This window comes from Sus scrofa, chromosome 15, assembly GCF_054392235.1.
Source record: "Sus scrofa isolate SSC_HxYL_T2T_F1_AM1 chromosome 15, Sscrofa_HxYL_maternal_Yorkshire_Landrace_v2.0, whole genome shotgun sequence".
NCBI classification, from domain to species: domain Eukaryota; kingdom Metazoa; phylum Chordata; class Mammalia; order Artiodactyla; family Suidae; genus Sus; species Sus scrofa.
This window is the reverse complement of record NC_139397.1, coordinates 39,481,000-39,552,467: the sequence shown is the minus strand read 5'-3', so window position 1 is coordinate 39,552,467 and position 71,468 is coordinate 39,481,000. Positions and strand designations below refer to the sequence as shown.

General features: G+C 46.4%; 1 protein-coding gene and 1 long non-coding RNA gene across 6 annotated transcripts; one reads left to right on the top strand and one right to left on the bottom strand.

The window, feature by feature from the left end:
- Window positions 1-35,458: 35,458 nt before the first annotated feature.
- Window positions 35,459-48,619, bottom strand: LOC146395800 (uncharacterized). The gene is made up of 4 exons (XR_014829328.1): window positions 48,140-48,619; window positions 40,092-40,133; window positions 39,638-39,747; window positions 35,459-36,881 (listed from the first exon to the last, which is right to left on the bottom strand). It is a non-coding gene; the product is annotated as an uncharacterized LOC146395800 (long non-coding RNA).
- Window positions 48,620-48,696: 77 nt separating this feature from the next.
- On the top strand, window positions 48,697-52,126 carry TEX51 (testis expressed 51). Of its 5 annotated transcripts, none has more exons than XR_014829292.1 (7): window positions 48,697-48,944; window positions 49,043-49,117; window positions 49,643-49,732; window positions 50,099-50,202; window positions 51,159-51,227; window positions 51,316-51,373; window positions 51,929-52,126. XR_014829292.1 is itself a non-coding variant. In XM_084999052.1 (7 exons), the coding sequence occupies exons 1-7, from the start codon at window positions 48,746-48,748 to the stop codon at window positions 51,962-51,964; spliced, it is 924 nt and encodes a 307-aa protein (XP_084855178.1). In that variant the 5' UTR covers window positions 48,701-48,745; the 3' UTR covers window positions 51,965-52,126. The 5 variants fall into 5 exon arrangements, 4 of the variants coding, with proteins under 4 accessions (XP_084855178.1, XP_084855179.1, XP_084855181.1 ...); XM_084999052.1 differs by having other exon boundaries at window positions 48,701-48,944; window positions 49,643-50,041; window positions 50,119-50,202; window positions 51,159-51,231; XM_084999053.1 differs by having other exon boundaries at window positions 48,701-48,944; window positions 49,643-50,041; window positions 50,119-50,206; window positions 51,932-52,126.
- Window positions 52,127-71,468: the final 19,342 nt, after the last annotated feature.

Below are 71,468 nucleotides of genomic sequence, written 5' to 3'. Positions count from 1 at the left end.
TTTAGGGAAAGGGAAAGCTCAATCTTTGTGACAGTGCCATCACCCCCTCACAAGCATCCAGGCCCAGGGCTGAGTTCCATGGAAACCAGCAAAACCAGCCTCCTCTAGTAATACTTGAAGGGAGCACTGGTGGACCTGCTGGCTGGCCTTCCACCTCCTCTGCTGTCCCTCTGGTCCACCAAGATGAGGACTAAAACGGCAGCCTTCAGGCACCCTACCAGCAGTGGCTCAAAACTTGGCTCAGTTTCCATCAACCATACACAGTACTCTAAGACTGATTTAAACACGGAACCCCGGGGGTAAAGTGTGCAGCATCTTTGCTGTGACAGCAGAGCCAGCAGCTTTTGCGGCCATTTCTTCCTTCACTAAGTGGTTTCCTAACTGAGCAACTTCTGCGGCGACAATGGCGGGTTCCCGAGCTTTCCTGCAGGAGTAGCCCACAGCCTTCTCCACCTCTGCCGAACGATTCCAGGGACTGTCAATTTTTCCTGCAAAACTGACCTAGATTCTCCTCCTGCAGATCTAACTATGTTGTTAGCACCTAATTCCCTGGATAAAAATCTTTTCTGCTTAAACCAGTGAAGTGGATTCTGTTGTCTACAGCTTAACCCTTATTGAACTTTGGAACCTTTGCAAATGTGATAAGTGAAATAATATTATATTCGTTATAGTTTTAAATAAATCTTCTTTCAACTTGAGTGAAGTTGAAGGTCTTTTTTCTATGTTTAAAGAGCATTTGTATTTCTTTTTCTGCATCTATATTTGCTTCCTGGTCTCTTTTTAAGAGATGTGACCCACTTCATCATACTTATTCTCCTTTTATTTCTTTTTTAAAATAATTCCATGAATTTTATTACATTTATAGTTGTACAACCATCATCAAAATCTAATTTTAGAACATTTCCATCCCAAGCCCCAAGTACACCCCTCCCTTCCCCCAACGTGTCACCTTTGGTAACCATAGGTTTTTCAAAGTCCCTGAGTCCATTTCTGTTCTGCAAATAAGTTCGTTTGTATCCTTTTTTTTTAGATTCCACATATAAGTGATATCATATGATATTCAATATTTCTTCCTTTAGACTTATATTTTTACTTGTCACATTTGGGCCTTTAATGCAGCTGGAGTTCCCATTTGTATATGAGTTAAGGTAAGTAGCCAGTTTCCCCCATAATTTCTATTTGTTGCTATTTAAGCATCTTTCATCAAATGCCATGTGTGCGTGAGTTTGTCCCTGAACCACCTCTACTCTGTCTTGTAGGTCTAGTTGCCTTTTTTACACCACTATCATACTGTTGGGTTTCATTTTGACTATGCCCGAGGCATGTGGAATTTCCTGGGCCAGCAATCAAACCTGCACCACAGCAGTGACAACACCAGATCCTTAACCCATTGAGCCACATGAGAACCCTTCACACTGTTTTCATGATGGCGACATTGTAATCTTCTTCTTAAATAGTAGGATAAACCCCCTTCCTTGCTCATCTCTCCCCAAATTTAATTACTTATGCATATGTATTCTTCTCTATAAATTGAAGAATAATTCTGCTGAAGCCCTCAGAATACCAAGCTAGAATTTTTGCTGCAATTGTATTGAATGGACAGACTAATAGAATATTAGTGCCTTTATGAACTTAATTTATTCAATCATGAGTATTTACTTGGATGTTTTACATCCTTTAATTTTTACGTTATTCTCTATTGCTATTTGTGTAGTTTTTGTCAATTCCTAGATAACTTATAGTGTTAATAACTATTGTGAATATCTTCTTTTATATTTTGGATGGTTACTGATGTTGAAGGTAAATGCAATTGAGTTTCATAAATTGACCTTGTATCTAGCAACCTCGATGACTGTTCATATTAGATTTAATTATTTTCTGTTAATTCTGTGGTGTTTTCTATGTAGAAAATCATTTATAGGTAGTTTTATCCCACCTTTCCAATTCTAATTGTTAAGATGGCAGAGTCGAGAGAAACAGAGGCTGGAGCAGAGAGATTACAAGCAGGTTCATGGACCAACAAAGTGGCCAGGAGCACTGAGCAGAGAGAACTCAGGCTCCCTGCTATTGGGGCAAGGGCTTTTTTATAGTTAGGGTTTCATGTGATAGGTCACATAGTCTCAAGGAGAAATGGGAAGGGGTCTTTGGAAACAGGGAAGGAAGATTTAGTCATTAAGTATGAATTTTAACAATCTTTTTGGCTCTGTTTATTCTGATGTTTAACAGCTCCTTAAATTATCTTGGTTCTGGGGCTTTCATCCGACCTGGAGTCTTGCTTTTCCTGTTTGTTTGGTCAGCTGAAATCATGTCTGGACCTTGGGTGTGATCTTGAGTGTATGGTTGGTTTATGTCCTCCTTTTGGTATTCTCCCTCCAGTTTATGGATAACTACCTAACACTTATAACTTTTACTCCTTTTCTTATCTGATGGTATTTTCCAGAACCTTCAATACCATGTAAAATCGGGCAGCAAGAGAGATCATTCTTTTTTTGTTTTGTTTTGTTTTTTGTTGTTGTTGTTGTTTCAGGCTGCACCCACAGCATATGGAAGTTCCCAGGCTGAGGGTCAAATCAAAGCTACCTACTGTGCCATAGCCACAGCAACAAAGGATCCTAACCATGTCTGCAACCTACACCACAGCTCATGGCAACACCGGATCCTTAACCCACTGAGTGAGGCCAGGGATTGAACCCGCATCCTTATGGATACTAGTTGGATATATTTCCACTGCACCACAATGGGAACTCTTTGATCTCATTTTCTACTGTCTGGAATAACTGGAATAAGATAAGAAACATATTGACATTCATAGAACTCACAAATTGTCTGGCTTGGGTCTTTTGGAGGGAAGGGAATATTTAACTATCCCTTCTATTTATTTAGTGTCTGTTGGAATGTTAGAGTTTTCTATTTCTTCCTCCCTCAATTACAGCATTTTGGAAAATTTTAAAAGTGTCCATTTTGTCAGAATGTTCAACTTTATTAGCAAAGTTTCTCCTTGTAATTTCATATTTTTATTTTTTCCTTTCTTAGGAAAGGAAACTCTTACCCATCCAGAATTTATCTTGTGGTAAAGTGAGATTATGGTTCTAGCTTTATTTTTTCCCACATGGCTACCCAGTTGTTCCCACATTATTTATTCAATCATACTTCTTTTCCTCAGGGAAGCTGACTGATGTCAGAGGCAGAGCTGTGAGTGGCAGCTCCATTGTTGACTGGCAACATCAATGGAGTAGGAGGAGCTGGGATAGACAGTGAAGATGTGAGCCCCCTTGCCATTTCCCCCACAGAGAAGATACAGCAAAGAAAGGAACAAACATATTCCCATCCCGATGAGCATGCTCAGACAGACCCCTGCCAGCATGAATCCGACGGAGGGGACCCACTAGGGAACTAGTCAGGTAGAATCAAACACACAGCAGGAAGCTCAACTGAGGCTTGTACTGTAGTATTTAGGATATGAGGTTGTTAAAACAACAAAGCCAGTATTCCTCTGTGTTCTCTTTTCTGAATATTATTCTGCAATGTCATGACAAATGAGCAGGTGATTTCCCCGTAGTCAGAAAGTGCCTGTGACTTATTTTGCAGGGACTCTGGCTTTCAGCCATATGGGAGAGTATCCCCAAAGGCTCCACACAGAAGTGATCTCATCTTCTACAGAAGCAGGGAATGACCTCGATTCCATTGTGAGGTGTGGAAGAATAGTTTGGAAAGGATTATTCACTCTTCAAGGAACTACTCCCACCCCACCCCACACACATATCTCCATAAGGAAGCATTTAGCTAGAAAATACACTCCTCTCAATGTTCATTGAGGAAAGGAATGGAATACATATTCTTCCCTTCAGTGTGATTGCACCATTTATGTGCTTAACCACTCCTGCTTCACCCATAGCAGTCCTCAAGGAATTCCATACACTGATTGATCAAACCTGCCTTCCTCAGCCAATCACAGGCAAGAGAGCAAGGGGACGGGACCATGGAGATTGGACCACTCTTTCTTTTTGTCTAGTCTTGGGTGCTGGGTGGACAAGGAAGAATTAGATTCCTGAGCCAGACTGGACAGGTACTCACAATGTTCATGATAATTTTTTTTTTACTTTTTTGGTTTTTGTTTTTGTTTTTGTTTTTCCATTTTTGGCCACCCCACAGCATATGGAGCTCCCGGGCTGGGGAGCAGATCCGAGCTGCAGCTGCGAACTAAGCCGCACCTCTGCAAGCAGGATCCTTTTTTTTTTATATATATATGCTGGATCCTTAACCCATGGTGCCATGCTGGGGATGGAACCCACATCCCAGCTCTCCCAAGACGCTGACAATCCTGTTGCGCCACAGAAGGACCTCGTTTTTTTACTTTTAATAGTTCAAATCATGGTAAAATATATATAAAATAAAATTTGCCATTTTAACCATTTTTAAGGGTACAGTTTGATGGCATTGACACTGTTGTGCAACCATCACCACCATAGGTTTCCAAAATTTTTTCATCATCCCAAGGTGAAACTCTGTAACCATCAAGCAATAACCTCATTCTTCCCTACACCCAGCCCCTGGTGAACTCTAATCTACTTACTGTCGCTATGAATTTGTCTATTCAAGATAATTCATATAAGTGGAATTATACAATGCTCATCCTTTTTTGTCTGGCTTATTTCACTTAGCATAAAGTTTTCAAGATTCATCTATGTTATTACATGCACTAGAGATTCATTGTTTACGGCTGAAAAATATTCCATCACATGTATATATCACATTTAACTTATCCATTCATCTGTTGATGGACACTTGAGTTTGTTTCCACATTTTGGCTATTGTGAATAATGCTGCAATGATCATTGTCATACAATTATTCGTAGGAGTTCTTGTTTTCAGTTATTTGGGGTATATATGGAGGAGTAGAATTGTTGAGTCATAGAGAAAGTTTATGTTTAGCTTTCTGAAGACTTGCCAAACTGTTTTCCACAATGGCTGTACCATCCCACCAGCAGTGTAAAGGGTCCAGTTCTCCATATCATCACTAACACTTGTTTTCCTTTAAAAAAAAAAAAATCATAGCTATCCTAGTGGGTATGCAGTGGTAGCTCATTGTGGGTTTGATTTGCCTTTCTCTAATGATTAATGATATTGAGCAGCTTTTCATGTGCTTCTTGACCATTTATATATCTTCTTTTAAGAAATGCCTATGCATGGAGTTCCCATTGTGGTGCAAGTAGAAATGAATCTGACTAGTATCCATGAGGATGTGGGTTCGATCTCTGACCCCACTCAGTGGGTTAAGGATCTGGCATTGCCCTGAGCTGTGGTGTAAGTCACAAATATGGCTCAGATCTGGCATTGCGTGGCTGTGTTATATGGCAGCAGCCATAGCTCTGATTTGACTCCCTAGCCTTGGAACTTCCATATGCCATGAGTGAGGCCCTAAAATGAAAGAAAGAAAGAAAGAAAGAAAGAAAGAAAGAAAGAAAGAAAGAAAGAAAGAAAGAAAGAAAGAAAGAAAGGAAGGAAGGAAGGAAGGAAGGAAGGAAGGAAGGAAGGAAGGAAGGAAGGAAGGAAGAAGGAAAGAAAGAAAAGTCTATGCAAATCATTTACTCATTTTTCCCAATTGTTTTTACAAACAACTAGGGTTATTTGTCCTGTGTGGACAAATTCTATACAGTATACCATTGTCAGATTCTTAAACACTGTCTCCCATTCTGTAATTTGTCATTTCCTGCTCTTGATAATATCCTTTGACGGACAAAATACTATTTTTTCAAATATTCTTTCTGTCTCTTCCTCTTTGCCTTCTCCTTCTGGGACTCCCATAAAGCATAAATTCTCCCTGATTGTGTCCCACACATCCCCTGAGTTCTGTCCATATTTCTTCACTCTTTTTCTTTTTGTTCCCCATATTTGATGATTCCAATTGTCCTATCTTCAAGTTCACTGATCTTTTCTTCTGCCTATGAAATTTGCTGTTGAACCCTTTTAGTTTGTTTTCCTTTCCCATCATTGTAATTTTCAAGACTAGAATTTGTTTTTTAACAGTTTATATCACATTACTCATGTTTTCATTTTTCTTATTTCACTTCTTTATTTCCTTAGTTATTTGTGCATGTTTTTCTTTTACTCTTTGAGCATATTTAAGACTATTATTTTAAAATCATTGTCTAGTAAGTTCAAGGTCTAGCCTTCCTCAGGGATGATTTCTTTGTACTATTTTAATCCTTCAATGGGTCATTGTTCCTGTTTTTTTGAATGCCTTATACATTTTTTGTTGAATACTGAACATTTCAGAATTATACCACAGTAGCTGTGGTAATTAAATTCTCTCTTTGCTTCGGGGTTCTCTGGGTTTTCTTTTTCTTTTTTTTTTTTTTCTTTTTTTTTTAAAGGGAAGCCATCAATTTATTTTGCAACTCTTGCAGACTCCAGACTGATATTGATTTCTTTATTGATTTTCTTTTTTTTTTTTTTTACTGAGCAATTCTTTTTTATTTTTATTTTTATTTTTTTTACTGGACACATACTTTATTTTCAAATATACAAATTGATTGAAAGCAAAAGGATGTAAAAAGATATATTGTACAAATAAAAACCATAGAAAGCTAGAGTGATTATATTAGAGTAAGACAAAATAGAGTAAATATAAGCAAGGAATCAGAAAACTTGAGCCACACTATGCAGAAACCTGTTATATACTTTCAGTAATTATGGTTGTCTGGTACTGGCATAATATCAGTGGAACAGAGCTGATGGTCCACAAATAGACCTTCACATTTACAGTCAATTGATTTTTTTTCACATTTTTTTTTTTTATTTTCCCACTGTACAGCAAGGGGACCAAGTTATCCTTACATGTATACATTACAATTACATTTTTCCCCCAACCTTTGTTCTGTTGCAACATGAGTATCTAGACAAAGTTCTCAATGCTATTCAGCAGGATCTCCTTGTAAATCTATTCTAAGTTGTGTCTGATAAGCCCAAGCTCCCGATCCCTCCCACTCCCTCCCCCTCCCATCAGGCAGCCACAAGTCTCTTCTCCAAGTCCATGATTTTCTTTTCTGAGGAGATGTTCATTTGTGCTGGATATTAGATTCCAGTTATAAGTGATATCATATGGTATTTGTCTTTGTCTTTCTGACTTACTTCACTCAGTATGAGATTCTCTAGTTCCATCCATGTTGCTGCAAATGGCATTATGTCATTCTTTTTTATGGCTGAGTAGTATTCCATTGTGTATATATACCACATCTTCTGAATCCAATCATCTGTTGATGGACATTTGGGTTGTTTCCATGTCCTGGCTATTGTGAATAGTGTTGCAATGAACATGCGGATGCATGTGTCTCTTTTAAGCAGAGTTTTGTCTGGATATATGCCCAAGAGTGGGATTGTGGGGTCATATGGAAGTTCTATGTATAGATTTCTAAGGTATCTCCAAACTGTTCTCCATAGTGGCTGTACCAGTTTACATTCCCACCAACAGTGCAGGAGGGTTCCCTTTGGGTTTTCTTGATTGTTATAGTCTCTTTAGTGACTTTTCCAAACAATCTTTTCATAGATTGTATTATCTGTCCTGTAAGGTCAATGGAGTCTCTATTTCTTAGTTTGTGGCCAGCTAGTGTTTCAATAGGTATTTTCTTGAGTACCAGGAATATTTTTAAGTTGCCTCTTTCTTGATTTAGTATTTACTTAGTTGCTGTAAGCAGTTAATTATTTTTTCCAGAATTCCAATAAAGTTGGTTCTTTAAGTTTTTACATTTTTTTTTCTTTTGTCATTTTAGGGCTGCACCCACAGCATATGAAAGTTCACAGGCTAGGGGTCTAATCAGAGTTGCTGCTGCTAGCCTATGCCAGAGCCACAGCAATGCCATATCTGAGCCACGTCTGAGACCTACACCATAGCTCACAGCAATGCTGGATCCTTAACCTGCTGACTGAGGCCAGGGATCAAACCCACAACTTCAAGGTTCTTAGTCAGATTTGTTTCCTCTGTGCCACGATGGGAACTCCAAGTTTTCACTTGTTTTTCAGTGTTTATGTGGTGGAACAAGAGCTTGGAGCTGCCTATTTTCATCATTCTTCTGATGTCCAATTCAACAGAATTCTTTAACTGAAGTATAGTTGATTTACAACATTGTGTTGGTTTCAGGTGCACACCAGGTGAGGTAGGTAGATAGATAGATAGAAAAATAAGTAAATAGAAAGATATTCTTTTTCAGATTCTTTTCCATTATACATTTTTACATGGTATTGAATATAGTTCAATATGCTATAGCAGTAGGTCCTGATTGTTTATCTATTTTATATATGGTAGTATTTATCTGTTAATCCCAAACTCCTACTTTATCCCTCCCCCCTTTCCCCTTTGGTAACCATAAATTTGTTTTCTATGTCTGTGAGTCTATTTCTGTTCTGTAAGTTCTTTTGCATCATTTTTTTTTAGTTTCCAAATATAAGTGATATATCATTATATTTATCTTTGTCTGACTTATTTCATTTAGTATAATAATCTTTAGATCCATCCATGTTACTGCAAATGGCATTATTTCATTCTTTTTTATGGCTAACATTCCATTTTGTGTGTGTGTGTGTGTACCACACTTCTTTTTTTTTATAATTTTTTTTTATTTTCCCACTGTACAGCAAGGGGGCCAAGTTATCCTTACATGTATACATTACAATTACATTTTTCCCCCAACCTTTGTTCTGTTGCAACATGAGTATCTAGACAAAGTTCTCAATGCTATTCAGCAGGATCTCCTTGTAAATCTATTCTAAGTTGTGTCTGATAAGCCCAAGCTCCCGATCCCTCCCACTCCCTCCCCCTCCCATCAGGCAGCCACAAGTCTTTTCTCCAAGTCCATGATTTTACCACACTTCTTTATTCATTTATCTGTCCTTGGAAATTTAGGTTGCTTCTATGTCTTGGCTATTGTAAATACTGCTGCTATGAATATTAGGGTGTGTGTATTTTTTCACATTAGAGTTTTTGCCTTTTCTGGAGATGTGCCCAGGAATGGGATTGCTGGATCATATAGCAGTTCTGTTTTTAGTTTTTTAAGGAATCTCCATACTGTTCTCCATAGTGGTTGCACCAATTTACATTTACAAGGGAGAAGAGGATTCTCTTTTCTCCACACCCTCTCCAGCATTTGTTATTTGTAGACTTATTAATGATGGCCATTCTGACTAGTGTGATGGGGTACCTCACTGTAGTTTTGATTTGCATTTCTCTAATAATTAGCAATGATGAGCATCTTTTCACATGCCTATTGGTCATCTGTATGTCTACTTTGGAGAAATGTCTATTTAGATCTTCTACACATTTTTATTGGACTGTTTTATATATTGAGCTATACGAACTCAACAGAAATCTTTTGCAAGATCAACTCTAGAGTGACTTTTGAATAAAGTCTTGGCACAGCTAAGAGCAAGTACTAAAGAACCAGTACTTTAATTGAATTAAAATTGAGGAGCAGTAGGAGCAGTGGGAACTGTTTAATTTGCTTTTTGCAAGACACCCTCCTAACTGCATGACTCAGTCTTCCAAAAATGTGGAGGGAAGTGAGGTGCAGAAGCCCTGGGGGGTTCCTGGCACACAGACTTTATCTTATGGTGTTAGTCTTTAGTGTATTTCATCATCACCATTTTTTATCACTATTGTTGTCACCTCACTCCTGAAGCCATCACTGACTGACCCAACCACCCCATTCCTCCACTGCATTAATCAGAGCAGGTAATACAAAGGCAGGATAGTTGAGAGCCAACTTTAGAAGCAGGTAAAACTACAGTCAAATACTGCTTTTTTCATTTATTAACTCTGTAACTTAGGCCACCAAGATCCCCATTCTCAGTTTTCTCATCCAAAAAGTGATGATAATTATGCATAGTAACTCACTGGGCTTGTGAGGACTAAATGAGCAATACATAGTACCTAGCCTGTCATAAGCCCCCAGGAAGGTAGTGTGACAGCACTGCCACTTTGCAGGGCCTGGGACTCAATCTTCAAACTTGGTAACAAGGAAGGTGTGGATCGGGGTTTTCCATCGCCTGCCCCACAAACTGGTAAGGAGCTTCCTGCTGTAGGGGAAGGACTGAGATTCGGCATTTTTGAAGTCCCTAAGAGAGAAAGTCTGCTCCCTCCTCGGAGAAAAATTAAATCAGCTAAGTTTGAGATGATCAAGAGCTAAGCAGACATTCTGCTCCCTTCGAAGCATAGCCCCAAGGTGAGGTCAAGGTCACAGAGAAGAAGTTTGCAAAGGAGGTCTGAAGTATCCTGGAAACCACAAAGAGTGACTCAGCACCAGATCACTTGTCAGGAGTGGTCACAGTTGACTGACCATGAAGACTAGGTAGAGCCAGAGGCATCTCCATAGGGCTGTTATGGGCAGATAACACCGAGACCTTTTAACTCTCAAGCTTATAAACCCCAACCCGCCCCCAAATTAGGTTCAAACCCAAGTTAAGTGGGTTGACCAATGAAAGCTGAAATCACGTATATATTCTCAGCTAAAGGGAGATACAAAATGAAAATTTTAAGTTACAGGAAGAATGTGGCATTTCTTTCTTTCCTGAGGTTGAGCAACCATGCAATCATCTACAAGAAAGTCTCGTGTCTGTGACTTTTTATCACATTAGAAACAGATACATGGCCAGTTGATAAGGAGAGGGAGTGGAGTTATTTGGGGTCAACCGAAGGGAGCATCCCTACTCTCACTCTGACCCTGCCTGCAGGTCTCCTGCTGAGCCCCCACTGGTCAAATCCAAATGGAAGCAGAGGGCAGGAGGGGCTGGATGAGGTCACATACTGTGACTGAATCCTTCCTAAAAATGAAAGCAAGATGGAGATGGGGAGAGATGCATCTGAGAACAAAGGAAGATGTCCAGAATTGCATGTGACAAAGCTCCTCACTCACTGGAATGAACAAGTAGAAAGAGGGCTCTCTTCATTCAGCCTCACCTGAAGGCCAAAGAGGAGCTGAGCCAGGAGGAGGGAGGAGCTGGAAGCCACTTTGGTCAACAAAGTTGACATCCACAGGATCATTTGTAGAGTCTCTTGTCTAAGGAGGAAAGGTAAAGAATAGAGCTGGGAAATGGGCACAATGGGAGTTCCTGTTGTGGTGCAACAGAATAGAATCTGACTAGTATCCATGAGGATGCAGGTTCAATCCCTGGCCTTGCTCAGTGAGTTAAGGATCTGGTGTTGCCATGAGCTGTCATGAAGTTGGCAGACAAGGCTTGGGTCCCACGTTGCTGTGGCTGTGGTGTAGGCCAGCAGCTCTAGCTCCAATTTGACCTCTAGCCTGGGAACTTCCGTATGCTGCAGGTGTAGCCCTAAAAAGCAAGCAAACAAGCAAGTGAGAGAGAGAGAGGGAGGAAGGAAGGAAGGAAGGAAGGAAGAAAGAAAGAAAGAAAGAAAGAAAGAAAGAAAGAAAAAAAGAAAGAAAGAAAGAAAGAGAGAGAGAAAGAAAGATAGAAAGATAGAAAAAGAAAGAAAGAAACTGCACGATGGATCACACCAGAGACATGAGGTTGGTTACAGTGGTAGGTGAGAAAATGAAGCAAGGAGTAAGATATGGGAATAATAAATAGTTAACTCCAAAAGTCTGGGCTTCCCTTTAGGTAACTGTCTCTATGAGGACAACTGTGAATAGGCAGCAAACATTTGCAGTCTTTCCTTCTTCCGCAGCAGCTCCTCCTGGTGAAGGAGCTGGAGAACTGCATTGTGGGTACCTCCAGAGATTTCTCCAGACCCAGCCATGTGCACAGGTTGGATCAGAGTCAGAGATCTGAGTTGAGCTGAGTTGCAATTGACTAGTTGACACGATAGCATGCAATTTAATTAAATGTTTATTTATTTCTAATTTGCAATTTTACTTTTGGAGCCAATAATTTTTTCTCACATCTCGAACATTTTCTCAGGCCTTTGTAAAGCTCAGATAAGGAAAGGAAACGAAGTCCCTGGGAGACAGCTGTGTAGGTGGCCTGCGGCGACCCATCCAGATGGATGTTTGGGGCTGCAGGGCTCTGAGAGAGAGAGGCTGCCAGGAGCGAACAGAGCATCTCATTGCCAGGCCAGATTGAGAGAGGCTGAAGGCAGCTCAAGGTATGGAAGAATTAGTCACAAACACATAGAAGACTAATCAATTTCTAAGTCAATAATTAACTCCTGGAAAAGTTAAACACTGCACAAGAAATGGAATGTAATTATAGAACATGTTTCATTAGCATATTTACATATTTACATAGTAGTAAAGAAGGAAATACTGACTTAACCAAAAAATTATGATTTAACTTTATTGATATGAGGGGGACGGGGGAGACTGACACAGGGCCTGATGTTTGAGAGCTAAATACTTAACCTTCCACAGCAGGAAATAGAAAGAGATGCTAAATAAACAGAGAACTGTGGAGTTACGCATGTTTTTAGAGCTACGGACGCTCACATCATAAGAAACGCAGGAACTACCGAGCACTGGCGAACACCTAACTTGTGAAAAATAAGAGGTAAGGAGAAACACCCGAGTGTGGGTTCCCAAGCCTGGCCATGGGGGCAGCCGCAGATGGCAGTCCCTGGACACCGGCAGGCTTTCTTCCTAAAGCTTCCTCCTTGGCTGGGTTCCCAAACTATTCTCTGCAGTTGCCCCTCTGTATGACAGACTTATCTTTCCATGGGATATTTACAAAATTAAAGGTTAGAGTGGTAGGTGTCTCCCCCCAACCCACCCCCATGAGAGTTAATGAGACCAGGTGTTCAGGCACCCTGACCACATAGCTCTGCCCAGTCAGGCTTCCTGATCACTGCAGTGGGTGCGGAGGTGCCCCCAGGTCCTCTCAAGCCTGAGCGCTGTCTGGCATCTTCTCTGAGGGGTCCCCTAGCCAGACACTCTTGGGGTGATGCCAGGAAGTTCTGCCTCCCCTGAGTGATCCCCCTGGAGGAAGGCCACTTCTCAACCAGAGACTTGGGGGACAAAGGCCCCCTTTCCTCCACTTGGGGTGTTTCTGAAGAACCAGTCCAGCTTCAGAGAGGTCCAGGGGAAGGGGGTGCTGCTGAGGCTTCTGCTGGGACTGAACCCAGCTGAACCTGCCTCTGTGCAGCCCCGCAGTCCTCATAGGATGGCTCCTCCAAACACACCCTATACACAGGTTTCCACCTCGGTCTGCTTCCAGGGAACCCAACCTGAGGAGGCACCTCCAGGTCACCTCTGATCTGCCCGCCAGGAAGGGAAAAGGGCATGGGAAGAGTGGAGTTTGAGTCATGGAGGTGACGTCATCGCCTCCACGGCTAAGATCCCCCTCACTTGGCCGCACCCCACATCTCCAGAGGGGAGGTGGGCTCGAGGAGTCTAGCTGTGTCTCCTGCAAACCTGAGACCATTCAGTTGTCTCTGCCACTTGCCCCTCCTGCCCACACACACAGGGAAAATGTATCTGCACCATCTGAAGAATTAAAATTGAGGCAACTCTGGGTCATATCTAGGTGAAAGAAGAAACACGCTCTGTCAGCCCAAGATCCCTGGATTCTAATAAGAATCTCTTCTATTAAAGACCCTTGTCATTGGTCTGTTCAATTAAATCACTGATGCCTTTAGAAGAAGTTTGCTTTTTAGAAGGAGAAAAGTTCTAAAGACTATAGAAAAGGCAAAAAACACCGTGTGCCCCAGTCATTTCTGCCTAGAGCCAGCAGAGCCCCTCTCTGGATACATAAAGGAAGGAAGGCTTTACCAAGAGCCACTGGATGCCTCGGGGTGCAGGGACAGCCCAGGGAGGAGAATGCAGACCTGGAGACACAAGCTGCAGAACAGGGGACCAGGACAAGTCAATCCTCAAGCAATTGTGGGCCCAGCAAGTTCTATCGCATAATAATAGAACAGTTCATTTTGTTTTTTAACTAAAAGCCATTTTCCAAAATATAATAGAGCTGGAAATCTTTCATGGAGAGGCTCCAAGCCCTGGGAATGGTCCACCTTAGGAAGAAAAATGGGTGGATCTGGGTCCCTGTGCAGGGACAGTCCACAGTCTGTTAGCCAAAAGGACTCAGCTCCACTGAATGGCAAGCATCCACTATCTACCCACTAGCGCTGGGGGCAGCACAGCTGGTGAGCATCTGGGGAGTGGCTACATTCTGGGTTAAGATGCTCTCTGTCCCTTTTAAGGACCAGTGGTTCCAGAAGACCTGAGCCAGGGCCCTTCCGATCACTCCTCTGGGCCCCGCCCATCACCCTGGGGCCTGCAAATTACTCCATCTGACCCTGAAAGTCACCCCTCGGGCCCGCCCACACCAGCCCCTCCCCGGGACCCAAGCTAACATCACTCAGGTAGCTGTGCCAGGGTGGGAGTCTCTTTCTTCTGTCTCACTTTGCCCTTGGACCCACCACCTCATGCACCTGCACTTGTCCCCACAGCCACTGAAGGTACAGGGCTCTTGTGCCGGTCTTCCGCCCCCTCAATCACTCCTATCGTCTCCACCTCTGTCTGCCTGGCTGCCCAGACCCTCCCCAGCTACAGGGGCCCAGCCACAAGGTGATCTTCCTCGGCCACCCTGATGAGATGGAAAAATCTTATCCTCGCAGCAGCCCGACAGTGAGGGGAGCTTTTTCTCCTTCTGCAGTTACCTCTGAGAGCTTTTCTCCGTTTTCTTATATTTCCCACCTCCCTGGCTCTCTGCTATCACCTTCTCTTTTCCTCACAGAGACACATGACTTTGTGGGTGTTTCTATGTTTTCCTCCCTTTCGCCTACACTTCAGGAAGGGAAGTGGGGATAAATCCTCTTCTGGGAGTGATAAGACTCCAAAGAACAGGCAGTCCCTGCCCACCCCCACCTGCAAATGAGAAAAATAAAACCCACACTTGGACCCCACATTTCAGGTGGGCAACTGTACTAAACCTTCACTGTCTGGACCCATTTTAAGCATTTTAAGACTCGAAGGGGAAGCTCACGCTTTGGCCTTGGTCTAGAAAGTTGACTCATCTGTCCTCCTACACCGGGCTCTGGAAGCCCCTGGAAATGAGCTCTGGTGGCAGCCCAGCCTGGACTGAGTGGATGAGCTCTCCCACCCAAGGGAGCCACGTTCTCCTCCCATCACCCATACGATCCTGCACCAGCACTGGCAAGGCCTTACGGAGAAGGCCGAGTAGAGCAGAGAAGGCCGCCTTCTTCAGGGACCATGCTCTGCTCAAGGCTGTGGCTTCCCAGCAGCCCTGGAAGAAGTCCTGGAGAAGCTGTGCTTTTACCCAGAGGTGAAGCCCTCATAACCCTGAAAGGCATGCAAGTCACCCCAGAGTCACCACAGTGGCTGAGGTTTTGCCACAGCCTGGTGCCACCTTGCCCTTTGGCCCTTTTTTCTCATATTCCTTTGCTCTGAATCAATCCCAAAGTGCTCTGATGGGGCAAAGATGCATTTACATCTAAGAGAATAGAGACCACAGAGAAAGGAACAGACATCTGATCCAGTGAGAATGGATTTTTTTTGTCTTTTTTCTTCTCGTTTTTTTTTGTTTGTTTGTTTGTTTGACTGTTTGTTTGCTTTTTAGGACCAAACCCACAGCATACGGAAGTTCCCAGGCTGCAGGTCAAATTGGAGCTACAGCTACACCACAGCCACAGCAACACAGGATCCAAGCCACATCTGCAAACTACACCACAGCTCATACAAATGCCAGATTCCCTACCCTTTGAGCAAGGCCGGGGATCAAACCTTCATCCTCATGGATACTAGTTGGATTCATTTCTGCTGAGCCACAATGGGAACTCCCAGTGAGGTTGCCTTTTTGGAAAAAGTTGACCTCTACCCAACTCTAGGAAACCTATGCCCAAAATATCAGCAGTAAGTAAAAACCATCTCCATTTTACAGAAGAGGAAACTGAGGCTCAGAGAGGTAAAGTGTCTTGCCCAAGGTGACACAGCAGCCGATAAGCACAGACCAGGTTTAGAGCAAGTCCGATACTTTTTCCTTAGCCCTGCCCTTGTCTGGCCCCATACCAACTGCAGTATGACAGCTTCATCTCAAAGACCCACAGCGTAATAAACCTGACTAACATCCATAAGGATGCAGGCTCAATCCATGGCCTTGCTAAGTGGGTTAAGGATCCGGCATTGCCATGAACTGTGGTGTAGATCACAGACATGTCTCGGATCCCACATTGCTGTGGCTGTGCTATAGGCCAGCAGCTACATCTCATATTCAACCCCTAGCCTGGGAACATGGGAACCTCCATATGCCGCAGGTGAGAACCTAAAAAAAAAAAAAAAAGACAAAGACCCACGGCATGCACGTAAATCCCTGGGATTTAGGGGTGGAATGATAACAGAAAATGATGATTTTCTCTCCTAATAACATTCAGTGTAGGGTTTGGGAAGGAAGGTGTTCCTTTTCCTGAATTTGGAGTGGGGTACATAAGAGTAACATAAAAAATGATACTTAAAACTATGGTGCGCCTACTAGGCACTAGTTACTAGAACATCCACTCACCAGCCCTATCTTAGTAATCACAGGAAGAGTGTGGAGGGAATGCATACATTTATTACACAGAAAATAGAGATTCTGAGCATTTAATGCACTTGTTGAGGTCCAATCACTCTGACCCACATCCTGCCCAGGCTCAGCTACACCACCCACCTCAGAACACACACGTGAGGGTGTTTCCACAGTCTGAATGAACACTTCCTGCCCTTACACTCCTGCAACCAAGCTCTCTCCCCAGTCACCAACTTCAGAAAGTTCCACTTTGGAGGACACACAGGCCAGCACCAGCACCGTATACACTCCAGTTACAATGCAGCCCACCACCAGCACAGGACATGCCAACAGGAGGCTTCAGCGGGGAGGGGTGGGAGTTCTGAGCTTGCTGTCTTCTCTACTCTCTCTTACCAGCGCTGCCAATTTGCTGTCCTAGCATGCCCCCTCGCCATATATCCCCAAGACCTAAACCCGCCTGCCTCCCCAGGCTAGCTGAGCCCTGCCCTTTGAAACCAAGTCAGTTGGGCCCCATACCTGCCTCTTCACACTGCACCCTAGGCAGAGAACCCGGAGACCCAGGTCCTAGCTACACGGCTCTGCCATGAGCCCAGGGACACAGCTGGATCCCACTCTGCCAAGCGATGATCACAAGTGAGACAGGTGACATACAGTCCTGCACACAGAGCCAGGAAGCGTTTGAGGACAGATCAGAAAGTGAATCCCAGAGAGCTTGAGTGTGTCTCCAACCAGCTACAGACACTCGCTGAGCTAATGCTGCTGCAGGAGAGAGAGGCTGACCAGGAGAAGCAGAGATGGGCTCAGAGAAGAATGGAACTGCTTCGCTGTGCCCTCAGGTATTTGCTCAGGTGAGCTCAGCTAAACCTCAGCCACCACTGAGCATCATCTGTAGTGAAGGGTGCGGGAAGGGGTGCCCACCTGGCAGGTGTGAAACGGGAGATAGGCACAAGCACAGGCGAGGGGTGAATGGGGGAGGGAGGAAATGCCTGACCCTGCACAGGATACACTCACCTACCCCACCTGCCTGCAGAACCACCTGACAGGCTGGAGGCCAGGGCTACACCACTAGCCTCCTGGAGGACTCCTGAAGACGGGGCTTCTGCTCACTTTGACAGATATCACCGTAAACCACTGAAGGTAGGGGGAGAAGAGGGTGCCTTAGAAATGGGGTGTGAAATACAGTAAAGAAGAGCTCGATGGGGCCAGAATCATGTTGGCAAGACACCTGACTAATAGTTCTTCAATTCTTAACACACCAAATGTTTGCTGTCTCCTGACCCCAACCCCTCTCCTTGCCCTCCCAGCAGCTGTGACTCAGCCTCACACCCCTGTTCTCATGGGAGCCACAGGAACCACTGAGGACAAGCCTATAATGAGGCAGCTGGTGCAGGAGAGGCTGGGATTAGAAGTGAGGCCAGCGTGACCCCTTTCGGCTCTACCTGTCACCCTGTAATCAACAGCAGGTCGAGAGGGAGAAGGGCCAGCAGTTACAGCCATTTCACAAGGAAGAAGCTGAAGTGTGCAGAGCTCACTTGATTGATCAACCAGTGTATTGCAGAGACCCACAGCCGAACAGACCAGGAACAGTAACAATAATGGCAAGAGCTTGAATTATTGAAGTGTTACCATACCCCAAGCATGGCACCAAGCACATTATGTATTATCTCATTTAACCCTCACTGCAACTGTTTATCCAGAAGGAAACGGGTCAGGACTCAAAGCAGATCCCTAATCACTAGATGATGCTGGCTGGTTCACTCACTTATTCATTCACCCCACACCTCTCTGAGGGCCTGTAATACACCAGGCAGGGCACTCAGCCCCAGGAGAACAGCATAAACAAGAGAGAAGACACTGCCCTGAAGCAGCTCATGGACCAGGGCCTCCTGCAGTGGTGTAGCCCTAAAATCTTGGTCACCCCAAAGTCAGGGCCCAGCCTAGGGTGGGTGGGGTCCAAGTCTCTATCTCCTGGCTTTTTCCAGGTTCCCTCAGTTCAGCAAGGCTCCTAAAGAATCTACTTGATCTCATAGCAAGAACTTTTTCCCCTGACTATATCTTTCTCAAGCACTCTCTCCTTTTTTTTTTTCTCCTTTTTCTTTTTCTGCTGCACCCACAGCATATGGAAGTTCCTGGGCCAGAGACCAAATCCGAGCCTGAGATACGACCTGCACCACAGCTGCAGCAACGCTGGATATTTAACCCGCTGTGCCACAGCAGGAACTCCCCATTCTCATTTTTTAACTCACAACCAGGCTATTTTAATCTACACCCCAAGACAGAAGGAATATGGCACACTTTTAATGAGAAAGAGGATGATGAGAAAGGTGCAAAGTAGCTTACTAAATTTCAGGCTGGTGTTTAAACTTATTCATGTGATTCAGGCTCATTTACTTCCCCTGCAGTTGGGTGACAAGAACATATATTTCCCTAGAAATGTAATGCATGAAAGCCGCTGTAAATAAGGGCCTAAAAAATTGTTCCGCTATCTATGTGGTGATTTATGGGGTTCCCCAGTTTCTCGAGCTGACTGAATCTGAGAGCCTGGTCAAGGGACCGCCATGTGACACTCCAAATTCCATCTGTATGATGTGAATTCCAGAATCCACGCCTCTGAGGTCCAGTCCAAGTCTATCTGTCCTCTAGGTTTTCCAGGCTGGCTGGGCCTCTGTCCCCAACTCGACATGATGACAATGGAAGCAGCACTCCTTTTCCCTAAACCTCTTCCTTCTCTGATCTGCACTCAGAGAACAGCACTAACACCCCCTAAAGCCCCACACAGGTCCATCTTGCCCTCGTGCTCCTTGTCCTCATCCTATCATGTGGTTCTTAAGCTATACTTACCCAGAGTTCCTCAAATGCATCCCTTTTCCAACCCCTGACCAGAGTCCCCTCCAGCACCCTCCTCACTGGGCCCCCTGCTTCCCCACTGGCCCCACCACTTGTTTCTGTTGTGTCTACATTGATTTGCTTTAATTTTTTTTAATTAAAGTATAGTTGATTTACAATGTGTCAATTTCTGCTGTACAGTATAGTGACCCAGTCATACATATATATACATTCTCTTTCTCATATTATTTTCCATCGTGGTCTATTACATTGAATTTTTAAAATCACAGTCTGATGATAAAGGTCAAGTTTCTTCATCCTCTCTTCCAGTCTCAAATGTCCCCCACTCGCCACTCACATTTGTGCATGGCCTCCCAAACTCCTTTCTCCCTCTTGCTTCTGTGCTATGCAGGTACCACTCCATCTTTGTAGAACTTACTTTCCCATCTTCTTGACCCAATAATGCCTTGTTATGAACCACATGCCTTTGTCCCCTCACTGTTCATATGTTGAAACACTGATCCCCCAGGGGGTGGGGTATTTGGGGGTGATTAGGTCTAGGTGAGGTCGTGAGGGTGGGGCCCCCATGATGGGATTAGTGCCCTTCCGAGAACAGGAAGAAACTAGAGGTCTTCTCTCCAACAGGTGAGGATAGAGCAAACAAGACAAAGAATCTGCTGGCACCTGGATCTCAGATCCAGCCTCCAGACTGTGAGAAACAAATCTCTGTTGTTTAAGACCCTGGGTCTATCACATCTTGTTGGGGCGCCCAAACCGACTAGACAGAACTTAGTATAGGCATTACCTCTTCCTAGAAGCCTTTCAGGACTCCCACCCAGGGTTGACTGGGCACTTCTACAATGGCTATCCCATAGGGCTCATCATACTAGAACACTTATGTCTGTCTACCCAGCTCACCACCATCTGAACTGTGAATTTCCTTAGGGAAAGTATCCATCCCTTCCTTCTTTTTTTGGTATCTGTCAATGTTAACGCTCTGATTGATCAATGGTGAAACCCCATAAGTGCTTATCAATGGATGGATGGATGGCTAAGGGAGGGCCTACATGTCTACTGTGCCCATCCTCTTCACCCACCCCCTGTGTTCCAGAGATAACCTCTAGAGTACAGTATAGACAGACTTTAGTCCCCCATCATCTTGGTTTGCTCCTGAGTATCCCACGACATGGAAAGCTACATCGTTCTAGAATATGGTGTAGTGTTATTAATCAACCTAAGGAATACTTTTTTTCATTTTTTAAAGTTTTATTGAGGTATAGTTGGTTTACAAGGTTGTGATAATTTCTTCTGTACCACAAAGTGATTCAATTATACATACACACACCCAGTCTTTTTCAGATTCTTTTTCCCATATAGATTGTCACAGAATACTTGGTAGAGCTTCCTGTGCTATGTAGCAGGTCCGCATTGGCCAGTCATTCCATATACCTTGGTGTGTATATGCTGATCACACACCCCCGGTCCACCCCTCCCCCCACCTGTCCCCTTTGGTAACCATAAGTTTGTTTTCAAAGTCTGTGAGTCTGTTTCTGTTTTCCAAATAAGTTCATTTGTATTCTTTTTTTTTTTTAGATTCGACATACAACTGATAACACATGAGGTTTGTTTTTCACTGACATACCTCACTCCATGCATAATATCTAGGCCCATCTATGTTGCTGCAAATGGTATTATTTTATTCTTTTTTATGCTGAGTAATATTCTATTGTATATATGTACCACAGCTTCTTTACCCATTCATCTGTCAATGGGTATTTAGGTTGTTTTCATGGCTATTTTGGCTATTGTGAATAATGCCACTATAAACATTGGAGTGTTTGTATCTTTTTTAATTAGCATTTTCTCCAGATAGACGCCTAGGACTAGGGTTGCCTGAGGTGGTAAATTGGTGTAGCCACTGCGGAAAATAGTATGGAGGTGCCTTAAAAAAACTAAAAATATAATAGAATTACTACATGATTCATTCTTTTCTTCCCCAAACATTTGTTTAGCCCAAGCTTTGTGCAGGTCACTATGCTGGGCATTAGACATTAGCGATGTCCCCCCACCTCCTGTGCTCTTGGGAATGCTTCATCTAGAGGAAATTTCATGTCTAGAGAAACCATAAGCAAGTAAACAAATAGATGGTTCAGCCTCTCAAGTCATTAAGACTAAGAAAATAATAAAATCTAATGGAGACAGAATGAATTATGGGAAGAGAAGAAAGGACACTTTAAGACGGGTGATGACAGGAGCAAAGCAGCCAAGCCCAGGCTCCTGCAGCCAGACATACACATATTTCTGGGGAAGATATTTCAGTTATAGGAACCCCCATTGCAAAATCTCCAAATCAGGAAGGCTGAGCACACTGGGGAAACAGATAGGAAGCAGCAGGCTGATGTGTGGGAACTCTGCAGGGTAGAATCGCACAAGCTGGTGTCAGAGAAGGCAGGACCAGATGTTCAAGGTCTGGTAGGACTTGGTTGTTAGATTTTCAAGATGGAGTCAGTACGACACTGATACCAACAGCTTGATAGTTTTCAAAGTTGCCTCTGACCATTTCACGATGTAGCAGTGAGTCTTCTGAGGATGAGGATAGGTAAGAGGAATGCTGGGAGAAGACCAGTTGCAGAGGATTTGGGATCTGGTTTACAGGAGGATCTCATAGATCTGCGCATAGGTTAGACATGGGAGGTGAGGAGAGAGAAATGGAAGGAAAGGGGTAACCCTCCCTCTGCCAACTGAAAAATTGTGTGGATGTTGAGATGGGAAAATAGCAAAGCCTTGAGTTGGGAGGTGGACAAAATCAAAAGTTATATTTTGAGGAGTTCCCATTGTGGCTCAGTGGCTAATGAACTTGACTAGGATCCATGAGGATGTGGGTTCAATCCCTGGCCTTTCTCAGTGGGTTATCTGGCATTGCTGTGGTATAGGCCAGCAACAGTAGCTCTGATTTGATCCCAGCCCTGGGAACTTCCATATGCCACAAGTGCAGCCCTAAAAAGCAAATAAATAAATAAAATAGAGAATTAATTTCCAAATTTAAAAGAAAAAGTTACATTTTGTGTTAAGTTTGGAGCATCTATCAAACAACAAATGGAGAAAAAGTACAGGTCCACAGCCTTATCTGTAATTCCAAAATCCAAAATGCTCAGAAATTCAAAATGTGTTTCATAATTTATCCATCAGCAAGTCCTGATGTGATATAAGATAGGACAGCTTACAGATTCTGTATGCCATTTAGGGTGGATATACATGTTTCACTGCAGAAATTTCAATATCCTGTTTGATTACAGGATGCTGCTGTCAGTCTTCCTGGAGGCATTACCTTTCTACACTTTAAAGATTCTGGATTCCAACACACACCCAGTGCCGAGTGTAAGATAAGGAAGCATGAACCTGAATGTACCTGGAAATATAAGCCTATAGCTCAAGGGAAAGTTTGGGGACTTAGGGCTGAAGATATAGATTTGAGGACCATCAGCACAAAGGTGACATTTAGGACTTTCAGACCAGACTTTACCTTGGGAGAGACCGTAAATAGAGAAGTGGCCAAGGATGAGCCCTGGGGTGTGCCAGCATTTAGAGGTCATGCAGAAGAAGCACAGATTCTTACCCTGGTTTTATAGAAACAGACACTGACACTCATGAAAGGAAAGTGGTCTGCAGAAAGCTGCAGAACCATGAAGCAACAAATAGGCAGCCACAGGCTTCATGTCCCAGGTCCTCCCCCTGGATTATGAGATGCTGAGGGAGTGGGATACAAACCACGCACTGAACCCACCACAGTCAGTGGTCTCCTCTGAGCTGAACTCACTGTGCCCGAGCCATTGGCTCTACACCCTAAATTCTGAAATGACCCAGCCATGCACGGTCCTAGGCATGGTGGCGTCTGCTGCCCAGGCACAACTCCCTTCCACCCACCTTGTGGACCTCGTGCATCAGAGCTGTAATCTGCCATTCCTGGTTTGTTACTCCCACCAGCCATGAACCACTTGAGGGGTAACATTGTGTCTTAATCATTGTTGCATTTCACGCTAGACACACAGTAGGAGCTCCATAAATATGTGTTAACATGTCCTGAAGTCCAACAAGTGTTAGGGATAATCTCTAGGAATTCCCATCATGGCGCAGCAGAAATGAATCTGACTAAGAACCATGAGGTTGTGGGTTCGATCCCTGGCCTTGCTCGGTAGGTTAAGGATCCACCGTTGCTGTGAGCTGTAGTGTGGGTTGCAGATGAGGCTCAGATCCCACATTATTGTGGCTGTGGTGTAGACCGGCAGCAACAGATCCTGGTAGACCCCTAGCCTGGGAACCTCCATATGCCATGGGTGCAGCCCTAAAAGGACAAAAAAAAGATAATCTCTAAAAATATCGAATCCCTATGTGGTACACCTGAAACTAATGTAACTAATCTAATTGTATATCAACTATATTTCAATTAAAAATAAATACATAAAAAAATAAGTGGGGGGTTCCCTGGACCATACCAGGGGAGTCTGCAGCATAAACAGGAGGAGGAGAGATGATGCTGAGCCCCGCTGGGCCTTTCCACCACAGGTGTGATCTGCACCAGCAAAGATGGCTTCTGCCTCTTGGACTCTGTGTTATCTGCCTCTTTACAGCCCTCTAAGACCCGTTGGCTAAAGGTCCATCAGCGCCAAACCCACACTTTTATACACCCACTTGTTTTAAACATGGTCCAAGTAAGCAGAGTTTTAGCCATTTAGCTCCTGCCTCCTTAGCACACTGTGAAACTGCACTTACCATCAGCTGGCCGTGAATAAGTTCAAGCTTGGAGCTGTAAGGCCTCAAAATCCTGCTGCCCTCTGGACCTCTGGTCGACCCGACTGCTGACCAAGGTCATCCAGACAAGCAACGCCCTGCCCCCCCTCCCTCGCAGGGACCCCCTTGCCCCCCTCCTCTTCTGGGTAGTGATCCTGCACCACAGCCTCTGGGGCGGGGCGGGGGGGGGGTCCTCATTCTGCAGGGACAGCCTCGAATGCCAATCTGTCACAGTGTCTCCCAAATCCAGTTTGCATGTGCTACTGCCACCTCATGGTCATGTCGTTTTCCTTGCTCAGCTCTGAACTTTCTCCAACCCCCCCACCCAGGAAGGCTGCCAGCTCTCCCACCCACCTTCTCTTCACAGAAGCTGTCAGCCAGGAGATCTGCTGGGACCAGAAATCAGCGCCCGGGGGAATTCTCCCCTGTGAAGGAAGGTAGGTATTTCCAGGAGCTCCCCATGTGTTTCCCACGCCCTGCAGATTCTCATGCTGATGCCACAGGGACCATTATAAGGTCTGCCTGAGACACATCTTTTCTTTTTTTTTTTTTAATTTTAGGAAATACAGTTGATTTCCAATGTTGTGTTAGTTTCAGGTGTACAGCAAAGTGAATCAGTTATACACACACACATATAGTGAAACAGTTTTATATATATATATGTATATATATATATATATATGTATATATATATATATACACATATGCATGCATATTCTTTTTTGGTCTTTTTTGTCTTTTTTTTTTTTTTTTTTGTATTTTCTAAGGCCACACCCACGGCATATGGAGATTCCCAGGCTAGGGGTCGAATCAGAGCTGTAGCCACTGGCCTACACCAGAGCCACAGCAACGCGGGATCCGAGCCACGTCCGCAATCTACACCACAGCTCATGGCAACGCTGGATCCTTAACCCACTGAGGGAGGCCAGGGATTGAACCTGCAACCTCATGGTTCCTAGTCAGATTTGCTAATCACTGAGCCACGAAGGGAACTCCCGCATTCTTGTTTAGATTGTTTCCCCACATAGACCATCACAGAGTACTGAGCAGACTTCTCCAGCTGTACACAAGGTACCTTGTTCCTCTGGATTTTGTGTATAACACACAACTTTGAAATCCCTGCCACACTCTGACTTAAGGACTCAGGAAGCTCCAGCCCAAGGCAGGAGGCTGGCATTTAAACAAATGCTGTCCATGTGTGATGCTCGGATCCTGAACTGGCCAGCAAAGAGGATGTCCAGACAGAGTTGAGCATAGACACAAGCATGTGACAGGCAGACACAGAAGGCAGACCTTCACTTCTGTGTGCACCCAGGTTCCGCCTGGCAGGCTTGGGGAGCCCTGAGCACTTGGATGGACTGGAATGTAAAGGACACAGCACGGATCACGTGGAGGGGAGAACACTGTGCACGACAGGACCCAGGTCTCAGAGCAAATCACAGCCAACTGGGGATCCAGAGTTCCTGAAGGCTTTCAGTGAGGGCCAGGATGGCAGATGGCCTGAGACTGGGGAATGCCCAGGTCCCCAGGAGTCTCCTTCTGGACTCTATTCACAGGGTGCTGTGGCTACCATCTCCCCAAGGCCTGGGCCTCCAAGGGACAGGGCCAGGCCAGAACTCTGCGGCTTGGGGACACCATGCAGCGCCCACCCCAGACCTCTGCTCAGAATGTGACCAGCTTATGAGGCTAAAAATAATTCAGGCTTGGACACTCTCACTGTTTCTGGGGGGGTGTTGGGAACAGGACAGAGCAATGAGCTTGGGGAGCCCCCAGGCCCCAGCTATGAAGGATGACCCACTTTTCAAGGCAGGTAATTTCCAGGGAAGATGGCTGCCTGGCATTCAGGGGCTTTGTTGACCTACTTTTCCACCAGCCCCTCCCTCAAAACCAGGCTTTTCAGTAGGGACATTGCCTCCCCTCCTGTGAATTTATCAGAACATTTACTTGCACATCTGCTACTGGTCCCTGACTTTCGAACTGCTCCAGTGCCCTATCCTGGCTGAATACAGAGGCAGGTCACCCAATCAGCCATGAGTCACTCTGGCAGGCTGACCCTTCCGCAGCTGACAGTCCCCTCCCCCAACTCTGCTGGAGGCAACTTGAGGGTGGAAAGAAGGAAGAGGACATCACTGTAATCAAGACAGACCGGGCACAGAGGGACAATGTACCCACCCTCACCCCCACCCCCAGCCAAGATGAGGAGTGAACGGGGATTCCCAACCACGTGATGGTCTAGCCAGGAGCTGGGGGAGGCAGAAGCTTGGGGGGCCCTCTAGAGCCAGCCCTGAAAAGTCGGGGTCCTAGCAAACAGCTCCTGGAGCGCTTGATGACGGCCTGGAGTCAGGGGCTGCAGGTGAACATGGAAGCTAGTGCTGACCTCTGCCCTCTGGATTTATGGAGGGAACCTACCTCCTAAAGCTCGTACTGATGCTAAAGTGACCAGAACAGAATGCCTTGTGTACAACCCGTCCCAGGCTTCTGTGTTCCCTGGGAGGCAGAAAAGGGGACTCGAAACTCCCAGAGGTCATGGAGAGGGTGGCTCAGGGGTAGAGGAGAAAAGGCTGGCTGCCCACCTGGGGCAGGTGGAAGCTCACTTGCTGCCCCCAGGTAGGTTGTGGACCCTGACCAGAAGAAGGAAGTGCTGGCTGTCCTTTCTCAGGGAGCCTCGAGGTGGACAGGGCCAGGGCAGGCAGACACTGTCCCCAGGAAACCCCATCACCGCCATGCCAACTACTGCAGCAGGTGACACCTGACCTGACCAGGGGAGTGCTCTGGCCACCCTTGGCTGCAACATGGGAGGGAGGCGCACGTTTCAGCCTGTCTGAAAAGTGAGGTGCCAGATGGCCTACTTGGTCCAGGCTGTCTTTTCAGGGATGTTTGGATAGAGAACAGCTCTGAAAGGTAAAGGAAAGGTCCTCCAAAGCAAAGGCAGGCACCCCTATTGTCCAATGAAATAGAGCATGTCTCACTCAGGGGCTGGAGGCAGGCTACTCACACTCACTGCCCGTTCTGAGAGGTGGGCAGCAAGTGAGGCTTCCTCTCCTGTGACCCAACTCACTGAATACACAGGTACCCTGTGGTTGTCCTCCTGGTGTCCTAGGAGAACAGGGCTCTGGGAGCAGGCACGAAAGTGCTGGTGCTCTGGTTATGACCATTGCTGTAATAAACTGTCCTTTATCTCTGACCCAGAGTCACGTTCTTTTACCGACATCCATGCAACTAACATGCTGGCTTGTGATTAGGACAAAAACTCATTCCCTTCATAATTGCTGACACTTTTCCCCTCCCCAATGCAAAGGTGCTCCTGAGGGGAGGAGCCAACAGAGTCAGCTGCCCCTTGTGCAGTGATGGAAGGAAAAGAGAAGCAACTGAGCACAACCTCCCCCTCAACCCATCCACCGCCCCCCACCTGCCCCCACCCCCGGCACTCAGACCTGGCCACTGCCAGGACAGCAGAGGAGGGGCCTGAATCAGGCTCAGACTGGAATTTTAAACCACTCTCACTGATTATAAATCACAGAATTGACCAGAAATCTAAAAGGTCAGCATGAGATATCATTAAGGGACAGAAAGGCGGTCTGAGCATTCAGGGCTGAAAGTATGACAGACAGGGAAAAAAATCTGCCAATGAAAGTGCTGGTAAACTGAGAGGTGCCTTCGCAGCCCCAGACAAAGCTCTCACTTCTAAAGAAGTCTCAGGAGCTCCCTGTTGGACCAGCAGGTTAAGGATCACTGCAGTAGCTCCAGTCACTGCTATGGCTAGGGTTTCACCCCTGACCTGGGAACCTCCACACACCACAGTTGTGGTCAAAGAAGGTTTTTTTAATTAAAAATAATAATAAAGCAGATTTCTAAATAATAAGATCAAATGTTAACAATGACATTTTTAAAAAAATAAAAGCATAAAGAAGCCTCAAAGAGCCACCAAGCCTCCCTAGGCCCTCCCAGCACTGCATGTCCTAGAGGGCCTTAGAGCCCCAGCCCTTCCTCTACCCAAGACCCTCTGCTCTGTTTCTCCATGAAGCCCCTGAGCAATGATGAGGCTCCCCTCCTTCCTGCCACAGAGCATGTCCAGGGCTGCAGTTAGTGTCTGTCCCTGCCATGAGGTCATAAGTAGACCTACATCAAGGCCTGGGTAATGTTCCGTCCACACCTCCTCACTCTCCCCACCCTGTCTACGCCCCTGGCACCTGGTAAGTCCCTCATCTAATTTGTTTTTAAGCTTGAATTTCACTTTATTGTTTTCAGCCCATTTTCATAACCTCTGAGATGCCACTGAATTCTTTCCTTTATTCTGGCTGGTGTTTATTCTCCCTCTCAACTTAATATTCTCTCTGAATTTAATTAGCATGCTATTTATTCAAAGCATCAGAGAGGCTGACAGCAAGCTCACGGCAAAGGCCAACTGCTCCCACCCGCCCCAGCCCCGCCAAGCATACCAGACACAGCTGCAGTCACGCATCGCCCATGGCCTCATATGCCTCTCAGCGCAAACGGCTCTGGGCAGCGTGGGCCTATGGGGCAGTGAGAGCACAGCAAGCAGTGTCTGTGCTGCGTTCCTGCCCCACCTCTGCTCACATGGGTCAACTTCGAACCTCTTTTCACCGGTGAAATAAGGACAATGGCAGCTACTTGTCAGCTATATGTGTGTGGCAGGGGGGATGCATGTGTGCACTCGTGTATATGCGGAGGAAGAGGCAGAGACAGAGAACAGGTGGCCTGAGGCCTGGCACAGAGGAGGCACTCAGCAAGCTCACTCTTTCTCTCCATTCCCTGAATCAAGAGCAAAGTCGCCCCTTGGTTTTGGGGCTGGGCATCCACTCCTGATCCAGCAGAGGTGATGGTGAAGGAGATGACCTTCCACAGCTGTATCTCGGGAAGGTCAACCTTGGGCACCAGGTAGGAAGCAGACGCTGGCCAGCACCTGTACAGGAACATGCAGTTCGTGGGGTAATTTCTACATGATGTCCCAAAAAAGGAATCATCTGGTTCTGCTCAATGTCCCCATAAGCTGCACAAAAGCCTGGCACATACTGGTTGTGGCACCAGTGAATCAATATACAGAACTCTCTTCTTTAATAATAGGACCCTGGATTTTAGCTGGTCCCCTGCTCTTCTTGCAGTCAGCATGGCCATGTAACCAAGGTCTAGCCAATGTAACAATGCAACTTTCAGGTTACGTCTTAGAAAGACAACTGTGTCCTCCCCTCTCCCCTTCCCACACTTCCCACTGGCCAGAATGCGACCTGGGGGTAGAGCTGGACCGGTTTCCTTGTCTGTTTGCTGGAAGCTAAAAGTTGAAGATGTTAGAGCAGGAAGAGAAGGTATTAGAGAGACATTGTAAGGCAGCCTACCAGCCCTGGAACAAGGCCATGAGATGTAGAGAATACAAAAAGTAAAACAGCAGACACAAATCCAGCCAGCCTGATAATAGCTCACATGTGCATTAACTAAATCAAAAGGAAGCATGTTAGTCTGCTAGAGCTGCCATAACAAGATGCCACAGCTGTCTGATTTAAACAACATTTATTCATGGTTTGGAGGTTAGAAGTCCATGATCAAGGTGCTGGCAAAAGCAGTTTCTGGGGAGGGTTTTCTCCTCCTGGCTTTCAGATGGCTGTCTTCTCACTGTGTTCTCACATGGCCTTTCCTCTGTGTACACACACACATACACACACATGCACACACACACACCACACCACATGCACAGAGTGAGAGAAATCTTTGCACCTCTGTTCTTATAATGACAATGATGCTTTTGGATCAGGGCCCCATCCTTATTACCTCATTTAACCTTAATTACTTCTCTAAATTCTCTGTCTCCAAATATAGTCAAATGGGAGTTGGGGCTTCAGCACATGAATGGGGGGGGGGTTAGTTCACAATATTCATATGAAACTGTAAAGGATCCAGAATAGCCAAAACAATCTTGATAAAGAACAAAGTTGAAAGAGTCACATTTTCTGGTTTCAGAACTTACTACAGAGATGCAATAATCAAGACAGTGTGGCATAAGGATAATAGGGTTGAGAGCCCATAAATAATGGTGAAATGATTTTCAGCAAGGGTGCCAAGACTGTTCAATTGGGAAAGTACAGTCTTTTCAACAAACAAGTGGGAGTTCCCATTATGGCTCAGTGGAAACGAACCTAACTAGTATCCAAGAAGACACGGGTTTGATCCCTATCCTTGCTCAGTGGGTTAAGGATATGACATTGCTATGAGCTGTGGTGTAGGCTGGCAGCTGCAGCTCCTATTTGACCCCTAGCTTGGGAACCTTCATATGCTGCACCTGTGCCCCTAAAAAGCAAAAAAGCAGGAGTTCCCATCGTGGCACAGCAGAAACAAATCCAACTAGGAACAATGAGGTTTCGGGTTCGATCCCTGGCCTTGGTCACTTGGTTAAGAATCTGGCATTGCTGTGAGCTGTGGTGTAGGTTGAAGATGAGGCTCAGATCTGGCATTGCTGGGGTTCTGGCATAGGCCAGCAGCTGTAGCTCCAATCAGACCCCTAGCCTGGGAATCTCCATATGCCATGGGTGCAGCCCTAAAAAGGAAAAAAAAAAAAAAAGAAAGAGGGCTATAACTGGATTTCCACATGCAAAAGAATAAACTTAAACCCTTCCTTTCATCAAACACCAAAATTAAATCAAAATCTATCATAAACCAAAATGTAAAAGTTGCGTTAGAAGACCTTTTTTAAAAATGGTATGAGTCTTCAAAATATTGGATTAGGCAATGGTTTTTTTTAAGATATGGCTCAGGAAAATACAACCAATGAAAGCATAAATGGATAAATTGGACAACATCAGAATTAATTTTTGTGCTGAAAATGATGCTAACAAGAAAGAAAAAACACACAGGATGGGAGAAAATATTTGCAAATTATGTTTAACTGATAAGGGGGAGTTCCCAACATGGCTCAGCAGAAATGAATCTAACTAGCACCCATGAGGACGCAGGTTCAATCCCTGGCCTCACTCAGTGGGTTAAGGGTCTGGCATTGCTGTGAGTTCTAGTGTAGGCTGGAAACTACAGCTCAAATTCAACCCCTAGCCTGGGAACCTTCATATGCCCCAAGTGCAGTCCTAAAAAGACAATAAATAAACAAATAAATAAATAAACCTGATATGGGGAGTTTTCGTCTCGGTGCAGCAGAAATGAATCTGACTAGGAACCATGAGGTTTCAGGTTCTATCCCTGGCCTCGCTCAGTGGGTTAAGTATCCAGTGTTACCATGAGCTGTGGTGTAGGTGGCAGACTCGGCTCGGATCTGGCATTGCTGTGGTTCTGGGTGTAGACCGGCAGCAACAGCCCTGATTAGACCCCTAGCCTGGGAACCTCCATATGTGGCAGGTACGGCCCTAAAAAGACAAAAGACAAAAAAAAATGAATAAATAAATAAACCTGATATGGAACTAGTATCCAGAATAAAGAGTTCTAACAATTGAAGAATAAAAAGACAACCCAATTTAAAAACAGACAAAAGATTTGAAGATCTTTCTTCAAAGAAGATATAAGAAATAGCCAAAAGTCACGTAAATATGAGATTTACGTGATAAATGTTCAACATCATTCGGCATTAGGGAAATGCAAATCAAAACCACAGTGAGCTATCACTTCATACCCACTGGGATGGTTGTTTTCAAAAAGGCAGACAATAGCAAGTGTCAGTAAGGATCTGGAGAATATGAAATCCAATTACATTGCTTGTGGGAATATAAAATGGTAGAGTTTCTTTGGAAAACAGTTTGGCAGCTCCTCAGTTAAACAGAGAGTTTTCATTCTTAAGAGAAATAAAAACATACACTACCCAGAAGATTTTAGGTACATGTTCATAATAGCCAAAAAGTAGAAACAACTCAAGTAATCTGGGAGATGGGATTAAGATGGCAGAATAGAAGGACTGGAGCACAACTTCTCTCCTAAAAACAACAAAATTCACAACTAAAGACTGAGCACTCTTCACCCAAATGGACTGGAAACCTTAAAAAAGATATCCTACTCCAGAAGAAAAAGAGGACACATCAAGAGGTAAGAGGGGCAAGGGCGATTTCGTGATATAAACAACCCCATACCTCCTGGGTGGGAAGCCCCACAGACTGGAAACTAACTGGTTCATAGAGACTCACCTACAGGAGTGAGAGTTCTGAGCCACACATCAAACTCTCTCGTGTGGGGATCTGGCACAGGGAGAAAGAGCCCCAGAGCATCTGGCATTGAAGGCCAGTGGGGCTTGTGCAAAGGAGCTCCACAGGACTGGGGGAAATAGAGACCCCATTCCTAAAAGGCACACACAGACTTTCACGTGCACTGGGTCCCAGGGCTGAGTGAGGTCTCCATAGGAATCTGGGTTAAACCTGACTGCAGTTCTTGGAGGACATCCTGGGAAAACACGGGTGAACGTGGCTTGTTGTGAGGGAGGACGTTGAAAGCAAAGCTCTCGGGAATATTCAGCAGCAGCCAAGCCTCTCTCTGGAGGTGGCCATTTTGGCTAAGTCTGGCCCCACCCATCAGTCAGCTGCTGAGAAGCCCCAGGGCAAACAACAACCCAGATCACAGCCCTGCCCCTCAGTAAATAGGCTACCTAAAGACCCCTCAGGCACACAGCTGCCTCTAATCCCATCCAGAGACTAAGCCCCACCCACCAGAGGGATTAGAATCAGCTCCACCTACGAGGGGGCAGGCATCAGCCCCTCCCATCAGGAAGCCTACACCAAGCCCCCATACTGACTTCAGCCACAGGGGGGCAGACACCAGAAGTAAGAGAGGCTACAACTCTATTATCTGTAAAAAGGTCACCACACCAAAAACCTATACAAATGAAAAGACAGAGGACTATAACTCAGATGAGGGATAAAGGAAAAAAAAAAACAGAAAAACAGCTAAGTGATCAGGAGATTCTCAGCCTCCAGGAAAAAGACTTTAGACTGTTGATGCTGAAGATGATGCAAGACATTGGAAATAAACTGGAGGCAAAGATGGATAACTTACAGGAAACACTGAACAAAGAGATACAAGATATAAAACTTAAACAAAAAGAGATGCAAAATACAATAACAGAAATAAAAACTTCGCTAGAAGCAGCCATAGCAGAATACAGGAGGCAGAAGAACAAATAAGCGAGGTGGAGGACAGATTAGTGGAAATTACGGATGCAGAACAGAAAAGAGAAAAAAGATTGAAAACAAATGAAGAGAGTCTCAGAGAACTCTGGGACAATGTAAAACACACCAACATCCATATTATAGGGGTGCCAGAGAAGAAGCGAGAGAGAAAGAGACAGAAAAAATATTCAAAGAGATAATAGCCAAAAACTTCCCTAACATGGGAAAGCAACCACTCACTCAAATCCAGGGAGTGCAATGAGTACCATATAAAACAAATCCGAGGAACACCCCGAGACACATATTAATCAAACTAACCAAAATTAAAGACACAGAGAAAATATTGAAAGCAGCTAGGGAAAAGAAACAAAGATCATACAAGGGAACCCCAATAAGGTTATCAGCAGATTTTTCAGCAGAAACACTGCAGGCCAGAAGGGAGTGGCATAATGTACTTAACATGATGAAAGGAAAAAACCTCCAACCAAGATTACTTTACCCAGCAAGGCTCTCATTCAGATTTGAAGGAAAAATCAAAAGCTTTACAAAGAAACAAAAGCTAAGAGAATTCAGCAACACTAAACCAGCTATACAACAAATACTAAAGGAACTTCTCTAGGCAGAAAAGAACAAGAAGGAAAGAAAAAAAGAGCAGCAAAAACAAATCCAAAGCAATTAATAAAATGGCAATAAGAACATACATATCAATAATTACCCTGGAGTTCCGTCGTGGCGCAGTGGTTAACGAATCCGACCAGGAACCATGAGGTTGCGGGTTCGGTCCCTGCCCTTGCTCAGTGGGTTAACGATCCAGCGTTGCCGTGAGCTGTGGTGTAGGTTGCAGACGCGGCTCAGATCCCGCGTTGCTGTGGCTCTGGCGTAGACCGGTGGCTACAGCTCCGATTCAACCCCTAGCCTGGGAACCTCCATATGCCATGGGAGCGGCCCAAGAAATAGCAACAACAACAACAACAAAAGACAAAAGACAAAAAAAAAAATAGTAATTACCCTAAATGTGAATGGACTAAACGCCCCAACCAAAAGACATAGACTGGCTGAATGGATACAAAAACAAGATCCATATATATGCTGTCTTCAAGAGACCCACTTCACTTCTAGGGACACACACAAGTTGAAAGTGAGAGGATGGAAGAAAATATTTCATGCAAACAGGGATCAAAAGAACGCTGGTGTAGCAATACTCATAACAGACAAAATAGACTTTAAAATGAAGACTATTTTAAGGGACAAACAAGGACATTACATAATGATCAAAGGATCAATCCAAGAAGATGATATAACAATTATAAATACCTACGTACCCAACACAGGTTCACCACAATATATAAGGCAACTGCTAACAACCTTAAAAGGAGAAATCAACAATAACACAATCACAGTGGGGGAGTTTAACACCCCACTTAGAGCAATGGGCAGATCAACCAAACAGAAAATCAATAAGGAAACACAGGCCCTGAATGATACATTAAACCAGATGGACTTAATAGATATTTATAGGACATTTCATCCAAAAGCAGCAGAATACACATTCTTCTCAAGTGCACATGGAACATTCTCTAAGATTGATCATATCCTGGGCTACAAATCCAATCTCGGTAACTTTAAGAAAATTGAAATCATATCAAGCGTCTCTTCTGACAACGCTATACAACTGGAAATCAACAACAAGAAAAAAACTGCAAAAAACACAAACACATGGAGACTAAACAGCATGCTACTAAACAACCAATGGATCACTGAAGACATCAAAGAGGAAATTAAAAAATACCTAGCATCAAAGGACAACAAAGATACGACACTCCAAAACCTATGGGATGCAGCAAAAGCCGTTCTAAGAGGAAAGTTTGTAGCAATACAAGACCACCTCAGGAATCAAGTGTCTGTCAGCTGCTGAATAGATAAATGGGGTAAATCCATACAATGGAATATTATTTGGCAATAAAAAGGAGTAGTGCTACCACATGTATGAACCTTGAAAACATGATGAAAAAGCCAGTCACCAAAAAACACACACTGTGTGGAGTTCCCTTTGTGGTGCAGCAGAAACTAATCCAACTAGTATCCATGAGGATCTTGAGTTCAATCCCTGGCCTCACTCAGTGGGTCAAGGATCTGGCATTGCCATGATCTGAGGTCGTAGATGTGGCTCAGATCCCTAGTTTCTGTGGCTGTGGTGTAGGCCAGAAGCTGTAGCTCTGATTCACCCCCTAGCCTGGGAACTTCCATATGCCTCGAGTGCAGCCTTAAAAAGCAGAAGCTGACTTTCATTCTTCCTCTGACTTGGTGTTTGTCACTGATGTGGCTTTTGTTGGTTTGAATGTCATCCTTTCTGCTTGGTAAGAGAGGAGAACTTATAGAAGATGAAACTGAGGTTCCAAGAGGTCATGGATCCTGTCCAGGGTCTTCCGGCTCATCAAACACAGAGTCCCATCAGATAAATGTTCTGTCTTCCTCCAGTACTGTGTCTGGTACAGCACCCGGCCAGGCACCCACCCATTGGGGCTGGATGAGTGGTGTTGCCAGGGAACTCAGGGCAGTGATATATTAACAATATTAGAAGTTGGCATCAATATTGTCATTGTTATATACAGTGCTATGTGCCAGGCACGTAAGTGGTTTAAAATAATTTTAAATAATTTCCGCTGCAATTCCAGGAACTATGCATTATTACTATCCCCAGAGGGTAAGAGGCTCCCACATGGCTAGTAAGAGACAAGTTTCTTCCTGACTCTGACCCAGGAGCCTACCCAGAGCTGGGACTAATGTGAAACCCGTCAGAGAGCCACATTCTTTCACAGCCTTGGGTCCTTCTCCTCCCAGCAGCAGCCCACACCCCACCCAGTTCACTTTGGAAGCACACACCCCACCATGAGCTGAGCCCCACTTTCTCCCAAAAACAGACTCACAGCTTTTCCTCCCCTTCTGGAGAAGTCCCAGGTTCCTTGCTGGGCTTCACTCCTCACCTGCACAGCACAAGGGCCCTCCAGGACTGTGAAGGGTGCTGCCCTGCACCTCTGAGGCCCATTTCCTCCAGGCTTTCCCTCTTAGCAGGGCAGGCAGCACTGACCCTGAGGTCAGAGACCTGAGTCAATGCATTTCTCTGCCCATTGCTAATAGGCAACCTTGGACCAGCCATTCTAATCTCTCTAAACCTCAGTTTCTTCATCTTTAAAATGGACACAAAACAGAAGTTCCATTGTGGCTCAGTGGTAACAAACCTAACATCCATGAGGATATAGGTTTGATCCCTGGCCTCACTCAGTGGGTTAAGGTCCTAAAAAGGCAAATAAATAAATTCGAAAAGTTTTAAAATGGATGTAAATGTGCATGTCATGTGTGCCTACCAGGAAGCTGGAGGGCCACTGCCAACCTCCCCCTCCCCCGCCCAGTTGCGTGAGGGGCTGAGACAGGGGTGGGGGTGGGCAGTGCCTGGGGAAGCGGCCACGCTCCAGGGGATCTGGCTCTTTTCCCTACAAAGTTCACCTGAGGCTGGAGATGATGAAAGGTCAGGGGACAAGGAAACAGGAAGGAAGGAAAGTTTAAGCTGCTGATGTTTCATCCTTGGAGACTGATTGGATGATGGAGCTTCCCAGATGCAAAAGGTGGTTCCCAGGATAGCGCTCTGTCCTGCGTGGTGTCTGGAGGTCGGAGGCTCCAGGGGTGCTGCACAGCCTACAGGGAGGGACCAGTCTCCTGTGACCACTCGCACCCCTCCCTGGTGACCCAAGCAGCCTTACTCTTGGTCCCGGCCACCCTTCCCCAGGGCCCCAGGACACACAAGCTGCAGGGCAGCTGAACTTGCACTTCACATGGACCAGAATCTTCCAGACACAGCCGGGTGTCTTCACGGGGCACTGAGTGCCTCTTAGGACTGTAAATATCCTCAGACTTCCCAGCCAAAGTCTCCTGCTCAGTCTGCATGCTGGGCAAAGCCTCCCTCAAAGGATTGTGTGGGGCTCAGGATGGGGCCAGATGGTCTCACCTCACAGATGCTCACTGTTTGGCTCTGACCAGTGTCTTACCCTCTCTGAGTCCTGCCTTCTGCACATAGGAAACTAGCAGAGTGACAGCCCCAGCAAAAGCTCACCTGTGCCACAGGCTCCATTCACGGAGCACCCCCTTCCTCCTGTCACAGCTGCCCCCCTCCTGAGCCAGAGACTGTCAGGACAGACGACAGGAGATGGGACAGTGATCAAAGCCAGTGGCCACTCCTAATGAAACCCTAAAGGGCTCTGTGAGGCTCCTGGGCACAAGTCTTTCTGTGTCCCCCATTTCTAGTTTTTAGGGAATTAACTTCAGCCTCCAGGACCTTATCTGAGTTCCAAAGGGCAGGTTCAGACAGTTGCTAATCAGGGAAGGGAGGGGATGCAGAGACATGGAAGGAGCAGTCAAGAGACAACAGTGCAGCCTTGGGGAGGGTCCTTGTTCCTCCTCAAGGGATAATGGTTTAGTTCTGCAGAATAATTCAGTTCTTCTGCAGAATTAATCACCCCTGCCCCCAACAAATGGAAGGTGTTAATGAAGCATTCTTCATTCCGGAAAGAAGGACCACCAGACAGACCACTGAACACCAGCTTTGAAAAAAAATGCAAGTTTGCCTCTACCCTGATCCTTATCTGTGGCCCTATTTTTCACTCCTGAAACTATAAAACCACCTCCACATCTCTCCAAGGCGGAGGAGGCAAAGTCTTTAAGGAGTTAGCCTGCCGTGAGCCTCCTTTGCCTGGAAAAGCAATAAAGCTATTTTTTTTTTCTCCTTGGCCCCAAATTCTGTCTCTGATTTTCTATTTGGCACCAGTGAGCAGAGGCCAAGTTCTGAGAACACTGAGGACAGGACAATTTTCTAGTCTGGAGCTTTGTGTGGGTTTAAAATCCTCTTTGAATCCCATAAATGACTTTGGATCATCAAGATTAACAAGATGGAGGAGTTGCTGCTGTGGTGCAGTGGATTAAGAATCGGACTGCAGGAGTTCTCATTGTGGCTCAGCAGTAACAAATCTGATTAGCATCCATGAGGACATGGGTTCAATCCCTGGCCTCTCTCAGTGGGTTAAGGATCCAGCATTGCCATGAGCTGTGGTGTAGGTTGCAGATGTGTCTCAGATCTGGTGTTACTGTAGCTGTGGTGAAGGCCGGCAGCTGTAGCTCCCATTCGCCCCCTAGCCTGGGAACTTCCATATGCAGCAGGTAGGGCCCCAAAAAAGGCAAAAAAAAAAAAAAAAATCTGACTGCAGTGGCTCGGGTCTCTGCCGAGGGCTGGGTTTGATCCTTTGCCCAGGGCAGTAGCTCAAAGGATCTGATGTCACAACTGCAGCTCAGATTCATCCCTGGCCCAAGAAATTCCATATGCCCTGGGTGCAACCATAAAAATAAAAAGTGAAAAGATTAACAAGATGGAAAAATACAACTATTAGCCCAGAGCAGGGACCTTGGAGTCAGAGTGCTCTGGGTTTTTACCTGCTGTTTCATTGCTCCGCTGCAGGGGTGACTCAGTGAGGAGGAGCCAGTGCAGCATGTTGGGACATCCAAGCTCACCTCCTGTGGTGTGGTGACCATCCCCACTGGTCCCATCAGGCCCCTCTCCTGAAATGTCCTCTGCAGGAGCACTTTCCAGCTACCTTATAAGTGACGTCTCTTTAAGGTGGGAGGGGCTGTATGACTAGACACCTGTGAATGGAGGAGATGTTTTCTGCTTCCCTGCTGAGCCTTCAATGCCCATGCAAGACCCTCCCGCACTCTCCTTTCCCTTTGGCACCAAGACCACAACGTCCAAGAGGCAGCTCCATCTGCCTGGACCTCTGAGCGGCTCTGACCAGTCAGACACATAAATACAAAACATAAAGGACATATAAGTCTTGGGGTTTTTTAAGGCCACTAAGAGGTGGGGGTAAATGACCAGGGCTGGACCTCGCCTACCTGGACTCATATAACTTCTGTAAAGATGAAATGGGATCACCTGCCTAAAGCATCCAGCTCACAGCAGATTCTGAAACGATAGCTATGTTCCTTGAAGCTTACAGTTCAAAGGCCGAGGCCCTTCCTTCCACACAGGGAAGTGGGAATTGCCCAGCAGAAAGAACACTGGCTTCAGGGCAGAGCGGGGAGGGTGGAAAGAGGCAGAGAGCACACAGCCTGTCACAGCGCCCACCACGGGGCCCCCATCCTGGAGCTCTGCAGGATCCCCTGACGGTCGTGACTGCAGAGAGGAAGGTGAAGAGGGAGGGGGAGCTGAGCAGCAAGGATGGAGAGGACAAGACCTGGTCAGTGTCCAGCAGCATCGCCCCACATCCAGCAAGAGGGGTGAGCCATCCAGCCCTGGGTGTGCCCCTTGCCAGGCTACTAGGATTAAAACTGCCTGTCTTAATGGGCATCCTCTTAAGGTTGGACCCTGTGCTCCATGCCCCACATCTTCTACTGCCCACGCTTACCCTCCAAGCAATGCAAGAAGTCCCTGGGGAAAGATCGGCCCCTCCCAGGCCTAGAGCAAGGTTCTTGATCCGCTCATCTCTGTGGAGCACCTAGCATGGCCCTTGGCAAGCTGCAGGCACACAACAAATGACATTTTGCAGACATGTGGGAAAAGTCCTGGGCTGCACACACGGTGGGAGAAGGTTGGAAAGCTCACCTGACAGCCAGGTGCCCCAGCCTCTCCTCCATTGCAAGCCCTCTCCAGATGTGCCGCCCAACACAAGGAAACCCAGAACACCCGTCTAATCCCTCATATTTTCAGATGATGCTAAGAGGCTCCTTTGAGCAGCCAACTCCTGATTCCCTGGCACACGGGACTCAAACAGGAGGATTCCCATGGCTCGTGCGTACCTAAAAGGTTCTCTGCTTTGAGCACCATGCCCAGCACACAGTACACACTTCACAATGCTTAGCTATCATTATTTGGCAACTCGGTCCAGCCGCATCCAAGTGCTTCTGAAGAGAAGGGAAAGGCCTTGAGAGAAATCCTGATGTTAAGTACTTGACATCTATATTCACCAAATCCCCAGGAGATGGCGCTCTAATCACCCCTAATTTTAAAGATGAGGAAACTGAGGCCCAAAAACAGGAGGAAAATGGCCTGAGATCACTCAGTAAGGAAATGCCAGAGCAATGACAAGCCCAGACCCAGCTCAGTGGAGGTAGCATGCACATTTCTGCCCCACCTCCTCCTTTTCACAAGGACGGTGTGCACAGTAAGTCCAGGCTGCCTCCCTGCAACCCCATCTCACTGCTTCTTGGAGGTGGCAGATGACAGCAGCTAGTGTTACTTACCTGGGGCTTCAACCTGTGGCCCTTAGTGTAATCAGAGTCCACCTGGAGACCCCAAACTTCATGCACGAGTCCCTAGGACTGGGGATCCTCAGGTAGAAAGGCCATCACCACTCTGAGTGAAGCCTTTAATTCAACTTTGCAGAACCCTCAATTGTGTGCACCACTGGGCAAAACATGGAGTCCTTCCCCTGCTGACAAACAAATCTGTGCTCTGTGCTCTTTGCACAGAGCCTGTGTTCCCAGGATCACTTGGTGGTGGGGGGGCTGCTGTGGCAAGGCAGGGGCTTTCCTCTGTTCCAGAACCTTCATCTGGGAAGACTTGGGAGGCCAGGGTCCAGAGTCACCAATGACGTCTTCACTCACATATTGGTATTGGGCTGAGATGACTCAAATAGTGGCCTTAGCCGGGCCTTTCCACGAGAGCACCCACAAGGGGCTTCTCCACATGGTATAGGCTTCTTCATCAGGGCCCCTCTCCATAAGGTGTGGGCTTCTCCATATGATGTGGGCTTCTCCCCAGGGGGCTTCTCCATGTGGCATGGGCTTCTCCACAGTGGCTTCTCCATATGCCTTGGGTTTCTCCACAGCATCTTCTACATATGGCATGGGCTGAGGGTCCTCTCTCTCTTTTCCTATTTCTCCAGGGACGACAAATACCTCTTTCAGAAGTTAGAGCTTTGTTTCATCAAAACCCCCTTTGACCAGCATAAATTCCCCCCACCTGTCACATCTACCTCAGAGCTCAGACCATTCTCCCTGTGTCTGTGCCGGAACATCCCAAAAAGGAACATAGGACAAGGAGCCAACAGGGCGATGGGCAGCACCGTCTGCACTAGACTGGAGGCTGAGAGCAGCCAATTCCCTTCTTCTGCAGAGCAATGGCTGGGGTCCAGGGCCTCATCAGAGCATCCAGAACAGGAAGAAGCACCTGAGTGGCGGTGTGCTGAGAGTGGCAGTGGGGTGTCACCTCCATCACAAGGAGCAGACACCCCCAGTCATCTATATGAACCATGCTCACAGCTGCATAGGGACCTGCCCTGGGGACCACCCAGACCTCTGCCAGCAGAACTGCCAAGAGAGCCAAGACCTTATGAAGAGGAGATGATCTGAAAAATGCCTCTATGATTGTGCCCTGTATTTCAAAACAGGCTGGTAAACTAGGGGGAACAGATTATACCAGAGTTTAATGACATTTAAAATCAACCACAGAGGAGTTCCATTGTGGCTCAGCAGTATCAAACCCAACTAGTATCCATGAGGATGTGGGTTCAATCCCTGGCCTCGCTCAGTGGGTTAAGGATCCGGCATTGCCATGAGCTGTGGTATAGGTCACAGATGCGGCTTGGATCAGACATTGCTATAGCTGTGGTGTAGGCTGGCAGCTACAGCTCCAATATGACCCCTAGCCTGGGAACCTCCGTATGCCGCAGGTACAGCCCTAAAAAAACAAACAAAAAAAAGAAAAAGAAAAAGTAAAAGAAAAAAAAAAAACAACCACATAAAACATGTCACAATATCGCATGCAATGATTACCTAAGGAAAACAAACATGGCCATCACAGGGATTAGATGCCATGGCAGTCACTGTGGGATGGAGAAACCCAAAGAGGCTTCAGAGATGCAAGAACCAAGCTCAGTGACCACAAAATGGAAAAACTCAGAGATGGGGTGTGAGGTGTGGGGTGGTGGGCACTGGCCTGGAAGCACGGGTCTCAACCCACTGTGACTCTCATCTCTCTCCTCCTGGAAGGAACAGATGGGTTGCACAGAGTCCTGTTTAATATCTCCAGGCCCAGCAGGGAGATACCCTGGAGCTCTTTGTCTCTCACACCTCTGGCCATGGCCCCTGTCTATGGAGAGAAGGTCTCTGCCAGCAGCAGGGACAGGTGAAGTAGTGTCCTAGAGAGACTTGACCTTGCCTCCTTGAATACCAAAGGCACATGTCTTCAACCTTTCCCAGAAGAATCACTGCACTTTAAATTCCTCCCAATTCCAGTCAAAATTCTTTTGATGATCATTAAAATTACACGAGTGGCTTCATGCAATTTTAATGTTCTCTACCAACAAATTCTGCAAGAGAAATCCCCCCAGGCAGCCCCATTGATCATTCTAAGTAGATACAACAAAGCATTTCAAGACATGAGTTTTAACCAGAAAGAAAATGAAATGAATATTTCATTTATGATGGGTTGTCTGGTGAGGAATTTTTTTCTAATTTTTTCATTAAAAAATCAAACAACAAAATCCAACCACTTGTAAAGGCATTGACCAAGCAGTTACCAACCTTTTGGATATATCAAACACTCTTTCAACCAAGGTTCCTTGTAACAACTCAACAAGATTTACAGGTCAGTGATCTCTATGACAATTTGTCCAACCAAGTGAGTTGACTCAGTCATGTACTTTGTGAAGACAGGTGCCTTCATAATGGTCTACTCACCTCCAGATGTCTCACTGCTACTATCCTAATATCCCCACAACTCAGCACCTGAGAATCCAAAGTTTGCATCTGGGATTTGAGAAGCTCTCAGAAGATTCCAAGAGACTCCAGAAGCTCTGCACAAAGCCGGGATCCAGGTACATTCAAGCCAAAACCTTAATGAGTTATAGTGTCTTTCTGTGCTCTTGTTAGATAGTGAAGAGTCTAGCTGGCCCTCTGACCCTGGTTTCTGGGAGGTAAACTCTAGATCCTTGGAATTCTGAGTGATGGGGGTGTCTTTGCTGAGACTCCAGGGAAGGAGGAGATGGGGTGGAGCTCAATCACATAACCAAAGACTCCATCAATCGTGCCTATGTAATGAAACCCTAATAAAAACCCTAACCTTGAGGCGCAAGTGAGCTTCCTGATCACTGCTACAGGTCCATGTACCAGTGAATGACCTACCTGAGGACAGGAAATCTTCAAGTTTGGAATCTCCCAGACTTTTCCCTGCATGTCTCCTGATTTATAACCTCAATAACTAAACTATAATCATAAATACAGTCCTTTTCTGAGGTATGTGAGCCTTTCCAGTCAGTGATCAAAGCTGAGGAGGAAGCCAAAACCCCCATCTCTGTAGCTAGTTGGTCAGGAGTGAAGGTGGCCTATCAGTCCCCCAGCCTCATGAAGGATGGTTAGGCTGGGTGCACTGACTCCAGGAGCTAGTGTCAGGGTGGCATTGCCACTATGCCTCCAACTAACTCATATTCACACTGAGGGGCTCTGGGAAGACACAATTCCTAATCCAAATTGGTGATTCATTGTGTGGAAAGGGGGGTTGGTGACACCATTGCAGGTCCAAAGTATAGGTAGTTAGGGTTTAGGAGGTGTGGTAGGAAGAATTCTGAGATGGTGTCCAAGATTCCTGTCCCCTGGTGTCCACACCCATTGTCATCCTCCCCCCTAGTAGGATGTAGCACTGAATAGGGAATGATTAGGTTATGCTCTGTAACATCAGGACTTTAGCCTTATGAGACTCTGAGTAGAGAAGCACAGACTTCCTACAGTGACATGACAGATGAGTGTTATTTCAGGCCACTAAGTTTGAGGCCACTTATATGTGATACAAAATGAAAGTGCAGGAGAAATAGGAGAACAAAAACACAAAGGCAAGGTCAGGGGCAATCCAGTTGCACAGTGTGTCCTGCCAAAGGCAGGAAAGGGTGGTTGGGAAGGAGAGCAATCGAACAGGGGAAACATGAGACAAGGTCCCAAGATAGGCTGAAGGAGCACCTGGGCTACAGAGACGTTCTGTCTCAAAGAAGCTTAGGGGCTCCCGTAAGGCTCGGCAGGTTAAGGATCCAGTGTTGTCACTGCTGTGGTGTGGGTTCCATCCTTGGCCCAGGAGCCTCCACATAACACAGGCTCAGCCAAAAAAAAAAAAAAAAAAAAAAATGAAGAAAAAGGAAACAGCAGCTTAATTTCTATCTTCGAACACTGAATGAGCTGCCCTGTGTAGAGGTATTGGATGTGCCCAGATGACCAAAAGGACCAACATAAGGAAGGAAGTTCTGACCCCGGAATGCCTAGAAACGGCAAGGATGTTTAGACTCCTAATTCGTTCCAAATCCCTAAGTCTTTCCAAGGACACAACATACCAGTGAATTAAATGAGACACTAGGCGAGAAAGCAAGGCAAACAAGCAGAAACTAGAAAATTAACCAGAGTTCTGGGCTGGATTAAAATCTCCCCCACCCACATCTATGATTTGGAGTTTAAATGCCCCTAAAAGGGCCAACACCACTTTCAAAGACCAAAGCTCAGGACGTGGGGGTGAGTGTAGAGGGTACTGGGCCAGGGACAAAATGACACCTGAATCCTGCCCTTCTCAAACATTTCCTTTGGGAAAAGCATAACCAAAGGATAAGGAAGACCCGTCACACTCCAGGGCTTTAGCCCAAACCTCAGTGCAGACTTCTACCAAGCAAACCTGTGTCTTGTTGAAAACCCCTCTGACTTCTGTGAGGGCTTCCCTATGGCTGATGTGGGAGCACCCTAAACACCTACCCTGATCATCTCACCCAAAACAAAAGCCTGAGTCTTGGATTTTCCCACTTCTAATTGGAGAAAAGGCAATCCTGCCAGGGAAAAAGCAGGAGAGTAAGGGAAACCAGAGAAATCCAGGAGAGGAAACCAATGCCCAGAGAGAGCTGAGTTAGGCCACGCATTCCAGACCTTTCTCCACCCAGGGAGAGCCAAACAGTTTGGACCGTTGGTCACACTGTGGTGTCCCTTGACTGTCATTGTCGACATTCTCTTCAGACTTCTGCAGGGTTAGGCTCCACTTGCTGACTTCCCGTCATTTTTCTTGCTTGATGTGTTTATTCAGTTGGCGCACATCCTACAACACTTTTCTCAAAAACTGAATAGAAGTCAATTTTAACCCTTGCTTGCCTGAAATACCATTAATCTTTCTTCCTCCCCAACTGGTGATTTATTGAGCATAGAATTCTAAGATGGAAATATTGTTCTCAGAATGAATAAGCTTTGCTCCATTCCCTACTACTTGCCTACTTTGCTCTTGAAAAGCCTCAAGACATTCTGATTACTGGTCCATTGCACATGGTCTGTTTTTTTCTCTGTGCTTTGGTGTGGTTATTTTGGTGGGGGAGGGGGCATGCCTGCAGTATGTGGAATTCTCAGGTCAAGGATCAAATTTGAGCCACATAATCAACAACCCTGGATCCTTAACCCTCTCCCTGCACCACCAGGGAAATCTTTTACTGTGGTTTTTCTTTTTGTCTTTTTTTTTTTTTTTTTTTTTTTTTTTGGTCTTTGTAAGGCCACACCCACCGCATTTGGAAGTGCCCAGGCTAGAGATCGAATCAGAGCTGAAGCTGCCAGCCTACACCACAGCCACAGCAGCACAGGATCCAAGCCACATCTGCAACCAACACACAGCTCACAGCAATGCCAGATCCACAACCCACTGGTTAAGGCCAGGGGTTGAACACTCATCCTCATGGATACTAGTCAGGTTCATTACCACTGAGCCACGACAGGAACTCCCTTCTTTCTTTTTTTATTGAATTATAGTTGATTTACAATACTGTGTTGGTTTCAGGTATTCATAAAAGTGATCCCATTTTTTAGATTCTTTTCCATTAAAGATTATTATAAGATATTGAATATAATTCCCTGTGCTATACAGTAGGTCCTTGTTGTTTATCTATTTTATATATAGTAGTTTGGATATGTTAAACCCAAATTTCTAATTTATCCCCCCCACCTTTCCCCGTTAGTAATCATAAGTTTGTATTCTATGTCTGTGAGTCTATTTCTGTTTTGTAAGTAAGTTCATTTGTATCATTTTTTAGATTCCACATATAAGTGATAGCCTATGGTATTTGTCTTTCTCTGACTTCACTTGGTATGAGAATCTCTAGGTCCATCCATGTTGCTGCAAATGGCATTATTTCCTTCTTTTTTATGGCTGAGTAGTATTGCACTATATATATGCACCACATCTTCTTTAACCATTCCTCTGTCAATGGACACTTTGGTTATTTCCAAGTCTTGGCTATTGTAAATAGTGCTGTTAGGAATATAGGGGTGCATGTATCTTTTCAAATCATGGCTTTGCCCAGATTTATTCCTAGGAGTGGTACTGCTGGGTCATATGGTAGTTCTATTTTTAGTTTTTTAAGGAACCTCCATAGTGTTCTCCACAGTGGCTACATCAGCTTACATTCCCACCAACAGTGTAGGAGTGTTCCCTTTTCTCTTGGTGCAGTTTTTCTTACTCCTATGCACTGGGTGCATTCTTAGTGGGCCCTCTCAACCTAGAAATTCTTGTCTTTCAGTTCTAAAATGTCCTTCTTGGAGTTCTCTGGTGATGCAGAGGGTTAAGGATCCTGTATTGTCCGCTGTGGCTTAGGTTGGATCCCAGACCCAGAATTTCCACATGTCACGGGTGTGGCCAAAACAAATAAAAATTAAAAATTAAAATTAAAAATAAATAAAATTTCCATCTTGTATCATTTTCATCAGTGCCCTATTCTCTTCTCCCCCTGCCCCAAGTCTGGGGATCAGAGGTTGTAACAGTGAATGATGTAAGCATCCAGCTTGCACGTTTGCACAGCTCTGAGCCCTACCTGGGGTTCAGGGGAAGGAGTGCCTGCTTTCCCCAGCCTTGGGTTGGGGCCTTCCTTCCCAGAAGCATTGCCTAAGTAGAAAAAAGCTGACTAAAGAGTTCCTGTTGTGGCTCAGTGGTAACAAACCCAACTAGTATCCACGAGGATGTGAGGGTTCGAACCCTCGCCTTGCTCAGTGGGTTAAGGATCCGGCATTGCTGTGAGCTGTAGTGTAGGTCACAGTTGTGGCTCAGATCCCATGTTGCTGTGGCTGTGATGTAGGCCAGCAGCTACAGTTCTGATTCGACCCCTAGCCTGAGAACTTCCATATGCCTCAGGTGCAGCCCTTTTAAAAAAAAAAGTAAAAATAAAAAATTTTTTAAAAAAGCTGGCTAATTCCATAGTCCCCAAAATGTGAAAAGCCAGTGAAAAAAGCAGAGGCTCTGCAGGGCTCAAATCTCCTTCTCCTCTCAGAGCCCATCTGAATGGTGCAGCCTGAATTTAGCAACTAAGCTGCTATTTCTCCTGGCAAACCTCTGTATCCCTTGCCTTGTAAGACAGAATTCCTCCCTGTGTGTACGTCCCATCCAGCTTGCATTGCAAACAACATTCTCCCCTCCATTTTATCTTTTCTTTCTTTCTGAAACTTATATAAGCTAGATGTTGGGCCTGGACATCACAGATTGTGTAATTTTATTTTTTCTTCCAATTTCTTACGTGTATTTTTTTGCACTCCTGTCTGGGAGAGCTCTGTTATCTCCCAACAACATCTATGGAATTTTTAAATCCCTACTATCATATTTTTAATCTCCAATAACTCTTTCTTATTTTCAGACTGTTTCTTTTACATAGCAGCTGCTTTCTGTCTTGTGAAAGCAACATTTTGTCTATTTTGTCATGGTGGCTCCAAGTTTTTCTCTGCTTCCCACCATATCTTTGTACCGTTCTTTTTCCCTGTGGTGTTTGTTTGCTTTTGTTTTGAATTCTTGGCACTACTTTGCCTCTTGTTCACATTAGAATCATTCCTCAAATGCCTAATGGCTTTCAGCTGCCTATAGCTCAGCCCAAGAAACTCAGGAGCTGCTTGGAAGCATGGTGTGGAAGGGGAAAGCTTACCAGCTGAGGAGTGACAAGGATCCCACTGTTTTTTCTTTCTTTACTGAAGAGAAGGAGTTTTGCTTTTCTACAGTGCACATTGTACTTAAGAACTGCTGCTCCAGAGACGGTTTCTTTCTGAACTTCCAGGTACTGGCTGGAACTGTCTACATTCTGCCTATACTCTGGTAGGGTAGCTACTGAAGACCCTCTGGCTTGACCAGGCAAAAGGCACAAGGCACCATGAAAAGATAAGCTTCCCGTGGCCAGTCTCTTCTATGTGAAAGAGATTCAGGCTCTTTACACAACTAGTTCTCTCTCTATGCTGCACTCTCCTGACCTTCCAAATCTCTGTCTCCATTCTGAGAGCAGAGGACCAGCCACAGGGCAGCACAGCCCTCTCTCTGATCCTCATGAGAACCAGCCCCATCTTCTGAGGGGGAAGTGGAGGCACTCACTTGTGTCTCATGCCAAAGCCCGGGCTTGTGCTAAGGCTGGCCTTCACCTCACCTGTGGAACTTACTTTTGTTCTGCAAAAAGAATGTGGTTCCCAGGGGGACCAGACACCAGCATTCCATGTGGAACTGCCAGGCAGGATGGTAAGGTATCACGGCAAGATCCCAGAAGATGCTGCTTCTCCTGCTCAGCTGCATCCTGCCCCCTGCCAACGGGAAGAGCTGCCTGCACTGCTGGCCAGAGCTGCCCCCGCTGATTGATTATGACCTACAGATCCTTTGGGGTACCCCGGGGCCCCCCGCAGAGCTCTCCCAGAGCCTCCACGCCCTGTTCCTGGACACGCAAGCCTCCCCTGAATCCTGGTATCTTGGTGAGGCACAGCCAGGAGACCAGGGATCAGCACTGACACCTCTACCGGGCCTGGGGTCTCAGTCCCCTGACTGCCTTTGTCCCATGTCCTGTTCTCAGGTCAAGATCATATGGATGAAGCAGCAGGAAAGTTATTCACTCACATAGATCAAGCCATTAAGAAGTTTCAAGATGGTGAGGAAGCCTGGTGTCTGAGGGCCCTAGGACTGGGATAATCAAAAGCCTGCGAGGCTTCCTCTGAAAACCTCTGGCCTGGAGCAGCAGGTGAAGGGTGGGGTCACACAGCATTGCCTGTGTGCTCTCTGGAGTTTTTGTTTGAAAAACCTGGTTTGGAGTTCCCATTGTGGAGAAGTGGAAATGAATTCAACTGGTATCCATGAAGATGTGGTTTTGATCCCTGGCTTCACTCAGTAGGTTAGGGATCCGTCGTTGCCATGAGCTGTGGTGTAGATCGAAGACACAGCTTGGATCCTGCATTGCTGTGGCTGTGGTGTAGACTGGCAGCTGTAGCTTTGATTGAACCCCTAGCCTGGGAACTTCCATATGCCATGGGTGAATCCCTAAAAAGCAACAGAAAATAGAAAAAAATAAATAAATAAACAAATAAAAACCTGGTTTGAATTCCCAACCTTGAGAAAGTGATGCTATTGATTCCACCTATGAAATGTGGCTTCAAAGACCCTTTCCCCTGCTCCACAGACAAATCAAGGCTCTTGGAAGAGGTCCGTGTCCTGAAGCAGCAGTTTTCCCAGCAGCTGGAGGAGAAATCTGAGAAGCTAAAGGAGAAGGGTGAGGGGGGTTGGGGCTGGCCCTGCCGGTCTGCCAGCTCTTCACACCCCCCGACCTCCCGGCACAGGAGGCAGAGTCCCATCCATTGCCCCCCAGAATGCTCCCCAGGCCCCCCCAGGATCCTCCAGGACCCCTCCAGGACCCTCCCCAGGTCCCACCAGGAACCTTCCAGGACACCCCCGCTCCTCTCCAGGAGCACCCCCAACCCCAGTGCCTGCTCACACCCCTACCCCGCCAGCTATGTCGCCTCCCCAGCACCTCAGTCTCTCACCATCTCACCCTCCCGGACAGCCTGCAACGAGTCCTGTGGTGAGTGTCCTTGGGGACCAGGCCTGGGTTAGGGCGAAGGTGCCTGGTCTCCCTAAGCTCTGCATCCTCTCTCCCAGACATTAGCTCCACACTGGAGGTCATCAACTGTGCCAACTGCAAGACACACTTCCTCACCTGCCAGGACCCCACGCTCTGCCCAGGTCAGTGCCAGCCACCAGCGGGCCCCAGCCTCACCTCCACCTCCAGCTGTGCTGCTGTCTATCTACACTGTCTCCCTCCACCACCCAGCCCTGGGCCTGCTTGCTCTCCATCTGCACAGGGGATTTCTCCATTCTACATGTCCAGCTTCAGGGCCACACAGCCACCTGCCTCTAGGACATCCAGCCTGGACATCCAGCAGGTCTTCGAAGCTGGTCCTCCTGGAGATGCATCCAAACCCACCTCCACCCCCTAAGTCTCTTTCCCAGCCCTGACCCCTGAATCAGGACCCTCCCTCGCTCAGACGCATTCACAGGTCTTGCTGAGGACCCTCAGTGGGTCCCCAGCCCCGACCCCTGAACTAGGACCCCCTCCCTCACTCAGACGTAGTCAGAGCTTGCTGAGGACCCCTTCGCTGTGCCCCCATCTTTTCCTCCAACGTCCACCACATCCAGGAAGCCTCACTGTCACCTGGACTGTGGCAACATCTCCCACCTGGCCTTCCTGTCTCCCAGCCACATCTTACTCAGCAGTCAAATAACCTTTTCTCCAGGAGCTAGTCCACCTGGGACCCTCCCTGTTAGAACGTTAAGTGGCTCCCAGTTGACCCAGTTAACGTTTCCTCTCCTCAGGGGGCTCTACTCACCCCTGGCCCTGCCTCCCCAGCCCACGGAGCTGCTGGTCCTAGAAGACGGCTTGGCCCCTGGACCATCTGACCTGAATGCATCATTGTCTTTTAAAACCCAGTTCAGAAGTCCTGTTTTACAAGAAACTTTTCCTGAGCAGCTCCTACCCATGGCCATCACCCCCCACCCCGCCCCCAGATCCCTCCTCCTCCTGCTTCCCCCCGGACAGCAGGGACCTGCCCCACAGCCTCTGGCTGCATGCAGGCACACAGTGGGAGTTCAGTATTGCTGCCAACATCACTAATCGGCTCCCCTCCCCCCACCCCCATCAGGGACCAGGAGGACCTTCGTATGGGCAGTGATCCTGGCCCTGGCTCTGCCCCTGGCAGTCCTTGCTGGAGGTGGGTGAGTGCCATCCCCAAGCCCAGGGTCCCAGGGGAGACATGTCAACCCCTAAGCTAAACCCTCTCCACTTGTTTCCTGGCCCAGATGTTACATTTTCTGGCTGAAGAAGAAGAAGAAGAAGGCGGAGGAGGAGGCAGAAAAGGTTCTGGGGAATTCAGGACCCCAAAGGCTGGGAAGCGGGGCCAACCTGGGGGGAGCAAGGCCAGAGGTCCCCAGTCTGGCTCCTGAAGCCTGGCATCCAGAGCAGTGTGGGGTTGAGGTCTGGGTCCCAGGAGCACTAACATCAGCCCCCATGGGCATCAGACACACCCAGGAGCCACCATCAGCCCCTGCAAGGAGTGGACACCCCCAGGGGCCGCCATCAGTCCCCATAGACAATGGGCACACCCAGGGGCTGCCAACAGCCCCTACAGACAGTGGACACACCCTAGGGCTGCCATCGGCCCCCACAGGCAGCAGACACACCCAGGGCCCAGCACCCCTACTGCAGTGGCAGGAAAGCCCCAAGACTCCACCTGACCCTCCAGGTGCCCTCTGCCCGTAGCTGTCATCACCACCCCCCCAGCAGAGCCCCTGCCCTCAGCTGCCCCCACCTCCCCGACCGCATGCACCACAATGTGGCCCTCGCCCTCTGCTCCTGGTTGGGCCTGGCAGCAGGAGGTCAGAGGCAGAAGCAGGTCTGCTTCTCTTGTCTCAGCAGGGACACAGCAGGCCGCTTGTCACCTTCAACTGAGCGCAGGTCCCAGGTGCTACCAAGACACTCTCTGATCTCTGGGCTCTGGTAACTCCTTTCTCACCCCCTCCAACCTAGAGTGGTGACCGCTTTGAAGTCCTGGGATTTCCCTACGCCACACCTTGTAAATGTCCTTCATTAAAACACCTCCTCATATTCCCATGGGCGGCGCCATCCACTTCCTGCTGATCCCGAACAGATGCAGCCACTCTGCAATGGCCCACATGGGCCCCAGGGACTGTCCCGTGTCCTCACCCTCTTCCTTCAAGAGTGCCCTCCCTGGTCTGAGCAGTGGTAGCCCTCCCAGGACCACAGAGGCCTCTTCGAATTCCAACACCAGAGGTGAAGGGCCAATGTCTGATGTGGAACAGAAGTGGTGAGCAGACAGTCGGAGGCCCTGTAAAGATCAGGGACTGGCAGGAGAGCAGAAAGCAGTCCCCAGTCACAGTGGTAGCAGGTGTCACCCACATCCTGAATCCTGGCCAGGAGTTCTGCCCTGGGGCTCCTAAGTTGCTGGTGGGTCACGGGTGCTGCTAACAGAGAAATGTCCTGCCTTGTCCTGCTCCATGTCCCCAAGGCTGCCAGGTTACATGGACCCGTGTGTCCCTAGGCATGATTTTGCCCTTGCCCCTCCTCTCTGGTGCCCCCACTCCCTCAGCTCTGGCCCAGGGTCTCCCCAAGACTGACTGGGGCCTCCAGATCCAGGGTCTGCTGCAGGTCAACTCTGGGGCTGAATGGAAGCAGGTCTGTGGCCAGAGCTGGGACGGGCAGCCCAGACCCCAGTTCTGACACTGAGTCCAGGACCGCCCTCCCCCCACCCCGTGTCTGTCTCCCCTCTGAGCACAGAGTGGGCAGTGCTAGGTGTTGGCCGGGCTGGTGTACCCACAGGGTTCATAATCGCTCAAGCTCTAGGTCCAAATTCCCAGCCTGGTGAACCTGCCTTCATGCAATCTACTAAGGTCCTGCTGGCTCCCTCAGCCCTGCCAGTGCTCCCTAAGCCCTGCTGGCACTTCCTCCTCCAAGCTGGCAGTAAGGGCCACTCCCTGGGTAGGGGTGAGGCTACCAAAAGAGACAAAGGCAAGATACAGAGTGTAAACAGCCGCCTGAGCAGAGAACACCACAGCCATGGATCCCCAGCTGCAGACACTGGCCAGCTCACCCACCAGAGATCCAGGAGGACCTCCCCAAGGTGGTGTCCTCAACTGCGAGAGGCCCAGGTGGGAGGAGTGTTTTCTTTGAGGGCTTAGCATTGCAGAGAAGAGGGATAGACCTGAATAGGGTCAGGAGACACCAAGAAATGTTAGGGCTGGAGGGAGAGGCCAGGAGGAGAGGCTGGTGAGAGGAAGGCTCAAGGGGGCTCTCATGCTTGGATGGGTCCAAAGAAGCCTGAGAAAGAACCCACCTGGGACTCCTGGGACAGTAGGCAGGATGTGCGACAGCTATGGATCGGGGTTGAGCCCGGACACACGCGGCCCTGACACATGGAGCTGAGGGCCCTTCCGCCCAGCTCTGCAAGCCCGCCCAGCTTGGGGGAGCCTGCAGATGTAGGGAGTCTAGGGAAAGAAAGGATGAGGACACCCTCACAGCCATCCTGAATGACCGGCCAGAGCCCGCCGAGGCCCAGTCCTGCACGGTGCCTCCTGGGGCTTGGCGGCTCAGCAGTTCAGGCTGAGAGGTACGAGGGGCTGGCCCAGGATGACCACCAGGCTTGGGGAAGCCCGGAGCTTGGCAACCATGACCCCGAGGCTTCAAAACCTGGAGTCTCTCTTGCCCATGCAGAATGGGGGAGGTCCGGGTCCTAGAAGCGAGGAGGTTCAAAAAAGTAAAAACAACACGCTGCCCTCCTCCAAGGTGCGTGCCTATTTTTAAGCAGCACAGGCCTAAAGACAAATCAAGCAGAAAGTATCTGAAATGCCATTTGTCAGAAGTATGTGTGCTAGGGAAATAAAAGCCGGAGTTCATTACCGACCTGGAAAGATGAGCTTTGATAAATACCCCAGAGTTCTAGTTGGAAACGGCTGCCCCAGTGGCAGGCAGATCCTTACAAAGAATGGCTCAGCCTCCAGGCTCCATAGTCTCTGACAAAATTGACAAGGCCTGTTCTGATTCCATATCACTGCTGAAGGCGAGAGTGAGTATCTTCTGAAGGAAAATGATGTAATGATCCTGAGCCAGTAGTATTCAAATAATTATTAGCAGGCAAACACAGGACCAAGAGAACCAGATCTACACCAGACCCAGATATCAGAGTTATCCAAATTAAATATTTAAAAAACTGTGATTAATGCATCCAAAAATATTTTTTCCAGCTTTCCAGATAAAATTGATATATTACGTGTCCACTTAAGGAGAACCACTGTTGGTTTGATACACCTCTGTGTTGCAAAGTGGTTGCCACCATAGCCTTCCTCTACATAAAGTCACATAACTCCATTTTTGTGGTGAGCACATTTAAGAGCATTTTGTGGTGACAATATTTAAACTCTTAGGTTTCAGGTATATAACACAGTATTGTGAACTATAATCACCACGCTGTAAATTTAGATCTCCAGGCCTGATTTATCTTATAACTAGAATTTTGACCCAAATCTCCCCGTTTCTCCCTCTCCTACCCCCTGGCAATCATCATTCTACTCTGTATCTGTGACTGTGGCTTATTTACTTTTTAGGGCCATGCCTATGGCATATGGAAGTTCCCAGGCTAGGGGTCGAATCGGAGCTACAGCTGCCAACCTACACCACAGCCACAGAAACTCGGGATCCTAGCCACAACTGGGACATACACCACAGCTCTCGGCAATGTCAGATCCTTAACCCACTGAACCAGGCCAGGGATTGAACCCACATCCTCATGGATACTAGTCGGGTTCATAACCCACTGAGTCACAACAGGAACTCCCTGTGACTTTTTTAGATTCCACATATAAGTGATAAAGTATTTATCTTCCTCCCTGTGACATTTCACTTAGAAAGCCCTCACGATCCATCCATGCTGTTGCAAATAGCAGGATTTCCTCCTTTCTAGTGGTTGAATAATATTCCATTTTCCGTTTGTCTGCTGACAGACCCTTAATTGTTTCCTTGTCTTGGCTATTGAACGATGCTGCAATGAACCTGGAGAGCAAATATGTCTTCAAGAGCCTGTTTTCACTCCTTTAGGAAGCATAACCAGAAGTGGGATTGCTGGATTATAGGGTAGTTCTAACTTTTCATTTTTTAGGAGCCTCCATACTTTTTTCCACGGTAGCTACACAAATTCATACTTCCACTAAAAGTGCATAAGGGTTCCTTTTTTCCTCACATCCTTTCCAGCACTTATTTCTTGTCTTTTTGACAATAGCTATTCTAACAGGTGTGAGTATATCTCATGGCTTCGAGTTGCATCTCCCTGAAGGTTAGTAATGTTGAACATCTTTTCATGTACTTATTGGCCATTTCTATGTCTTCTTTAAAAAATATCTAATCAGGTCCCACCCCCTTTTTTAAATTGAATTGTTTGAGGTTTTCTTTTTTTTCTTTCTTTTTTGGCCACCCCCATGGCATATGTAAGTTCCCAGGCCAGGGATCAATCCGAGCCAGAGCTGTGACCTACACCACAGCTGCAGCAACACAAATCCTTAATCCACTGCACCAGGCCAGGGATCAAACTGGCATCTCCACAGACACAAGCTGGATCATGAACCCACTCTACCACAGTATGAACTCCTGGGTTTTTTTTTTCCTGTTGAATCAGTTCTTTATATAGTCTAGGTATTAACCCTTTGTTAGATATGTGATTTGCAAAAATTATCTCCCATTCCATAGGTTGCCTTTTCATTTTGTTGATGGTTTCTTTCACTGTGCAGAACAGAAGCCTTTCAGTTTCATGTAGTCCCACTTGTTTATTTTTGTTTTTGTTGCCTTTGCTTCTGGTGTCAAGTCCAAAAAAACTCATTGCTAAGACCAACATCAAGGAGGTTTTATCCTATGTTTTCTTCCAGGAGTTTCACAGTTTCCAGCTTTATGTTTAACTCTTTAATCCATTTCAAGCTAATGTTTGTGAGTGGTATAGAATTGGGGCCCAGTTTCATTCTTCTGTATGTGGTTGTCCAGTTTTCCCAACATCATTTATTAAAGAGACTGTCCTTTTCCCATGAGTACCCTTGGCTCCCTTGTCAAATATTGGTTGACCGTATACACAAAGGTTTATTTCTGGGCTGTCAATCTGTTCCATTAGTACTGGTGTCGGTTTTCATGCCAGTACTGTACTGGGGAGGGGCGTGTTTTGTTTTTGTTTTTTTTCTTTTTAGAGCCACAGCTGCAATATATGGAATTTCCCAGACTAGGGATCAAATTGGAGCTGCAGCTACTGGCCAAAATGAAACCAGATCCGAGCCACATCTGCAACTTACACTGCAGCTTGCAGCAACACCTGATTCTTAACCCACTGAGCAAGGCCAGGGATCGAACCAACATCCTCATAGATACCAGTCAGTTCCTTAACCTGCCGAACCACATCAGGAACTCCAGTATCATAGTGTTTTGATGACTAGAGCTTTGTAGTATAGTTTGAAACCAGGAAGTGTGATGCCTCCAGGTTTGTTTTTTCTCAAGATTGCTTTGGCTATTCCAGGTCATTTGTGGTTCCATACAACCTTTAGGATTGTGTGTTCTATTTCTGTGGAAAATGTCATTGGCATTGATTCTATAGATGGCTTTGAGTAGTTTGGACATTTCAACAATATCAATTCCTCCAATTTATAAACATGAGATCTCTTTCCATTAGTTTGTGTCTTCTTCAACCTCTTTCATAAAAGTTTTATAGTATTCTGTGTACAGATCTTTCACCTCCTTGGTTAAATTTATTCCTAAGTATTTTATTATTTTTGATGCTAAGTGAATGAGATGTTTTTCATTTCTTTTTCAGATATAATGTCGTTAATGTATAAAAGTGAAACTTTTTTTTCTTTTCATGGCTACACCTGCAGCATATGGAAGTTCTCAGGCAAGGGGTCAAATCAGAGCTGCAGCTGAGGCCTGCACCACAATCACAGTAACACTGGATCCAAGCCACATCTGTGACATAAGCCACAGCTTGTGGCAACACTGGATCCTTAACTCACTGAGTGATGCCACAGATCAAACCCACATCCTCATGGATACTAGTCAGGTTCTTAACCTGCTGAGCCACAACAGGAGCTCCAAAACAGATTTCTTATGTTAATTTTGTATCCTGCAATTTTACTGAATTCATTGATTAATTCCAAAAGTTTTTTTGGTGGAAACTTAGGATTTTCTATGTATAAGATTATATCCTTGGCAAGTAAAAACAATTTTCCTTCTTCCTCTCTGATTTAGATACCTTTCATTTCTTTCTGCCAGATTTCCCTGGCTAAGACTTCCAGTGCCACGCTGAATAAAAGCGATGAATGGGCACCCTTGTCTTGCTCCTAATCTTAGAGAAAAAGCTTTCAGTCTCTCACCGTTGAGTATGGTGTTATCTGTAGGCTTGTCTTATACGGCCTTTATTGTATTTGGGTATGTTTCTTCAATACCCAACTTGTTGAGTGTTTTTTATCACAGAAAGATGTTGCATTTTGTCGAGTGCTTTTTCTGCATCTAGTGAGATGATCTTATTATTTTTATCTTTCATTCTATTAATGTACTGTATCACATGGATTGATTTTCATATATTGAAATGTCCTTGCATCTCAGGGATAAATCCGACTTATCATGGTGTGTGGCCCTTTTAATGTGATGTTAAATTTGATTTGCTAATGTTATGTTGAGAATTTCTGCATCAACATTTTATCAGGAATACTGCCTATAGTTTTCTTTTCTTGGAGTGTCCTTATCTGGCTTTGTATTAGGATAATGCTAGCCTCATAAAATGAGTTCAGGAGCATTACCTCCTCCAGTTTTTTAGAAGAGTTTGAGATGAATTGAAGTTAATCCTTCTTTAAATGTTTGACAGAATTCACCAGTGAAATTATCTTTTCCTGGGCTTTTCTTTGTTGCAAAGGTTTTGATTACCGATTCAATCTCCTTACTCATTACTGGTCTGTTCAGATGTTCTATTCATGATTTAGTCTTGACAGGTTGGTTGTTTCTAGAAATTTATCTACTTCTTCTAGGTTATTCAATCTGTTAGCATATAATTGTTCCCAGCTGTCACTTACAATCCTTTGTATTTCTGGGGTATCAGTTGTAATATCCTCTATTTAGTTTCTGATTTTATTTATTTCAGTCCTCTCCCTTTTTTTCTTAGTAAGCCTAGCTAAAGACTTGTCATTTTTGTTCTATTGTTTTTCTGCTATTTCATTTTTTTTCTGCCCTGGTCTTTGCCATTTCCTTCCTTCTGCTAACTTTGAGCTTCAATTGTTCTTTTTCTAGTTATTGAGGTATAAAATTAGGGTTAGAGGAAGAGTAAAAATTGAAAACCAGAGCTCCCATTGTGACTCAGTGGGTTAACAACCTGACTAGTATCCATAAGCACGCATGTTCAATCCTGCATTGCTGTGGCATAGGCCAGTAGCTTCAGCTCTGATTAGACCCCTCAGCCTGGGAACTTCCATATGCCACAGATGCAGTCAAAAGAAAGAAAGAGAAAAAGAGCTGAAAACCACCGTGAGATCCCACTTAACCAAAATATACCTTGTCAGGGGTCTGATAGGCATGCAGGTGCAGCTTTTGTGCAGGGTTGGGAGAGTACAGTCTCGTTGCCATGGGCACAGGAGCACTGACTTCAGGAAGAGCTGCTATGAGAGTCTTGTTGGGCTCCCAGGTAAGATCACCACCTGCCTAAGAATGAGATAAGGCTGTCTCAGGGTGTGCAGTGTCGGGGCACCTGTTTTCCTGCCCTGCCAGCACATGCCTATCAGACCCCTGACTCAGGGTGGGGATCTCACAGTGGTTTTCAGACCACCACTACCCTTTCTGCCTAAAATTCTTCTTATTAGTGACAGACCTTTGTCCCAGGTCAGAGGAGAGTGTCATTGTCCCTGGAGTGTCCTGAGGGCATGAGGCAGTAGTTTGTGCTGGCAGGGTAGGTAGAGCAGGTGCCCCGACAGTGCACACCCTGAGACAGCCTTATCTCATTCTTAGGCAAGTGGTGGTTTTACCTGGGAGCCCAACAAGACTCTCATAGCAGCTCTTCCTGAAATCAGTGCTCCTGTGCCCATGGCAACGAGCTTGCACTCCCCCAACCCTGCCCAAAAGCTGCACCTGCATGCCTATCAGACCCCTGACTCAGGGTGGGGATCCATGTGGCCCTTTGCTCCGCATTTGAAAATGATCTAAATGTTTAGGAGAAAGTTAAGTGGGACACACTCCCTGGTTGGGAAATTGGAAGATAGAACTCTAAGAGATTGCAAATACATCACCACAGAGCCCAGTGTTGGTGAGCATGTCTGTAAAGGGTCTACTGAAGCCTCTGAGGCAGAGTCCCAATGGCCCTTCTGCCTGCAGCTGGTCACCTCCTGCTGTAGTAGATGCTGCTGGCAACCACTCACAGCTTCATAACAGAAGAGTCAGCAGAGTCAGCACAGCATGGCCTGGGATTACCAGGCCTGGAACCTACACACACCCAGGGCTCTCAAATTTGACTAACCATTGGTCTGTGCCCCTCCTCCAAGAAGCCCCCAGCCTCTGCCACAGCCCACTCCTCTGATCTGAAGTGTGTGCTACCCCGACAGCGTGTTTGGGATGCTTCCTGAGCTTGGTTGTGGTCTCCTGGAGAAGAGCAGGCAAGGGAAAGAGGGCAGAGCCAGGAGGCCAGTGACTCTGCCACCCAGGGGGGTTGTCAGGTGGGGATGACAGCATTTTCCCTGGACAAGCCCCTTCCATACATCCCAGCTCACGCCTGAGATGCTGTGAGGCTGAACCTGCTGGTCCCTCTTGGTAGATAAGTAAACTGAGTCCCAGAGAGATTGGGTACCTTGCCGGAAGTCACCACTAGTGAGGACAGGAGTCAGGTCTGTGTGACTCTGTAACCCCCATTCTTGACCCCCCAATGAGTTCACCCCTGCCCCATGGGTGCTATGTCCCTGGCTCAGGCAGGTCTGGAGGGATAACTAGTGAAGAACATCTGTCCTGGGCTAGGGGTTCTTCCTCTCCAGCTGGAGGCAGGGAGGGGGGGATGGCCTTATGTCAACCACAGCCACCTGCTGGAGGAGGCCACTGTGGGGGAGGGGCTCCCCACAAGAAAACAGCAAAACCTTCCCCTTTGAGTTAGGCTCATTCAAGTCTCCACCTATCCCACCCCAACCCTTTTAGTCTGCTCCCAGAGATACCCTGAGATGAAGGTGTGCTGGGTGGACTGGCTCTCAGGGTCCCCTTGTCCCCCTAGGCCAGGAGATTCACAGAGAGTCCCTCATTGTGGCCTAGCTGCCCTGGCAGCTCTTGCAGTGCCAGCACCTGGGCAATCCCACCTTGTCCAGTCTGCCCCAGAGGCAGGGCTTCTCCACCTGTTCCACACTGGGCCACTCCTAAAGCCCCAGCTTCTAGGAAACTTCCAGGTGGAAATCTGGGGAGACCACTGAGCTGGGGGCAGACGTTGGCTGCCCACCCCTAAGGCCCATGCTCACCCCACTTCCTCAGGCAACTAACAGAAGATGCATGAAAAATCACAGAAACATGTGCTACCATTGAATGCGGTCAGAGTAAGCTATGTGGACACAAAGCATGCATTTAAGCAGCTTTAAAGACAATGTTTAAAGGAGTTCCCATCGTGGTGCAGCAGAAATGAATCCAACTAGGAACCATAAGGCTGAGGGTTTGCTCCCTGGCCTCACTCAATGGGTTAAGGATCCAGCATTGCCGTGAACTGTGGTGTACTTTGAAGATGTGGCTCGAATCTGTTATTGCTGTGGCTGTGGCACAGGCTGGCAGCTGTAGCTCTGATTAGACCCCTAGCCTGGGAACCTCCATATGCCATGGGTGTGGCCCTAAAAAGACAAAAGACAAAAGACAAAAAAAAAAAAAGAACAGTGTTTAAAATCAAGACCTAACTTGAGCTCTGTAAAGATTCAGGGAAGGACTAGATGAAGGTGAAGATGATATAATTGTTGGGGAGGGGAAATTTCCGCCTCCCCTCCACTGCCCTCCTGAGATCCTGTGGCTGACAAAAGACATATTAACAGGAGAGAGACAAATTTTAATCGTGCACACAGAGGTCTCATAGAAGTGGGACCTAAGAAGTAGCCAAAACAAGGAGTTCCCATTGTGGTGCAGTGGAAGCAAATCCAACTAGTATCCATGAGGATGCAGGTTTGATCCCTGGCCTTGCTCAGTGGGTCAGGGATCTGGCATTGCCATGAGCTGTGGTATAGATCATATTCGCGGCTCTGATCCCACATTGCTGTGGCTGTGGGAAAAAAAAAGTAACCAAAGCAGACGGATTTTATACTTTTTAAACAAAGAAACAATAAACTTGTGAGGCGTGAACAGGACAAAGAAACTTAGGTTCTGGTGCCCAATTAGTGAAGAACCCAAACAGAGTGTTGGCTTGGGGTAGTAAATTAAAGGAGTCGTAGAGTTTGTTACATAGGCTTCTCACCCCAAATTTCTCGTCCCTAGTGATAAAAGTTCTCCTGCTTCAGGAAGAAGAAAGGAGGGTCTGAGCATCGCTCCTGCATTGGGCATTTCTTAGGTAACTTAAATTCAGAATAATCAATAAGCCATAGAGGCTTGTCTTGGGGTGGCCTGCTCTGGGGCCAACATAATCACGAACTACTTCAGGGCAGCCTGAGACTGGAGTTGGGTGGTGAAGGGTAGGAAAGGAGCCAGGCAAGAGAACATTCTGGGGCAGGAAAAGCACATGCTTACCTTCCACCTCCACCCGCATGGTGCTATAACCCTGGCAATGAGGTCTCTGTCCATGGTCCTGATCTTCACCAGCCACGTGGCAACAGCAGTAATAAGCACACTGGGGAAACAGAATCCGTGAACCAGGACTCTGTTAGCATTTCTTTTTTTTTTTTTTTTTTTTTTTTTTGGTCTTTTAAGGCTACACCCATGGCATATGGAGAGATTCTCAGGCTAGGGGTCGAATCAGAGTGGTAGCCACTGGCCTACACCGCAGCCACAGCAATGCCGGATCCTTAACCCACTGAGCAAGGCCAGGGATCAAACCTGCGTCCTCATGGATCCTAGTGAAATTCGTTTCTGCTGAGCCAAGATGGGAACTCCTCTGCTTGTGTTTCTATTGCCAGGTTGATCATAAACAGGTGTCCCTCTCATGCACACTTGCTTGAGGCAAAGAGGAACCAACAATATCTGCCTCTGAATTTGCACATATGGAGTTAAATCCTTCAGGGGGGTTTCCTTTGGGGACTGAGCACTGGGATCCAGTTCTACTCAGCAACCATCCAGTGAATCACCTGAGGTCGAAGGGACACAAACACACATAGACTCGTACATGGGGGAGTTCACCAGCTGCAGGGGACACCCCAGAGCACAGACCACATCTCAGTGTGACCAACGACAGTGTGTAAAGTCCACTCCATGCAAACTTGTTATCATAAGGACCTCATCAAGAAACCACCAGCAAAGAGGGACAGACAGATCTAGAAAAAGAATGAAGAATATGTATTTTTCAAGGCAATCGCTAACTCCATCTTAAAGATCTGCTTTCATTTGACAAATTATCTCAGAAAAGAGAAGACAATAGGCCCACTTAACTTGAATTTTCTCTGAATACATGATCTGGCATAAGATTTAATGAGGCCACTCCTTGAAGAGTATTTCAAATTATAATTTTTGTTAAAAGAACATTTGTTAAGGTCCAATAAATCTGTTGCATGTGGGTGTGTGATTTTTTAAAAAATAAATCTAATCTGCCTTCAGTGGCTTAGATCTAACACTGGCAATAACTGTGTGATTGCAGCTTTTATGGGACTGTAATGGGGACAGCACCCAGAGTCTGTGTTAGGCATTGTATAGTTAAAAACACTGCCTGGGAGTTCCCATCGTGGCGCAGTGGTTGGCGAATCCGACTAGGAGCCATGAGGTTGCGGGTTCGGTCCCTGCCCTTGCTCAGTGGGTTGACGATCCAGCGTTGCCGTGAGCTGTGGTGTAGGTTGCAGACACGGCTTGGATCCCGCATTGCTGTGGCTCTGGCGTGGGCCGGAGGCTGCAGTTCCGATTCGACCCCTAGCCTGGGAACCTCCATATGCCGCGGGAGCAGCTCAATAAATAGCAAAAAGACAAAAAAAAAAAAAATAGTAAAACCACTGCCTGGAAAGCTGATTTAGAGTAGCAAATGCCTATTATTCCTGTAATTGAAAAGAAGAGGGCACATTCCATCTTCATTTCAGAAGAATGAACCTGTCAGGATATTTATGTGAACCCACGGCCCTGTTATCACTCTTCTGTTTTACCAGCTCTGACTTCTGAGTGTGTTGGTGAGATCCCCAGCCTGGAGCAGCCTGCCCCGGAAGGCCTGGCCACACAGCTTCAGAGTCCCCGTGTCCCCCCATTGGTCTGAAGGATGGAGAGTGTCCTAGCCTCACTGGTCCAGGAGGAAAGCAGTTTTATCAGACCTCAGAATACTTCTGGAGACCCCTCACCTCTGACACATAAGCAGCTTCCTGATCACCCACCCCATACTCCACCTCTTAGTTCTTGTCCATCTCTGTGGGGCCCAGATCACAGTGGCCCAGTTAACACCCATCACAGTGAGGAGCCCACTGACCAGACTGGACTTTAAGCTTAGTGTGAGGGGAAGAAAGGAATCGATGCTAAACTTTTTTTTTTTTATTCTTTTTCTAGGGCCACACCCATGGCATATGGAAGTTCCCAGGCTAGGTGTCTAATCGGAGCTGTAGCCACCGGCCTACGCCAGAGCCACAGCAATGCCGATCCAAGCTGAGTCTTTGACCTACACCACAGCTCATGGCAATGCCAGATCCTTAACCCACTGAGCAAGGCCAGGAATCGAACCCACAACCTCATGGTTCCTGGTTGGATTCATTAACCACCGATCCACGACGGGAACTCCATTAAACTTTCTTAATGAAGCAGAACATATGCTCTACATCCTAGCTGCCCTCAACCATACACTGATGAAAATAATACAAATAAATATCCTCCTTCCTGTGTCATCTTGCATACACTTCAGCATGGCTGATGGCTTGGGTCTGGAAGGCTCTGGCTGGCATAAGGCTGAGGCTCTGATTAGGTAAGAATTTCTGGGCTCCTGGCCATGCTCAAGGCCTTCATCCCAAACCTGAATCCCCCCAACAAGACTGCTGAGGATTTTTCCCCACTTTTTCTGACAAGTTACCAAGCTCACTGAGGCCAATAAATTACCCAGTGTTACCCATGCGGATTGCACCACATGCCTCTGTCACTCCATACCACCTGCTCTAGAGAGACACGTATTGCTGATCTGTTGATGGGTTTCACCATGGCCAGTTTCATGAGGTTTGCTGGAGACTGAGGGGTTCCCAAGGAGCAGGACTTCCAGTGCTAAAACCGGGAAGGTGCCAGGAAAATCAGGAGGTGTGTGTCCCCCTACCAGCATCTGCTCCCCCTTCACCCTTCCCAACAGCACCCGGAGGTCACTGGGTACCCACCTCTCCCACAGGCAGCTCCTGGGTTGTGCCCTGTTGGGCCTCAGTCATTAGTTCAGAGGTAGGCATATGACCACATCAGCTTTAAGTGATGGGGATGTGAGTGTAGAGAACAGGGACTCAGGCTTGGCACCCTGGGACAGCAGCGCCCTCTCCCCAGTGACTGTGTGGAATGAGGTGTGATATCTGAAGAAGACGCAGCCATCTTGCTACCATGAGGTCGAGGCCACAAAGAGCTGTAGTAGAGCCATCAAAGGGAATTGGAAGCTCACTCAACCCTGAACCTGCCCCATCTCCAGGCTCCCTGCTTATGAGGGTCACAAATCCTCCTTACTTTGAAGCTGTTTGACTTACACTTCCAGTTTCTTGTGGCCAAAAACATCCTAACCTGTGGTCCTCAACCAGCAGCAGGTGACAAGCAGCACCACTACCCTCTGCCTTGAATCTGTAACCCCTGTGTGGGGCTGAGCCACCTGGCTTTAACAGGCCCTCTTCATGATTCTGATGGAGGTTGGTCCTCCAAAAGCCCTGTGATCCTCTTCAGAAGAGCCTGAAACTGGGTGAAAACTGGTCACGTGACATTAACAGCCACCTCTTAAATGTCAACTTCTGGAGACAAAACTTGGAACCTACCCTAGAGAGACACACAATGTGAGTGCCTTACAAATACTCGCCTTTGCACCTGGCCATAGACAGGTACAGGGAGGGACTGGCAGAAAGTGGAAACTGATGGGTCTGCTCTGATGTGTCAGCGTGGCAGCACTGTAGTTCCCAGAAACCTAATCAAATGCTAATACAGGTGTTACTAGAAGGGTAGTTTGTATTTTGGACATATGGGTACATATGCAATCAGATGACTTTAAGTAAAGCAGGTCAGTTGAAGGAACAGAGCTTCCCAAAGAAGGCATTCTGCCTCAAAATCAAAACCACAAGATCAGGAATTCCTGTCATGGCTCAGTGGTTAAAAAACCTGACTAGTAACCATGAGGTTGTTGGTTCCATCCCTGACCTCGATCAGTGGGTTAAGGATCCCGCATTGCTGTGAGCTTGGATTTCGCGTTGTTGTGGCTCTGGCATAGGCCAGTGGCAACAGCTCTGACTAGACCCCTAGCCTGGGAACATCCATATGCTGCGGGTACGGCCCTAAAAAGATAAAAAAATAAATAAATAAATATTAAAAAATAATTTAAAAAATAAACATTAAAAAATAAATAAATAAAACTCAGCTCCTGCATGAGTTTTCAGCCTTCTGTGCTGCCCTATGATTTCGGACTTGCCCATTCCACAGTCGTGTGGGCCCATATATATATATGTACATATAGAACTTATCTTGCCTTTCTGTCCTGGGAATTCCTCATGCTCACGTGAATTGCCCATACACATGAACAAATGTCATTTTAAGTATTCTACCTATAGAACTAATGAAAAAGGAGGGGTGTCCTCCTCCCTCTTAGAGACTAGACAGCTTCTCCACTTCTCTGACAATGTCCTGAGAAATCCTTTCAAGTCTGAGATGCTGCATGCGGTGTCTGTAGTGGTGGAGGTGGGGTAGGTGATGGCAGGTGGGAACACCCAGCAATCTCAACTTTTCCTGTACACAGGCAGCTCCTCAGACTGAGGCAGGTGCATAATCAGATTCCTCTGCTCTCATGAGCCCTTTTGTTTGTGGTCCTGCTATCCTGGCATAGGACAGGATTGGGGCTGCAGAGACAGAGTGCTGCCCTTGACCCCTCCTGGCCTCCGCAGGCTCAGGCTCTTGTCCCTAGGGCTGCACAAGGGCCTCTGTATTGGTCAGGCTTCTCCAGAGAAGCAGAACCACACCACCAGCTCCAGCATCCCTATCTGACCTCCTTTCTTGTACTCCCTTTGTTCCAACCCAGTTCTCAGGAGCGGGTGGTGAAGGAAACTGGGAGACTCCCCACCCCTGGCCCCATCTCATGAGATGTACGGTCTCTGACATTTCCTCATGAAAGAAAATCAGCCAGGCTTCTTAAATCCTCCACATCCATCGCTCAGCCCTGCAAGGGGTACCAACCACCTGCAGGCAGAGGGTCTTAGGCAGCTATGCTGCCTTCACAAAGTGCCACAAGTGCAGTGATTTAAACAACAGGAATTTGTCACTCACAGCTGTGGAAGCTAGAAGTCCAAGATCAAGGTGTCCGGGAGACCACCTTCTTGGCTTGCAGACGGCCGCCTTCCCACCGTGTCCTCACTTGCCCCCTCCTCTGTGGGCGCACGTCCCAGCTGTCTCTGGGTCCAAACTTCCTCCCATGAGGACAAACTATCAGATTGGATGAGGACCGTTTTGACCTAATCACAATTGAAAAGGCCTTATCAGAGTTCCCACCATGGTGCAGCGGAAACTAAACTGACTGGGAACCATGAGGGTTCAGGTTCAATCCCTGGCCTTGCTCAGTGGGTTAAGGATCTGGCTTTGCTGTAGCTGTAGTGTAGGCCTGCAGCTGTAGCTCTGATTTGACCCCTAGCCTGGGAACTTCCATATGCAGCAGGTAAGGCCCTAAAAAGCAAAAAATAAATAAACAAAATAAAATAAAAATAAAGGTCTTGTCTTCAAACACAGCCACATTTTGAGGTACGGGGGAGTTAGGTCTTCAACAGAGGAATGTGGGGAGACTCAGTTCAGCTCATAACACAAAAACTGTGGATTTATCCCATAGAAGAGAGGGCCAGGTCCAACCAGCTTGGAAGATGAGTGCAGAAAGGCAGTCCACTTGGGAATCTGGCCCCTCTGTGGGGCAGCAAACATGACCCCCCCACACCCCATGACACATGCCCAGAATTCTCTCATATTCACATGAGAAAGTTCTCTAATTTGTATCATGTTGTGATGCTAATAGGTACCACTGCTATATCTTAGAATTTCATGTAATTTTCTTTCTGGTTACACATGTTTTTCTACACTGTCTCTAGGATGACAGAGTAGTGTAGTTCTTAAAAGGGTGCATCCTACAGTCTGGGCTCCACCCCAGCAACCAGCTGTGAGACTTGAAGACCCTGCAAAGAGGTTATCACAGCATCCACGAGGTTCTGAGTCCATGATCAAATCCCCTTCAAGCCCTCAGCCCACTGCCCAGAGTATGGAAGTGTCATGGGTGTTTTTTCTGTATTTAGTACTCAAACCTGGGGGGCAATGGTCTCTTTGTATACCCCCGACTCATAATGGCAAGAACGGTGCCTAGTCACCCCAGGCATCCAATAAATAGACCAGAAAAGAAGACATGAATAAATGGCCAGCCATGCCAGCCAGCTGGGGAACCTACAGGCCCAGGTCATACCTGCTGACACAACATGGCCCCTCCAGCCTGCATGTGGGACACACTGGCACCTTCTCCAAGGCTGACACCTAGGCCCTGGTGTAGGATTCCCAGACTCGGACCCAGAGGCAGAGGGACTCTGCCAGCCTCCAATTCGGTCTGCTCTGGACTCAGGGTCCCAACGGGACTCTCTGGCCCCAGGCCCCCCACTCTGCTCACTTTCACCTCCAATGTCCTTCTTCCCAGCCAGCCTTGGGCTCCCTCAGCTGAATGTGGGTTTCTGTTATGAATTATTCCTGTTATTAACTGAGCACCTGCCCTGCTCTAGCCCAGGACTGGATTCTTTCCATATGTTACTGAATTCCAGTTCATACAAGACAGCTGTGAAGCAAACACTGGACTTAAATGGGAAATTATGCGTTTCCCAAACCCCATTTCCTAAAATGTACTTAAGCTAGTAATTTAAATAACATAATATGTTAGGAGGTAAATGCATAAAACATTGCCTCCTCGTCACTAAACAATGTGATTATTAAAAATAATTGTCGGCACAGGCCTGCTTGCCCTTTGGAGGGGCTACACTTCCGCAGAGCAGCACCAAACAGCACCAGCCCCCGAGAAAAGGCCTGCAGCCTAGAAAAGCTAGAACAAGCTTAGCCAGGCTGTGAATAGATCGGCCTAATTCTCGGATGGTTTTTCTGAGTCGGGTTGCCCCGGGGAGGAGCCTCTTCGGTTTCCAACGGCCTTGCTACCCGCCCAAGCCCCCAGGGGATGCTCTAGTGGACCAGCTGCATAGGACTGCCAGCTCCAGGCAGGACCCCCTGCAGCCCAGAAAAGCTGCAACAAGCTCAGCCAGACTGTGAAAAGATCCGCCTACATTCTCAGGCTGTCCTTCTGAGTTGGGCTGCCCTAGGGAAGAGCCTCTCAGGTTCTCAGTGCCCCAGATAGCTGCTCCAGCCCCCAGGGGGTGATGCACCCCTAAAAAGCAGCTGCCCAACACCGCCAACCCCCTGCAAGAACCCCACAGCCTAAAAACACCAGAGCAAGCTCTGCATGACCAAGTGAAATCTGCTACCATCGCAGTGTGGACCTCTCAGTCCTGTATGCCCTCAGGAAGTCCTCCTTTGCTTCAAAGAAACACTGTTAGCCCCATCAACACTCCAGAAAAGCCACACTGCCTCAAAAAAGATTGACCAACAACGCCAGCCCTCAGGAAATATTCCACGGCAGTGACAAGGCAAACACTGCCCGATCACGGAGAGTACAACTCCCTCAGGAGAAAGAAAACAACAAGCAAGATGAAGAAGCTGAGAAACCACTCCCAGTCAAACCAACAGGAGAACTCACCTAAAACAGTCAACAGTGAAACAGATCTCGGCAGTCTGACAGACCTGGAGTTCAAAAGAGAAATAGTGAAAATACTGAAGGAATTAAGAGAAGATATGAACAGTAATGCAGATACCCTCAGAAAGGAACTAGAAAATAATAGGAGGAGCCAAGAAAAACTAGAACATTCATTTGCAGAGATGCAAACTGAACTAGGGGCAGTAAAAACCAGAATGAATAATGCAGAAGAACGAATCAGTGATATGGAAGATAGAATAATGGAAATCACTCAATCTGGTCAACAGACAGAAAACTGAATCAAAAAACTGGAAAGCAATATAAGAGACCTATGGGATAATATAAAGCAGGCCAATCTACGCATAATAGGAATTCCAGAAGGAGTAGAAAAAGATAAGGGAATGGAAAATATATTTGAAGAAATTATTGCTGGAAACTTCCCAAATCTAAAGGATACTGGATTCAAGATACAAGAAGCACAGAGGGCCCCAAACAAACTGAACCCAAACAGACCCACACCAAGACACATCATAATAAAAATGGCAAAAGTTAGTGATAAAGAGAGGATCCTCAAGGCAGCAAGAGAAAAACAGAATGTTACCTACAAGGGAACCCCCATAAGAATATCAGCTGATTTCTCTACAGAAACACTACAGGCCAGGAGGGAATGGCAAGAGATATTTAAAGTGCTCAAAGGAAAAAATATGCAACCTAGAATACTCTATCCAGCAAGAATATCATTTAAAATAGAAGGGGAAATAAAACTTTTTCCCAACAAACAAAAACTTAAAGAATACAGCAACACAAAACCCAGGTTAAAGGAAATATTGAAAGGGCTTCTCTAAACCAAAAAGAAAGGAAGGAAAGGGAAGAAAAAAGAAAAGAAAAAAAAAAAAACGAAGAAGAAGAGGAAGAACTAGGACTGAGGAAACTGCAATCAGAGAGAAGTCACTCAAATAAGCCAGCATACAGACTTCATCATGAACATGCTTCAAACAAAATAAAATTAAAAAGAAAAAAATAAAAAAGAGTCATCAAAACCATAAAATGTGGGCAAGGGATGTCAGGAGGTAAATAACCCTTTTTGTTTCTATGTATGTCTCTCTTCTTAATTTTAATATAGTAATGAAGTGTTTGAACTTACAGGACCATCAGGCTAAAACACACATTTATGGGAAGGGGTTAGCATACTTAAAAAACAGGGCAATCACAAGCCAAAACCAAATATTGCATTTGCAAAAAATGAAAAAAAAAAAAAACCACTCAAGCAGATAATAACAGGAGACCATCCAACCAAAAAAAAAAAAAAATGGAGAACCATAGAATCAACTGGAACACGAGGTTCAAATGGCAATAAATAATCATCTATCAATTATCACCTTAAATGTCAATGGACTGAATGCCCCAATCAAAAGACACAGAGTGGCTGAGTGGATAAAAAGGCAAAAACCTTCAATATGCTGCCTACAAGAAACTCACCTTAGGACAAAAGATACATATAGATTGAAAGTGAAAGGGTGGGGAAAAATATTTCACGCCAATAGACATGACAGAAAAGCAGGAGTCGCAATGCTCATATCAGACAAAATAGACTTTAAAACAAAAGGCATAAAGAAAGACAAAGAAGGACACTATTTAATGATTAAGGGATCCATCCAAGGAGAGGATGTTACTATTGTCAACATATATGCCCCAAATACAGGAGCACCCAGATACACACAACAAATATTAACAGACATAAAGGGAGATATTGATGAGAATACAATCATAGTAGGAGACCTAAATACCCCCCTCACATCAATGGACAGATCCTCTAGACAGAAAACCAATAAAGCAACAGAGATCCTAAAGGAAACAATAGAAAAGTTAGACTTAATTGATATCTTCAGGACACTACATCCAAAAAAAGCAGAATACACATTCTTCTCAAATGCTCATGGAACATTCTCAAGAATCGACCACATATTGGGACACAAAGCGAATCTCAATAAATTTAGGAGCGTAGAAATTATCTCAAGTATCTTCTCTGACCACAATGCCATTAAATTAGAAATCAACCATGGGAAAAGCAAAGAGAAAAAACCTACTCCATGGAGACTAAACAACATGCTACTAAAAAACCAATGGGTCAATGAGGAAATCAAGAAGGAAATTAAAAACTACCTTGAAAAAAATGATAATGAAGACACAACCTCTCAAAATCTATGGGATGCTGCGAAAGCAGTGCTCAGAGGGAAATTTATAGCAATCCAGGCCTTTCTCAAAAAAGAAGAAAGATCCCAAATTGACAACTTAACCCTCCACCTAAACGAATTAGAAAAAGAACAAAAAAGT

Excerpts from the sequence above, each read along its gene's own strand:
- TEX51 (XM_084999052.1), top strand. The coding sequence starts at position 48,746 with ATGCTGCTTCTCCTGCTCAGCTGCATCCTGCCCCCTGCCAACGGGAAG. Across the intron at positions 49,118-49,642 it reads CATTAAGAAGTTTCAAGATG|ACAAATCAAGGCTCTTGGAA; the intron begins GTGAGGAAGCCT and ends CCTGCTCCACAG. Across the intron at positions 51,232-51,315 it reads GCAGTCCTTGCTGGAGGTGG|ATGTTACATTTTCTGGCTGA; the intron begins GTGAGTGCCATC and ends TTCCTGGCCCAG.